Below are 66,791 nucleotides of genomic sequence, written 5' to 3' on the forward strand. Positions count from 1 at the left end.
TGATTGCTCGTGGGCGACAGTGTCTGTAGAATTATTTCGATGAATATTTGTGAGAAATAATTATTATCCAAAATTCTAGATGAACATGATTTTCCGAAACTCTTTCTTTCGCCAAGGAAAATTAAAAAGTCACAGTCACAGTTTAGGTGCCTTTCACTTGAATCAAAGCTATAATTTTAAACTATATGTGCTATCTTGCTGTAAAGGATTGTCTGAGCCTTAGAACGGACAATTTAAACATTTTAAAAGTCATGAAACTTACTTAAAACTCGCCAATCCGGGGACATTTTTTCACCTAGATGAAAACTATAAAAATCAATACTTTATTCTCATTTTTTTGCAATTTTTTAAGAGCAAAGATTATGCAACATGGGTGAAAGTTTTTAAACATTGAAAAATGAGACCACAAACGCTTTTCATTTTCTTACAACTGTTTCTTTTCTTCGTCTTGACGTTTGTGCCATTTTCAGAATAAATGTAGAGGGTGAACTTGACCAAACAGTTATGAGTAACTGTTGCAAACTATCAGCAGTTATGAAAGTAGCAAATCATTCACAATAGAGCAGTCTTAATGTGATGTGTTAGGCTACAATAATAAAGGATGTCTCTGAAAGTAGATTTTATTTTGCACTCAATTAACAGTTGTAATATAAGAAGATTACCGATTATATTAAGGATTATAATTTATTAAAAAAAAGGGATTAAATAAGATAAAAATTTAGTCCTTAAATGTTAGAAAACATGCTATGCAGTATTTTTGTATGATAGTATGTTAGAGTTTATAACGCTCTGAAATCTCTATGAGTGCTTCAATATTTTGAATGTGATACATTTTGCATTGATGCGAATATGAACGAAAGGAAAACCAGTAAAAAAAGAAGAAGAAACACGTTTACTTAAAATTTAAATTTATGGATGGTCCCTTATCGGTTTCTCTCTTCAAAGATTATTGAACAGAACAGCTGATCTCATCATTTAATGTATTGATAGAGAATAAACTATTCAGAATTTGTGTAAGCATTGATCATGAATGGAGCAATTTTGTTTAGCTTAGCTATTAGTTTGATGCTGATAGCGTTGACTCGCGCCCAAAACAACACTCACGATGATGATTTGGGAATGATGCAGTATGCCAAGATCGGTAAATTTTATCCTCTCTTTAATTATCAGTTAATGTCAATAAAATAAAATAAAAAATAAAATGCTTTACGCTAGGAAAAAAAAATCGATGTTATGAAATAAAGATAAAATGTTGAATGAAAATATTGAAAGTTTATTTATTTTTTTTTTCTTCTGATCAATGGTAAGCTTTTTTTTCCTTTCATATATTCTCTCCTGTAAGAAAAGTAATTTCAACTACAAATAGCGGACATTGTTAAAACACGCTTTCCTTATTATTTACATTGATTTTAGTTTATGAGACTTTAAATAATTGCCTAAAAGGTGGAAGGATCACAGAGACTTCGACAGTTAGAGCTGTTTTAGCCAGTATTATTGATTGATTTAAAATTTAATTCACTTCAAAAATATACAAAATGGAAATAACAGTCGACATGTTTGAAGCGCTAAAAAATACTTGCCCAATTTCAAGACTTGCCAGACGTAAATGAGAAGAAAGAAGAGTAATTTGAAATAGAGAACGTAAAGTGGTTAGCAAAAAAATAAAATAAATAAAAGTGAGAAACAAAACTTTAAAAAAAAATAAAAATAAAAAAACCCACAGTAGTCGAGAGAGAAAAAAGTTTAAAAACAGGACGAGAAAACCCAGAGTGGCCAAGATTTCCACGCGCTATGGAGGAGTGGTGATGAATGAATGTCGTAATTGTTATATTTATATCCTATCAATAAATCATAATTTAATTAATATTTCATTTGCTTACATGAAATTATTTCTGTAAAATCACAAGAACAAAACTATTTCCTTCAATAATAATATAAAATTACGCAATCGATATGCATTCATAAAATAACCAATAAGTATTCTTCATCGATATTTTCAATTACAAAATAATAAAAATATCTAATTTAATAAATAAAGAACTACGTTTCTTTATTAATATTCTCAATGTTTATAACAGCTTATTAGTCTTATTTTATGCATTTTCAGCACAACTCGGAACAAATTCATATCAGCATTAATAATTTGTTCTTCCCGTTAAATGCTTTCAAAATAATATTAATAATAATAATAATAATTATAATTATTTTGAAAAATCGGGAATCCCTGCTGACGGGGAAAACCAAAATCGAGCATAGTTAGTATGTTATGTATTTATTTTTTTATCATTTTTAACTCATTCATAATTTGGCTTACAAAAACTTTTTCTTGATACACATCGGTTATGTCCTTTAGAACAAAATTGTTTTTATTTTTCTACATTACATTAAAAAAAAATTCTAAAGTTGATTGTTGGCACATTCTCGTTAGTGTAAACACCATATGGTATGATTTCTTAATTAAAAAAGGCTCAAATTAATGAGTTTGTCATCAGCATAATAATAGTTATCATCATCATCATCATAGTTGGCCAGACAGACCAATGTGAGCCAATNCAGCATAATAATAGTTATCATCATCATCATCATAGTTGACCAGACAGCCCAATGTGAGCCAATACCTTCCTCTGAAGATTTCTCCGTGACGACTTCCGATTTATCATTGATTTCCAATTTTTTTCATTAATTGCGAGAAAATCAGACTCCATAGAGTCAGCCCATCTCATCTTTATTTTAACTGTAACAACTGTTTAACTGTTTTCTTTTTTAACGGTATTTTTCTGTACTATTTATTTATCATCTTTCCTTAGTATTATTCTCTGATATTATTACTCATTTAATTTTGATTAATATTCCGAATTGAAACCTTAAAACTAAAAGCGGTATTCACTTATTTTAAATGAATGCTGTGACTGTAATTAACTTTACAACATTTCCTGATAAACATAACTAAACGATACCTAACTTACATACCATTTCATATTTATTAAACTGTAGCGTTTAATAAATGTAAAATAAGGTATATTTTCACCCATAACAACTTTTTATTTTTATTTTTATTTATTTATTTTTATTACCGTCATTGAACAGCCGACCCAATTTGTGTTTACGACTACCAATGTTCAACTCAGTAGTCTCGTAATTTTGAATCCAATCTAGAAGACAAAGGAACTCCTGGATTAAGTATAGGGAGAAATTTGCTTTCGTGGAGGACTTTTTGATGAAACTCACCAGCATTCGCGATACATGGAGAGGAAAACCACGAAAACATCTCGCGGTTAGCTGGACGGCAAGGGGATTCTAACCCCTGATCCGTCTACCACTCAGAATATTTTACGTCAGCACTGTGGTTTGTGAAAACCGGTTGCGAAATTCGAATCGACCAGTCATCACTGGAATTCGAACCCTGTTCACCTCATTGGAATGCGAGCGCTCTATCCCCTGAGCCCCCACGGCTCCCCATAACAAGCTTTATGCAAATCTAATATATCCATATATAATTAAAATGATAAATACAAAATTATTATACGTTATTAGAAATTAACTTTTCACTGTCGAAAAGTGAGTAGGGGACTGAGCTCTTAAGTTTTAAGTTGTGTTCAAAGTGTTGTGTAAAAATATCCATTCTTAAGATCTTAGCCAGTTTTAGTAAAATAAGTCTACTCAAATTACACAAAATGTTTGAAACACATAACATAGAAATTTTTTTTTCTTTGTTCAGGCATTTTACATTCTTCTAAGCATAATGAAATACACAAAGTTATGAAGAAAAAAAGATTAGTTTTTGATCTTTATCAAAATAATAATTTTGAGCAAGAAATTTTAATTCATAATCGGAATCAGTACATGCAATATTATAAGTTATAATTTTTCCTTTTTATGAAAATTAAAACAGGAAAATAAGCAAAATTATAGATTAATAAATATTTTATTAAAACCTTTTAACTCAGCTAATTTCTCAAGAAGGTGTAAGTAAGCGAACTCATTTCTTATAAATCTTTTCTGAATTCTAAACAAACCAGGAATGTTCAAAATAAATCACACATTTTATTGAAATCTTGAAATTAAAGCATTTTTTTTTTAAATTTTACGTATAATTAAAATATTTTATATTTACTAGTGCACTTTTACACATTAAGGGATTCCTTTATTATACAATATTATACAATTGGGTACTTCACTTCAAGAAGAAGAAGACCTCCCATACCCACACATGTGACCAATGACGTCAGTGCTGGATTTACACCGTTGTGTCTCGCGCACACTGTTCTAGTGATATATTTTTTCTGTATACTTAATGGGATATGAAATATCACACTTCATTTTTAATATAATAAAAAGTATTTACGATGAACCAAGATATGTAAACAAATTAAAGACAAATATACAAGACCTGACAATAGAGCGCTGATGATTTTTAAAACTAAAATGCTAAAAGCAGAAAATAAGTAATTAATCCAAATATAAATGCCCGACCACTCTTTTTAGGTACTTTTACATCAGTGGTAATAGGTACAGAGTTACTTTTACATCAGTGCAAAGGTACTACTTACATCAGTGTTAAATGTTACTTTTTTCAGAATCCGTAATGGGTTTCAAGGCAAAAATGTGGTCATAATAAAGTTTAATACTTAACTTAAAATGTCGCCATTTATTCAGTAACGAAACATAACATAGTAACATAACTGCTCAAAATTTTTAAGCATAATATCAATTCGAAATAAAATCACTTTTTCCCTCACGAATTAAAGTATTAAAATCAATTCCATACAATTTTGAAACAGATATATTTTCGGCAATGCTTTGTTCTGTAGCACTTTTAACAAAATATTGACCTTGATTTTGTTGAAAAACACTCCAATTAAGCATAATTCCTTATAAATAAACACTTTTATTGATTAAGAGTTCGCTTATCAAGTGAAAGTAATTTTTTGATCGGTGACACCTGTTCATCTGAACGTCACATTGAATTGTTTAACTGCTTATCTTTAAATGGAACACAAAACGTAAAATTAAATGTCACCTAAATTACTCAGTTAATTCGGAGACAATTTTTAATTTTGGTGAATTTTTTAATGACGTTATATTACTATAAATTAACAGAAGAGATCACAGCTTAACATATCTGGTAGTATACTTTTAAATGGATACTATGATACATTATATGTGCTATGTATAGTGAAGAGACTGGCGCATCAACCCGAGAACTGAAAAAAGTTTTCGGGCGTGCTCAGATTCATGATAAAATTTTCATAAACTTTTTTTACTTCTTTGAAACAAACATTTGGTTCAGTCATTGAGTGTAAAAAAAATTTAAAATGGTGTAGAAATTTACAGCGACTTCTGTTCGGTGTTTTTGATTCGTAAGACGCTGTAAAAAAGGGAACTTTTTTTCATTACTGCTAATTGTAACTGGAGCAATATCAGTGGTTACTGGGGGTAGATTGTCCGAATTGTCATCATCTGGGCCTAGAGCCGTGGTAACACAGCTCGTTTTCCAATGAGGCGAGCCAGATTTAAATCCCAGCGGCGGCTGGTTTATGAAAATTCTGTATCCCGCTCACACCGACCGCAGTGCTGGTGTTAAATATCCTCAGATCATGGGTAGGAGTTCCCTTGCCGTCAGGCTAACCGTGGGAGGGTTTCGTGGTTTTTCACTCCATGTAACGCAACTACAGGTTATCTTCATCAAAAAGTCTTCCACGAAAGCAAATTTCCCCTAATACTTGATATAAGAGATCCCTTGCCATCTGGATTGCTTTCAAAATTACAAGGCTATGAAGTTGAAAATTAGAAGTTGCAAACGCAAAATTAGGTCGGCTATTTAAAGACGATTATAAAATAAAATAAAACTTCTGGGCTTTCCAATTTTGATTTTTGAGAGAAAATCATTGAAGGAAAATTTTGTTTGACTCTGAAATTTTGTAGAATATACAAACAGCCTGTTTGACCAGATTTTTAAATCATGATTAGAGAACTCATCAGGCGACGTTCCTCGGAAAATTTTACGATTCGAGAATATCCATATATCTATGTAAAAATTTAATTTTGCATATGCAACAAATATATCTTTTTAATGGTAACTAATAGGTGCAGAGAATCATCTTCGAACTTAATTTCCTAACTAAGTCGTTTTGACATATGATATTCTGCATTTGTTTAACATATGTAAAAGGAATAAGAATATGATAGTTGAAATTTGTTCATATTTTCAGATGAGTATGGAGTGTGCATTTCTCTGTAAGATAAAAGTATCTCTTTTTTTTTAAACATGCGCATTTCCGATTTTTCATTATTTCTGGACGCTTAAAAAAAAGATGTGATGTTCTCGGAGGAAATCGAAGACGTTTAAGAAAAAGGTCATATGTGAAGGATATATGTTAAGATCTTATGTTAAGATCATATGTTAAGGTCTTAAGTTAAGGTTATAGATTAAGATCTTATGTTAAGATCATATGTTAAGGACATATGGAAAGGTAAATGCTAAGGTCATATGTTACGGACATATGTAATTCATTTTTCATGAATAAGGATCTCCATGAAATATCCACATCAATTTTTAATGGAAGAACATCTGATCTCCTGAGGCTCGAACACATATTTTTAGATGTGATAGTTCGTATCCTGTGAAACACATGAATTGAATGGGTGAAGGGGAACATCTCGAAGAAGATGGATAGACTGCGTAGAGACAGAGGCATTCATAAACCAATCATTGTCGGATAAATAGTTCGAGTAGAGCCAGATCGGATCCGTTAAGGAAAGCTTAGTGACACGACTTTGACCTTTAGTAAGCTGTAGTGCAATTGAAGAAAAAGAGTAGGTTTACTATAAATAGAATAGAGGTGATAGAATAGTGGCAGAGTTAGCTGTAGAAAAATTAGCAGAGAGAGTTTAATTTTGTTCACACTTAAAATCATGCCTGTCTGGTTATTCGCTATCGCAATGCTTGATTACGGCATCTGGGGAGAAGACCAGTTCCATGTCTTGACCCACCCCATGGTAAGAGGTGATTTTGTTTTCCATTAGGCGCCATCTATTGCCAAGAATTTGACTTTCTGTCACACCTATATGTCACACCCGCTTATTGGCCAGACCCACTCATACTTCCATTCATCCCCAGATCGTAATTTTTATCTGAACCAGAGAACGATCCATCTCCTATTCAGTACCCCAGAGGTATAAATTGTTATGGAAACATGGAGGACTTTGTGACCGGACAGATTTAACGTGAATCAGTCACCATTTACTTCATGGGGAGTCTTAGACCAACTGGATTCGAACTATCCTTCTCACGAACGTTTGTCCAGCGCCCTGCCAATCAGACTATCCCGGACATCCTCTTTTAAGCTGTTTAGGAATATACTACGATATATTTCCCTTCCTTAACATTTTCCGTATTTAAATGTGAAAAAGCATTTTTTTAAAACATCCTCGATGCTTTCTTTTGGAACTATGTTAAATTTTTCAGTTCCATATAGTTGCCTAACTTAAAAGTTTTTAATCTATTTGAAAACCACGAGAGAAACTTACGTACTTCCTTCTCCTATGACTCTCCACACGCTAATGGTGAAAGCATGCGAAGTGTTGCCAGAGGTAGAGAATCGCCACCAGTAGCCCACCTCGATCGTCAATAAAAAATCGTCTCGTACCACCTCGATCGTCTATCGCTATCATACCTAGGTGAGTGCGCTCCAAGACGAGAATTTTACGAGACAACAAGGCTTCACGAGAACTATCCAGACATCTCTTCTTGACGCAATTATCCTCTAATTTATTTTATTTTATTCTATTATGTATTAAAGTAAATCGTATGCAATAATAGTCGAAATAACTTTAAATCGTTTTGAAGCCAAGAATAAAGATTGAATAACATTAATTTTCGTAGCCATATAAATGAAAAATGTTCCAAAAACAGTCTGGAGTGTTGTTAGCAATGTATGGAGGGTTGACCGTATAAAGCTAAGAACAGATGGTCTTACGGGTTAAAATTCGTCGTAAGACTTCGGAGTTACTACTTTTTTTAGCCTGAAGTTGAAAAATGGTGCCATCAAATGTTATTATACTTGTAGTAATAGTCGAAATTTGTTCCAACTGTTCTTCAGACCAGGTTTCGCCTCACCACATCCTCGCGTGCCTGGGGCTCACCAAACAGGATTTAGCAGATGATCCATTGACGGTGTTGGATTTTTTGACGGTGTATAACGTCGTGAACCTGGTCTAGCACTGCTGGCCAATGGAGGCATGCAACAACAACAATAACAACAATACTTGTAGTGTTTACAATATAGCGCTTTTTGTACACTTAAATTTCATTGAAACAAACATAAGAATTTGGAAGACTCCGAAAGTATGCTATGCCCTGCAAGATGCAACCCAAAAAATAACAAACGGTGATATTTTACACAAATATAGAACCAAATAAGGGATAATACTCAAAACATGGCAAATCTTACACTTTATTTACGTTGTGATATTCATTTTCTGAAATTTATTTTAGGCTCACAGCCAGTTAGAATTTGTAAATTACACGAAACTCCCATGGATGATGAAATGATGTGCAAATTTAAACACAAATCACATTAATAAAACTTCCTAGAATCTTAAGCCTGTTCACACATCGCCTCGTAAGCATAGCATAAGAGGAGGGATACACCCGAAGTTTTCTAAATTTCTTCCTGTTTTATCAAGCTTTATTAGTGTTTACATTCATTCAACCATCCATTGGATGTAGCAATTGTATTATAAGAGATACTGTAAGAGAGCCTTTGGTTTAAACAGTTTGCGCTGAATGTCCTCGTTTAAGAAGAGTTCTTCTTTTCCCGAAAAGATTAGAAAAAAGAATATTTATTATAATTTCAGGTGCAAAGGTTTGCATGGACGATCTTGGCTGTTTCGAGATTACGAAAGATTTCTTCCACCTCTTGTACCGTCCAATCAACATGTTGCCCAATGACAGGGCAACCGTAGGTACGGAGTTCCACCTCTACACCAAAAAGCATCCCATGGAGTTCAATCTGGTGAAGTTCAACGACAAGGCGAGCATGAAGGAGCTGGACATCACACATAGGACGGTATTCATTATTCACGGATTCATCGACAGCAAGTACTATGGAAAGTGGATGGAAGTGAGTTCATTTCTTTCATGCATTCTCAATATTCCATGCTTATTATTCCATAAATTCCGAAACGTGCTCATTATTCCATTTCATATATTCTGAAGCTTGTTCATCATTCCATGTACTTTGAGACTTTCTCCTTATTCCATATATATTGCGGAACTCGATTATTATTATATACGTTCAGAAATTCTTTCATTCTTCCATATATTTTGAAATTTTCTCTTATCTCTGCACATTTTGAAAGTTGTTTGCCATTCCAAATCCTCCGAAACTTGCTAATTAATTCATATATTCTGGAGCTTTTTCTTCAGTTCATGCATTCCGAAACTTTCTTTTTATTCCATATATATTTCGAAACTTGCTTTTTATTCCATGCATTCAAAAACTGACTCATTATTCCGTATATTTCAAAATTTGCTCGTTATTTTTTTATTTATTTTGTTGAACAATCTTGCTCGCTATTACTTTTTATAGTAAGCAAATTTGCTCATTACTTCAGTTAATCCGAAACTGCCTCGTTGTTTTATATATTCTGGAGCTTGCTCATCATTCCATGCATTCCAAAACTTTATCTTTATTCCATATATATTTCGAATTGTTTTTAAAATCTTTTAATAAATTCAGAAACTTACTCATTATTCCATATATTTCGAAACTTGCTCATTGTCCTATTTATTTCACAAACTTGCTCATTATTTCAAACATTCCGAAATTATCTTAAATTACTTCTCATTTCAAAACTTACTCGTTGTTCAACATGCTTTGAAACTTGCTTATTATTTCAAATATTCTGGAGCTTGCTCATCATTCCGTGTTTTCTGAAGCTTTCTTATTATTCTATACATATTTCGGAATTTGGTTATTATTCTTAAGTTCAAAAACTTGCTCTTTATTCTATATATTTCGAAATTTTTTAATTATTCCATAAGAATAGAAAATTTCTCATTATTTCATATTTTTTGAAACTCGCTCATTATTCCATTATTCCCCAATTTGCTCATCACTTCATACATTTAGAAACTTGCCCATTATTTCGCATGCTCTGAAACTTGTTCACTATTCTATGAATTCCAAAACTTGCTCATTATTCTTTATATTATGAAACTTGCTCGTTATTTCGTATATTCCGATACTTCCTTATTAATCCAAATATTCTGAAAATTGTTAATTATTTTATTGATTTCGGTTTCGGATTATTTTATTGATTTTATTGCTCATCGTTCCATAGGTTCCGCAATATTCCAATAATGCCATATATTCCTAAACTAGCTCATTATTCTATGTATTTCGGAATTAGCGAAAACTGAGAGTTGGAGACTGCTAAACATTTAAGTGTTTGGTTGGATTTGGCCTGTAGAAGGATGAATGGTTTCAATCATAGAATAAAATGATGTGAATTTGTAAAAGAAGTGCCCCGCTTATTGTGTTTAGTTTTTAATAGTTTTCAAAACTCCCTGTGACGTCAACGAATCCTTTTTTTTTTTAGATCTTCTAAAAAAATCTTTTTTGTTAAAATCTTCTGAAATTTTTAAACAAATTTATTGAAAAAACATTTTTAATGACTTTTAATGATGTTAAAAATCAATGTTATAATGTTACGATAGCTTTTCGTTATCTTTACAGTGCGCAAAATTAAAAATGGATCGCCCTGAATAACTTTTAATCTAATGATCGAATCTACGCGTTCTTGAATTTAATCTTAATGGTTTGAGGAGGTAACTTCAAATATGCTAATTAATGAATGCCCTCGATATTTTAAATTACAAATTCAGACACAAAAACGTACTTTCTCTGAATAAACATACCGTTTTTTACGGCGGATTCGGATTTCTGATTCCCGGAATTTAAGGAATAGCAGAACTTGGGAAATATGGTCTCAATAGTTAAGTCAGGAGAGAGGTCCAAAGTTCGGGCCTCTCACGGTTAATTTTACGTTTTTCGTATTTCACCATATCTCGAGAACTTTTTAAGCTAATAGAAATATTTTTTACACACAATAATAAAATTCGCTTATCCAAGCTAATTACGCGCAAAAAATAACTTTTAATAATTATTTATTATTATTTAATTTAATAAAAGAAAGAAAATTTTTGCAGCTTTAAATGACAAAATACAAAAATTGAGCCTAATCGGTCGAATAGTTCCAGAGAAATTGAATTTTAAATATACGATTTTTTTCAATACCGAAATCATCTGCAGTGCGTGTTTCCTCCGCAAAATAATAATGAGTTGAATAAATTTTTCACTCGCATTATAATCAAGTTCATTAATTATTGTTTTTCATTGCAGTCCTTGAAAGACCACATTCTGCTTTCGAATGACTTCAACGTCATCATCGTTGATTGGAGTAAAGGAAACACTCTACCTTACACCAAGGCAACAGCCAACTGCAGAGTTGTGGGTGCCGAGATTGCTCTGCTCATCGAAAATCTAATTGTAAGCTCTCTCTTCTAACGTTATAAGAGACCGGTTAAAAAATCCTAATCGAAAAGAGATCTATCTTGATTTATTCATTTCAATATATTACGGTTTATATATCAGTGGGAATAGTGCAGTTGCAATTAAGTAATTATTATTTCCAAAGCTGAATGCCGGTTGCAGAAACCCATCGTCCCGGCAATTAGCGCTGCAGAACGTTACAGCGTCAGCAGATTATTACAGCACCTGCTGTATGTTATAGCATCTGCTGATATTTGCTACATCAGTAGATTATTACCGCATCTTCAGATTATTACAGCACCTGCAGGATGTTATAGCATCTGCTGATATTTGCTACATCAGTAGATTATTACCGCATCTTCAGATTATTACAGCACCTGCAGGATGTTATAGCATCTGCTGATATTTGCTACATCAGTAGATTATTACCGCATCTTCAGATTATTACAGCACCTGCAGAGCATCTGCTGATATTTGCTACATCAGTAGATTATTACCGCATCTTCAGATTATTACAGCACCTGCAGAATGTTATAGCATCTGCCGAGATTCATAAAAATTTTCCTTTCAATTTTAAACAGCAAACAAATGGGGTAAAATTGCTGATAAGACATTTCTAATCTATTCTGTAATAGAAAGGAAAAATTTGAATTGAGAGAACACCTCGAAGAACAAAAAGTAAACATTTTTCTTCATTTTGTTGTTGCTTGATTAAAAGCTTAACTGCTGCATATAGGGAGAGGGATTTATTTCATTTTTTATTATCATATTATATAAAATTCATTTCAAACAGCAAAATTTCCAGGTATAATTTTTTAGGACCTTATATTTGAAAATTTTAATACATGTAGGTTATATTAAACTGAAATTTATACAACAATAATATTTGTCTGGCAAATTCGGTTTGATGAAGATAGCGTATCAGATACACTCCATAAATTAACTACTTGCTCAACCATTAATTACAATAGCTTGGCGATAATACGGTAATACAGTGGATGGCTAAATCTATTGATCGTTATTATATACGCATTGAGTGTTACACTGTCTTTATAATTAAGCAAACTATACAATCTATTACTGTACATTATCTTTTTTAAAAATTATACTCAGATAAATAAAAAATAATTATTTTTTTGGAAACAAAAATGAAACATCACGGAGGGGGACAAATTTGAAGCGTACTATTTATAGGCATCATTTTGGAACCGGACAGTGGCAAGCGATAAGCTGAAAAATGTACACTACAATGACATTTAACTATAAAAAAACATCAGTGTATTGTTGGACATACCGGGAGAGGTTAACCCGGAAAGGACTCCGACACCCGAGTCTTGCTAATATCCCGAATTATCCAATTATTGATAATAAAAATGGTTATAGATGATAATCTTGTACTGATGTTTCATCTATAGCATATTCTCAAGCTATTTGTAAAAAAAAAGAACCAAATTAAAAAAAAATATTTCGAAAAGGTGAAAGGAAAGATAAATATATTAAAAACTAATTAATAGCTATGTAGATACTAATTGATAAGATTAATGTCTTAAATAAACATACATACTTCAGCTTCAGATTTTTCCCTGTTTTAGGGTTTAACATCAACTGTAATAAAAACATCTTTTCCATTTAACTCTCTTTAATGAGTGAATACTCTTTCTTTTGAAAATAAGAACTAATAGGAAGAAATCAATTTTGATGACAAGATGTGACAAAACTATTCTGAGATTAATATGATACTATCTCATAGTTGACAGGCTCTTTCGATTTTTTTAATACAAGAATATTTACATTTACATTTGTAGAGAACTTGTACTTGTATTTACATTTGTAGTGAAACTGATGGTTTCATATTTCTTTCTCGGTCTGATAAATTTGATTCAAAATGATTTCAACCACCATTATATCCATTTAGTTTAAGCATATATTCAGTCAAACTCGCTTGCAACGTGAAACCAAATTTGAGGAAGAAACCGAAAATACTGGGTTAGTACAATGTTAAGTACAGTGCACTACAAGTTGTGAAATTACAACTTTTTGTTGTAGTTAGCATACCTGCCAACTTTCACACTTTCCGAGAATGGATTTTCAGAATGGTTGTAAAACAATAAACGAAAAACAATCTGACTCAAAAATATATTTATATTTTGATCCCGTTGAAATTCGCTTGCGCAAGGATTATTATGCTTTCATATATTTATTGTAATTATTTATATGTAGTGGTGGTCAAACTCATTTATAATTATCATTATAATTCAAAAAGTTAATTGGAATAACCTGAGTTCTGCTACCACTTTAAATATGAAAATAAAACCTTCCGGAAAAGTTGGCAGGTATGAGTTAGCAGTGAAACACTTTTTTAAAGAAAAGAATGTAGTGAATTCAGTGCCGGATTATACCTTTCGTAAGCCCTAGGCACAGCCGTTTATGGGCCCTCCCCTCCTTCTCCCACTCCTCCCTTCTTTTCAAAATATATGCTAAAATTTTCTTCGTATGGAAACGTATTACGCCATTTTAGATGTATTAATTTCAGAAATGACAAAAGGCATAAAGCTTACAGTGATTTGTACGATAATTTCGGTTTTCTTGTTCACAAAAATTTGTCAGAGTCTGAGATTAAACTAAAAGCGCAAAATTTGATGAAAATTTACTCATCCGATTTAGAGGAAAACTTTGTAGATGAATTTTTACTATTTTCAAATTTGTATGAACATAAATCTGCACAAGAAATGCTGAAGGCTCAAATTAAAGATACACTTGTGAATACTTTTCCTAACGTTCACATTGCATTAAGAATATATTTGTCGATTCTTGGATCAAATGCAGAAGGAGAAAGATCTTTCTCCAGATTAAAATTGAATCAAAAAATCGCAAAAAAGTAATATATTAGATCATAAGATTCTGCAAAATAATTTATTACCGTAAAATATTATATTTTTATTTGTATCTTCATAATTTTGTGCAAAATACCCTCTAAACTATTTTTGTCAACAAATTTTTTTCTCCCAAGTTTTTCGTAGGCCCCTGAATTTCGTAGGCCCTAGGCACGTGCCTAGTGTGCCTATAGGTTAATCCGGCCCTGAGTGAATTGTACGATACAAAAAGCAGTAGTTTATAGCGCCTTCTGACAAATACTTTTAATGTTAGTTCAGAAATGAAACCAGTTCAAGCGCAACTAATTGGGTTGGTACAAATTTTTGTGGGTCTGTCAATGGATTTAATGAAAATGACCCCCCTATGGCAGCAGCTGAGTGTTAACGGAAATTGTTTATCTAGAATCACGTGTGACTAATATTTAAACGAAAAATAGATAAATAATAACTTTGGTCACACTTTTACATGCGAATGCACACTCGTGAAACATTGATGTTATTTGAACGTATTTTCGATGCATTTAATTTCTTAGAGGAAATAAAAGAGCATAAAACAATTAAAAAATTGCATTAAAGTTTCGCATTTCTTAAATTAAATGTTCGCTGCTGAAAAAGGCACAAAAAGTTAAATGAGCAAATTCGAAAAAAATATTTCAGAATGACAAACTGGCTCATGCAAACATGAATAAACATTTCTTAATGACTCCCTTATATGTAATGTAAGTCAATTTTTTTAAAATTCAAAACCATTTTTAGCGCAGGTGTAAATTAAGTTCTCCTTAAGTTTTAAAATAATTCCTTTTAGACATTCTTTGGATCGTCTGATTCCTCATGGCCATTCCAACATTTCATGGGGCCATGAGTCGAATCCGCAAAACAAAAGCACAACAAAGAGGCAGTTTAAAACAAATCGAAAAAATTCTTAAGATTTAACTGCAAAACCCGTGACTTGTATTTACTCATTTTTATCTGCAGTATAAAAATAAATTTGTGGAGCCCAATTAACGGTGTCAGGTCCCTCACCATGCCATATTAATTCCACTACTTATTCCCATATTTAGGACTAGAGATGTTCCCTACTAAGCCTACATTACCCGGACCCAGAGCCCGGGATAGAGGGTTCGCCTTTCAAGGAGGTGAACCGTGTCAAAATTGGGTCGACGGTTATGAATAACCCGGACTCCACCCCCCCCCCCCAAAAAAAAAANCACCCCCCCCCCCCCAAAAAAAAACTTTAATACCGGTAGATATCTTACAGCTATGTAGGATTTACATGCGCTGTTTTAAGGGACTACTGACCGTAAAGACCAACATCTGAAGGGAATCAATTAAAAATTCTTGATAAATAGCATTTAAAAATATGACTGCTTTGAAATTTTAACACCTTAAAACTATTGAAACAATTTTGTTCAAATTTAAAAACAACGTAGTTTAAAATTATTAAAACAAATTTCCATTGCAAAGCAAACAATTTTTTAAATACGAAGTTCAAAAGGAATCGATCGAATAGTTTTTGTAAAATAAAATTTCAAAATATGACTGCTTTGAAATTTGAGCACCTTGAAATTAGGAATGTACCGGGTACCTGGTATTTACCCGGTATCCAGCCATTTGTATACCCGGAAAAATAATTTATTACCGGCTATCTAGACACGACAAGTTTTACCGGGTGTCCAGTGCAGGATAATACCATTGCCATATTCAGAATTATAGTAACCTCAATATTATAGATATATACAGTTTTGAAAATCCATGTTTTTCAACAGTTTCCTAATTATCAAATTGATCTAACATTTCAGGCACGGTATATTTTACTTCCATGCAGAATTTCGGAAAATAGACACCTTCGCCAGAGAGAAATTCGTTTGCTAAAGAAAAGTACCCGCTTTGGAGAAGGATTCAGAAATCTAATTCCAAAAACCATTTTAACTAAATTAATGTTCTTGTTGTTGTAAGCTATTAAGGCAAGGAGCGCGGTTATTCTAATTTTCCAGTAACGTCATCTATTGCCAAGAATTCGACTTCTGCCACACCCATACGTCACACCCGTTTATAGAATGGACCCATTTATACTATTTATTCATCCAAAAATCGTATTTTTGATCTGAATGAGAGAACGATCCATCTCCAATTCAGTACCCCCAGAGGTATTGATTTGTTATCAGAACATGGAGCCCTTTATGATCCGATAGATTTTACGTGAACCAGTCACCATTTACTACACAGGGAATCTTCGGCCAAGAACGTGAGTCCAGTGCTCTGTAAACCCTGTCAACTAAATTAATATGATAGTTTAATAAGTTCAAAATAAAAATAAGGATTTACATTCAGATTTTTTTTAAAGTTAATAAAATCTTAACGATATATTGAGTTCGTTATTGTATATTGAGTTAACTTAGATAAATGGTCAGCACAGTCAGGTGATCAACTTAGACAGGTAGTCAACTCACAAGTCAACTTGACAGCTATATTAGAATTTTTAAGTGGGTATTTTAAAATTCCTTGAAAAATGTCGTGCAATTTAATGAAAAGAGTGTTGTTTTTTTCCCTTCAGAAATACATGAATGTTGATCCGATGAAGGTTCATCTTGTGGGTCACAGTCTCGGTGCACACATCGCTGGATATGCTGGAGAGAGACTCAAGAAACTGGGCAGAATCACTGGTAACACTTAAATACTACAATTTATGTCTTCCAATGAGGTGAACCGGGTTCGAATCTCAGCGATGGCTGGCCGATACGAATTCCGCATGCGACTTGCACCGACCACAGTGCTGACGTAAAATATCCTCAGAGGTAGACGGATCACTGGTTTGAGTCTCCTTTCCGCCAGGCTAAGCATGGAAGGTTTTCGTGGTTTTCCTCTCCATGTAACTCAAATTCGGGTCAGTTCCATCAAAAAGTCCACCACGAAAGGAAATTTCTTCCAATTCTTGATCCAGGAGTTCCCTTGTCTTCTGGATTGGGTTCAAAATTACAAGGCTACGGAGTTGAACAGTAGTAGTAGTCGTAAACCCATAAAATTGGGTCGGCTGTTCAACGACGGTTATAAAGTATAAAATAAAATATATGAAGGGTTAAGTAACGATTGCTTTTAATCGTTTCCCTTTCCTTTTTTTCTGAAAAAAGCGTTTCTTTTATTGTATTATCAACCCGTTTAGGACGTTACAATTATTTTTTATGCGTGCTAAAGAGTAGGTACTTTATTTACGTCGCACTAAAGCTCCATAATGGGCAATTGGCGACGGTCTGAGAAACATCCCCGAGGATGCTCCGAAGACATGCCATCGCAATTTTGATCCTCTGCGGAAGGAATGGCTCCCATGCTTTGCTAGCTCGACAACCTGTGCGTGAAGTCGAGCACTTTACGGTAGAAAAGTTTAACGAGGACCTATACCACACACCCTCGGTCCCTACGCAGATTGATCAAAGTGATCGCTTAGTGAGAGCAGTCAGTGATGCTTGACTTCGGTTTTCTATTGGGAACCGTTTCTTTACGATCAGTCCACTGTGGGACCTTTCTGAAGAGTAAGTAAAGGGTTTAATCACAATTTAGCTTTACGAATCAAGCTAGTCCCCTTTAATATAGCCAGACATATTTCCGAACAACGTAAAAATATATTTTGGTAGATGGTAAAAACATTTTATTTCTTTCATCTTTGTCTATGATTTTGTCTCGAATTTTTTCCAGGATGAAAACGCAACCAATGTAGTTTGATTTTTATTCTTAGCAATCAGGGCCGGATTTAAGCTTGGCGGGGCCCTAAGCTACTGAAAATGATGGGGCCCTTTTAAGTTCAATTCTATTTCTATACACCTAAAGTAAACTGTCGTATTTTTTATTGCTGAATATTAACATTATATTATTAAAAATTTGATAATATTGCTTGATTGCTAAATATATTGGTTGTGATGGGACTATAATGTAGAGCCTTTCTATTATTGCACATATTTTTTGAACGAGGAAGAAAACAGAAACTCATTTTAAGAACATCATAAGCACATTTTAAGCACCGAGTAAAGATTTGGCATGTTAGAAGAACCATTATATGTTTAACAGAGTTTTTTTTTCNCAAAAGAGCCCACAGCAATTTAAAGAAGCTGAAAACATTTCCCACAGTGTAAAATTGAGGCAGCTATTTGACTACTCCATGGAGTCTAGAGTACTGCTTTTTAGGATCCATGGACTACTCCCATCACTGGTAGCTACGAAAGCTACAGGATATTTTCATCAGTCAAAAGGCCTTTTTATTGCTCTTTTGGTTAGAAAAGTGAAGAGTAACAATTATTTTATATTTGTAAACACTTCTATTAGATTTTGAAAAGCGTTCGCCAATGTAAAAGAGAAAAGAAATGTATTTTAGTCTTCAGAAGGCTCCAGCTCCGAATAAAACTTTAAAAAAAGACGGAAAAAGTTGGATCTGGGGGCCCTTGCCATATCGCGGCCCCAAGCTACAGCTTATTTAGCTTATACGTAAATCCGGCCCTGTTAGCAATAATAATATTTTTTAGCACTTTCTTTATCACATACCTTCCATAATTTGAGATTTGTGCTAGGACTGAAACAGAAAGGAAATTGGAAATTAAAGAGAGCTTTTTTAAAGCTTTTATCAGACACAGCGATGCCAACCTGCTCCGGATAAATATTTTCGAGTCTTTTAGTACATGATTCTTGGTTTAGTAAATTCGATTAACAGGATTGTTACTCACCACTATTTCTAAATATTTAAAGGCTTATGTGATAAAGCCATTTTGTTACAGCCGTGTTAAACATTTTCACAGATCCGGATTCGACAAAATATTTCAAAGAACGGTTAGAGAACTAAAATGGTCAGATTTTCAGTTAATTGTGTAAGTTTATAAAGGCTCATCATGGCTTAACGGCATACCCTCCAACTTATGAGGATTTTGAAAATAATTCTTTCTAGTGGTAGCGAACCAAAGTAGAAATTTTTAAAGCAAATGGATCTCTCATAAAACTTTTATCAGAACTTAAGAATCTAGCCATATGGCCTGCACTTTTATAAGTAATAGTGGACAAGTTACGCTAAAATTAATTTTTTTTTAAATATTAAGACATTAATTTTGCTACCGTCAGAAAAGAAGATTTCTGAAACTACGGAAATTGGAGGGTATGCTTAACGGTAACAAAGGAGTGTATCCTATAAGCGTTTGAATTATTTAGACTACGACTCGGAAAATATTTGTCCGCTGTTCGAAGCAAGTTGGCATCTCTGCAGATATTACGAACGTCATTTTGATCATTAGTTTGAAATATTTAAACAACTGGCCCCGCTTTGCAAAAAAAGTACTTTCTAGTGGTAACTAAGTTTAAGTTATCTTTTGTTTAGTATTTTTCCTTTTAAGCAATTTTTCCACCACCACTTATCAAAAATTCAAATGAAATGCAACTCTATTACTATAATCTCGTGATTATTATTTTAAAGAGTATGCTTGATTATCCATATTCCACAAGATTACTATATAATTTGCTACCAATTTATTGAAACTATTGCATAAAGGGGAGCAGTAGGCATCCCGGTTTAAATGTAGTGGTGGATAAAATTATCTTAGTTATAATTTAATACAACATTACCTTTGCTACCACTAGGAAAAAAGTTTTCTGTAAATTCCTCATAGGTATGATTTCCAGTTCTTCCTTCTCACTCCCGTGATATTGACGGGCTGGAGTGCTCAGTAGTAACGCGCCAATAAGAATAAAACTAATTCATTTCTATTGCCCGGAAAACATTTTATTTCTCATTTTACACACCAGATAGCAGTACCAGGTTATTTTTTAAGGTAATTGTAGATAGTTAGCTTATTTTAAACTAGATTTCAGCACTAATCAAATACGTAATACAAATACAAAAGCCTAAAAAGTAGGCACTTTTATGACCGTTTTCTTGAAAATTAACCGATCGTTAAGGGTTAATGTTACATAAATTTTATCAACATATGTCATCAATTGGAACGAATGCAATTTAACTTCCGTTTTAATGTTTCAGGTTTAGATCCTGCAGCACCCTATTTTCAGTATATGCCGCCCTCTGTGAGACTCGACCCAACCGATGCAGATTTCGTTGATATTATTCATACAGATTCTTCATCTATCATGCTTTTGGGTAAATCAACACTTTTACATTATTCATTGTTTAAGATGACTTAGATGCTGATTCCATTCACAAATTTGCAAATATCATGCATTTGTTGCTCATAAAGATAGGTCTAATACGCTCTTAAGTATAGATCTCATAATTTTGAAAGTATCAAAGAGTTACAATATAAGGCAATTAAAATTGAGACTAAACCTGACGCTATTTATATACATTTTATTTTCTCAATCATGCTTTTAAGTTAATTGCAGTACAAGCATCTAATATATTTAGACTTAAGGAAGAGTGGGGGAGCGGGTTGTGTTATCTAGCGGACTAACTATGAATGACACTTATTTGTAAACAGGAAGAACCAACCCTATTGGAGTGTTGTTGTTGACTAATTCTCGGCGTCTAGTGCTGATAAAGTTGTTTAAATGTGTCAAACATCTGCAGTACAAAAGAAAAACCAACGTAAACGACAAAAAATTCAATATTAAGATTTATATATATTTGGCATCTCTGTATGTTAAACTACATGTCGAGGGAAAAAAAATCATTTTTTTAAAAAATAAATAAATGGATTTCGTTTCATCAGTTTTCTGAAATTCTTTTTTTATTTTAATTTTGTGCACTAGTTAAACAACAATATTTAGGTATGATGTCTTATTCAAATGACGCAATGAAACATTTAATGCATTGGTTCGAAACGGGCTGATACCGCCCCCCCCGGGATAAGGTGAGAGTATGTTGAAGGATCATGAACTGTTTTGGGCGGTAAGGGGGCGATGAGCATGGTTTGCCATTACTTTAAAACTCCAAAATAAAATTATTAAATTAAGAATTATTTAATAAATAAAATTAATATTAAAGAAAAAAAGATTAAATGAATATAATAAATTAAGATTTTTGCGACACTGTGACATCTATTCTCCGATGCGAACCAGCACAGCGCAGCATTGTTTTTGCTTCCGACTCATTTAAGTCATTTGGCTTAAATTGAAGTGCATGTGCTTTCAGTGTGTTTTTCTATCGTCTTACGTATGGTAGTTTTCGTTCGCTTCCTTTAAGTTCTGTCCCCTGTTTCGATTTGATTTCATTGTTTGTTTTGTCAGGTAGGTGAGCGAATTAGTTCTTTATCGTAAATTACTCATTAATTTGGAGAAATAGTTGATTTTCTTTTATTGTTTATATTGTGCGCCCGCCAACAGTGTCGGTTAACAAAAGTAACTGTAGTTAATATAGTGCAACGTACTTGACACTAGGATTTGTTCCCAGATATATTAGCTGTTCACTGAGTGATTTCAGACATCATTTAGATGGAAAAAATCTCAGCGACCATTTGTATCAGTCATTGAAATATGTCCTCTCTGCTGTGAATGAAATTCACACTAACGCTCTTTACGATCGATTATTATGACAGCTGTGTTATAAAAAAGAATGAAGAATTTAATCGCTTGCTACTACACACTAAGATTCGCTGGTTTCCCAATGGAGCCTGTCTCAAAAGGTTTTGGAATCTTTTCGACGCTGTGCTTGAGTTCTTTGAGGACAGGGATGTAGTTCTGAGAGACAGATTGCTAGAATTTAAGATAGACATTGCATACATGACGGATTTATTTGCAAAATTCAATGACATTAATTTACAGCTTCAAGGTGACGAGCTCAGTTTGATCACTACAAAATCAGTTATTTCTGCCTTTCTAAAAAAAAACTCATTTTGTGGAAGCAGAATTTTGGTAGGAATGAGTTCGGCCATTTTTGAATTTTATTGAATCTTGAAAAGAATGGTGAAATTCTCTCAGATGATACACAAGAATATTGTCAACACCTTGAATCTTTGCACATGGGATTTTTTCTGACCGTTTTAAAGATGCTTCGTCCCCGGAAGTCCCTTAATGGGTTATGAACCTTTTTGTGAATATTGAAACAACTAAGGTTCAGATTCGGGAGGAATGGGTCGAACTTTCAGCTAATGAAACTTTGAAAACTGGCTTCCAGAATGGTGCTCATCTCACAGGCTTCGAGGCACCATCAGTCGTCTGCAGCCAGGACAGTGGATTATCATCGAAATATTTTTAATTGTTTTCCCTTAATCCAATCTTGTCTAGCTAGGATTCAGTGCTGCGATGGATCTAGTCACACAAAAAAAGAGAAATCGACTCGAAATCATGTTACGAGGGGACTTCTCACTAAAAATATTGTACCGAACGTTAAGAAACTGGCTCTGAACCATCAATCATCCCTCTGACATAGTTACTCGATTGTTTCGTTGATATTACTTTTTAATGTAAAAAATTATTTGGGGGTGCTTTTTTAATTATCCAATTTAGAATTAAAGGCATAAGTTCTTATACCTCTTTTTATGCATAGGTTTATTAGGTATAGGCTTATGGACTCTTTTTATGCATAGGTTTTTTTGCTGTATTTTTTTTTCATTACCTCATTTATTCAGATTATAACAAATAGACTGCGATTACCAGCCGATAGAAAAGTATCGAGTTAACATGCACATTATTTTTTAAGAAACCAAACAAATTTAATGAGTAAGAAAATTGTTCAAAAATGTTGTCTAATATAGTTCAGCACCCCTTTCCGTCTCTAAGTTCTAAATAACTGGATTTTCACAAAGCGTTGAATTGTTATATATATATATATTTTTTTTTTGCTCTTTAAGGAGGTGGCAATGTTAAAAAGGTTGAAAATCTATGATTTAAAGCATCCCAGTTCCAAATCAGCCCTCGAGCGTCAACACTATGGCACTATAGCCCATTTGGATAAAATAGTCAAGTGGTCATAATAAATTGACTGCTCAGTATATGCCCAATCATTCAATATGAATCCTTATATATTTTATAATATTGACGGGTGATCATAATAGATTGGCTGCTCAGTATATGCGCAATCATTCAATATGAATCCTTATATATCTTATAATGTTGACTGGTGGTCAAAATTGATTGACTGCGTAGTATATGCCCAATCATTCAGTATGAATCCTTATATATTTTATAATATTGACGGGTGGTCATAATAGATCGGCAGCTTAGTATATGCGCAATCATTCAATATGAATCCTTATATACTTTATAATATTGAAGGGTGGTCATAATAGATTGGCTGCTAAGTATATGAGCAATCATTCAATATGAATCCTTATATATTTTATAATGTTGACGGGTGGTCATAATAGATTGGCTGCTTAGTATATGTGCAATAATTCAATATGAATTTTTAAATTTTTCTTAACGTTTCAGCTTTGGGAATGAAACAGGAAGTAGGTCATGTTGATTTCTACCCCAACAACGGAATGAAACAGCCAGGATGTGGAACAGCTGGTATTCATTCTATATTCTTGGAAGGATTGGTAGATGGTAAATTGAGATCTCTACTACGGTAGGCCGAATAAAAATCAAAGTATCTTAAATCTTTCGACTGCGGAGTGAAAAGGTTGCCTACTAATACCATCATTAAGAAGTATGCAAAATCTTTCAACTCCAAATTTATATTTCAGTAGCCAAGATTCATAAGAATTTGGCGACAAAAAGCTTAATTTAAAAAAATCTTAGATATTGTTGATAGGCTTGCGCTAGCTGCTTCTCTACGGGCCAATCAAAAATCCAGTGCCATTAAGGAATCAGAAGATATTGAGTTACCATTCTAAATGTTTGTACACAGGCTCTTATAAAGAACTGATTCGCGGGCAGGTCGTCAAGCTACCGAAGTGGAGGTTCTATTCTCGCTACAAAGGGTCAAAATTGTGATAAAACGTATCTTCGGATCATCCACGGGAATGTTTCCCAAACCGCCGCCAATACCCCATCTCCAGTGCGACGTAAATAAACTACAGCAAGTAAGGAGCCAAAACTATAGATTAAACTATGTATAGAAACTATATATAGATATAACCGAAACTATAGAAGGACATTGAACCGAAACTGGATTGTCTGTCTTCGAACCCTTATTTGTGTTTTATTCACGTTGTATGTGTACTTTGCACAAAGTTACACCCCATGCTTATTTGAGCGAAATCTATGAACTATTTTTAAAAAAACTAATTTTTAGAATTTCAAGCACTTTTGATCAAATTTTCGCAACTTATCTCGCATTCGGTGGGCAGAGGATTTTGCGTACTTTTTAAAAATGGTAGTGGACGACTTTTCATCACGATCACAAAAAGATTGAGAATTTTTCGGCCAATCATCTTATGATTGAGTTCTCCAACAAAAGTTAATTGATATTTCTTTCCTGTGCTGTAGCTTCCAGGCAGTTTATGTCATGTAATCATCAACGAGCAACCGAATACTTTATCTACTCCATCAACCACAGACGTGCCCAGCCTGTCGGGTTTCAGTGTGCCAATTGGTTAGATTTCTTGGCCGGTAAGTGTTCCGACTGCAGTCAGCAGAGATGTGCCATCATGGGAATGTATGCAGAAGAGTACAGACGATTCAAGGATAACAAGAAATCCAAAACGTTTTATGTCACGACTTCCACCAAGAGACCGTACTGGGGTAAAGCTTATTTCATTTCATTTTTAGAACTCCGGTCAGTTCAAGAAAGAAAGGCTCAACGCGAGAATAAATTTTACTTTATTTTATAATTGGTGTTGAACAGCAGACCCAATTCTGAGCTTACGATAATCAATGTTTAACTCAATGATCTTGTAATTTTGAAGCTGACCCAAAAGACAACGTAAACATCTTTTTTTTTTCATTTTAAAACCGTCGTTGAGCAGTCGACCCAATTCTGGGTTCATGACTATCCATGTTAAACTATATAGCCCTGAAATTTTTAACCCAATCCAGGATTTGGATCAAGTATTGTGGGAAATTTGCTTTCGCGGAGGGCTTTTTCATGGAACTCACCCGTGTTTGCGTTACATGGTGATGAAAACTACGAAAATTTCCCACAGTTAGCTTGACGACAGGAAGACTCCAACCCCAAAACACTGGGTTAAGTATTGTATTTTATAACCGTCGTTGAACAGCCGACCCAAATTTGAGTTTACGCGTTATATTGAAAACACTACACGCATAATAATAATTGGATGGCGCATTTTTCCAAGTTTAAGAGTAAAAATCATTCTAAAGTAGCAACCCGTAAGTCCTATGATGAATTTCAACCCGTAACACCATCTACTCTTAGTCAATCATCCATAGGTCTGTCAGATGATTTTGTCCCAGAGGAAGTGCAAGACCTATTTTGCAATGATTCCCTTTGTACATACATAGTAGACATTAACTTTTAAATGTATGCATTAGGTCTACCTGAAATTCAATCTGATAATTCCGTTTTAAGTAGGATGTCTGTATACGTTCTTCGATCCATGTGGGGATATGCAATACCTCCTAGAAAAGCCTCGGCACGGGTTATCATTCACAAGAATCCTTTTCTAGTCCAAACCTAATGGCATCCTTCGTTTTTATCACCACTGCGTAGCTTAATAGCCCGAAAGTAGTGACATCTTTCTTATTATCACCCACTGCGCAGTTTATGTTCGTTACGTCGGATTACTAAATTGATCCCTGCTCAGGCTTTCTTTCTCCTACGGGCTGTTAAGCTGCTTTTCTTAACATTTGNATATATATATATATACGCTTTTCGTCGGTAGAAACGCAGACGTAAAGTTGGAGTAAAAAAAAAAATTCGGTATATTTTTCGAAGGGTGACACTTACGAGATAATCTACAAAATGGGTAATAATGAAAAATGGGTAATCTTTACATAATTTTTTGTTTTTAAATTCAATTTCAACAATATCGCTCTCAATACTTACTATTGTTTGCTTTATGGTTTGCATTTTCAAATATTTTGAGAAATTTTATGCCTTCAAACTGTTTATCAGTTGGGGATACATCCTCCGATAGTTCTTACTCATTGTTTCATCGTTGTCAACGCTATCATCAGGAGCTGACATTGGATCAGATATTGAAAAGTAATAGAATATGCACTGAAGTCGATATACTACTTTGGAAGTTTTTCAGACATTAATTCAAAAGGGCCATTGTTCCTGATGGATATCGAGAAGCTTTATTAAACCCATTTTTAAAGCATTTGAGTCGACACTGTCCAACGCTGTAGAAATCAAATTCGGAGCTTCTAGAACATTTGTTTTTGCATTAGAAGCATCATGCATTTCTTGGGAATCAAGAAAATGAAATGATTTGCCTAACCAATAGTTTAATGTAAGGTTCTTTAAACGATTGGATAATTATAAGATTTAAAGGTTGAAATTAGATGGTAAAAATTCCACTCGCAATTTTAAAATTTAAACTCCCCTACTTCCCTTTCCCTCGCACAGACATAAGAACGTTTAGATAGAATAGAAAGAATTAGAAGAAGAAAAAAAACTATAAACAGTAATAGGTCTTTTCTTTTTTCTTTTTTTTTTAGAAAAAAAAAGGAGAAAAGAAATTTTTTAAAAATTAAGCGAGTTTTGCATGGAAAAAATGATTTTGATGTGTTAAGAAACAGAAAGAAGCGGGATTTTCCTAAAAAGGGTAATGAAAAATCTGGGAAAATTTAACATTACTAGTAAAGTCAATTTTCACGAACCAACCCCGAAAATGACCTAGGAAACGGGATAAAGTACAAAACAGACAACGTAAAAACCCACTGTATTTATAAATCGTTGCTCAAAATCTTTTCAAATCAAATGTTAAGCTAGAAATACCAATTTAAATATTTGGGGGAAAATCTCTGGGTCAATGACCGATACATTTGCTTCAGACACATAATTGGTGTTGTGATGACATCAATTTGTTAACTGAATCACTTTTTTTTCCTTCCCATTTTTAGAATACGTGTTTCACATCACAATAAAACTATTCAAACCAAAAAAAGGAAGCCAGGATAAGAGAGGCACCATTAATATTGAGATTCAGGGAGATCAAAGAAGTTACAACGCCAAATACGAAGCAACGTAAGTAATATTAGTGAAAAACTTTTAACTTTAGAACTCCTTTAAAAGCTATTATCAATATATCCACCAGATATACGAGGCTCGTTTTTTAAGTGAGAGCCGTTTGAAAATAAAAACAAAACGAAAGAAAATTTTCATGAAGCAAATTTATTTTCTGATTCTACCTACGTTTCTCTTTTTTCCAGCATAGTTGCCAAGTTTGCTTAAACACTTTTCATACCTTACAATTAGATTTAGAATACCCTCTTCATACAAACTTGCCGCCTGCTCCGTTATCCGAGAGATCACGACCGTTTCCACGTATTTCGTCATCGTTGTAGTGATTGCTGCCAAAATGATGTTTCAAATATCGGAAAAGATGAAAATCATTCAGCGCAAGGTCTCTGGGCTGTATGGAGGTCAAAAATTTCACAACTAAAAAAGAGTCCAATGAAGCTGGGATTTGAGCTGCGGAGACAGTCATTGTCATAGAGTAGCAAAGCTTGGCAGGTAATTTTACAACTTCACAAATCTGCCAGTGAATGTTTGCAGCTGAGCTGACTAAAAACGCATCAGTGATTGTATTTCGTGCGTGGCAGGCAATTTGTAAAATTCGAACATTTTAACACTAGAAAGACTGAAACTTAGTGTATATGTTACCGTTAAAGTATGAAATCCGTTATTTTATCGAATACCTAGTTATTCCATGAAATAACTGATCGTGTCCGTTAAAGTGTAAAACTCTCTTGTATTTCATGGTTTAACTAGTTATTTCATAGAATAACGATCTGCAGCCCGTTAAAGTGTAAAATAATCTACATCATATATCTGTAGTTGAACAAGTAGTTGGAAAAGTAGTAAAATAAACAGTATTAAATAATCCCATTTCGAAAGTATGTGTTGTCTGTTCAAAAGAATACAGTGAAGATATAGTTTGCTTCAAATGTATGGAGCCTGTCCATATATCATGTTCGGAAGATTATGTTTCAGAAGATGAAGTTGAGCAGAAAATCTGCAAATTGTGTTTTAATGAACTTAATGTTCAAAGAGAAAGAGAAAAGTCTAAAAAATGTTTAGAAATTCAAGCGAAAAAGATGAAATTAATGTCGGATAAATCTCATTCTGAAGCCTCTGTGGGGTTTACCGTCCGTATCCCAGTGCCTGAAGTTGACAGAGGAAAAGGTGATGCCAAATCTATTTTAGCTATCATCATAAAAATAACCGAAGAAGGATTTTTCCAATTGGGCACAAGAAACGGCCGCATAAAACAATTATATTCCCGATCCCAGTTCAGTGTCTGCGAACAAAAATTAATTAAAATCGAAGAAGTACCGGATGTAGAAATATCGCTCCGGTCGGTTGCTACAGCTCAAAGTTTAGGTACTGGTCAGGGATTTAAAAAATGTTCGTGTAAAACCCAGTGTGTCAACAAAAAATGTTTTTGTTTTAGAAATAATGTTCTTTGTAATTCCAAGTGTCATTTTAGTAATCCTTGTTGTAACAAATGATTTTATGGTACGTTTCCATAAATACCATTTATACGCTGCATAAATTAGATAAATTGCTTCTTTTTCATTTTAATTGTCTATCATTAGTTTAGTTATAGAATACCTAGTTATTTCATTTTAGATAAATTGTTTATTTTACACTTTAACTGACTCTCATTAGTTAATTTATAGAATACCTAGTTATTTCATAGAATAACTAGTTAAAGTGGCAAATTAATAACATATTAAACACTTTAACGGACACAATCAGTTATTTCATGGAATAACTAGGTATTCTATGAAATAACTGCATTATATACTTTAACGGTAACATATATACCTATATTGCTCAAAAGTAGTCAAAATGACTGCATTGTGGAAAAATGACTAATGCGTAAAGAAATTTGTTTAATTAATTTTTAATATTTTTTATATTATTTACAGTTATATAACAAGTTAATAGTAAATATTAACAATAAAAAATTGACTTCACTTGGAAAGAAAATATTAATTTATGCATTATAATTTGTACATTTTTTTGCAAATGAAAAAGAGTTAAAAAACAGTCAAAATGGCTTCCTTTAGGCAATCTAGTGTTAAAGACACAGAACTGATTGTACTGTTTATCTACGCAGCTGTAACAGAGCACAGTTGTTTCCAGGGAATGTCGCGACAAGATGTAAGCACTCGTTGTGACGCACGCGTCACTTATTAGTGTACACAACAAAACGACTCTGACTTTTAAAGAAAAACAACCCTCGTATTACATAACGTATTTCAGCAATATGCATTCAATGCAATATGCAGTAATCATTAGTTTAGTAACGATATTTGGTTACACTACTGCCAGAGATGACGTTTGCTGTTTCGTTGGTCCTGGTAAGTCTTGTAGAAGGAATTTTTAAATATCAATACAGTAAAAAAAGGGTTAAGGCTGTTTTTCGAAGTCTCTGTAGTCACGCGAAATGCTTCTTTGCCAATAATGTGCTATTTTCAGAACCGATCTGAATTTGCAACAGTTACTCATGACTGTTAAATCAAACTTATCTTCAGCAAGTGCCCTCCATGTTTGCTTTGAAAATGAAGCAAAACGTCAATATGAAGAAAAGCCACAGTTTTGAGGAAATGAAAAGTGTTTGTGGTCTGATTTTTTTAACATTTAAAAACTTACTTCAAAGCAGCATTATCTAGGCTCAAAAAAATTCGCAAAAAAAAAAAAATCAAAATAAGAGATTAATTTTAATAATTTTCCTGTTGGTGGAAAAATGTCACCAAACTAGCGATTTTTTAAAAAAATTTAATAACTTATAAAATATTTTGTTCGTTCTAAAATCCAAATAATTCTTTACAGAAAGATGACATATACACAATAAAATTATAGCATTGCTTCAAGTGTAAAGCATTGAAACTGTTGTTTTATTTTTATTTCCTTCGTGAAAACCATAAACAAAAGGATCTCAGGATAGAATCTCGTCGGTGAGGTATGTATTCTGGACCAGTTTTAAATGAGTGTTTAAAAATCAGACGCAGCAAATGGAGGCAAAAAAAAATGGACGCAGTGTTTTAAAGTCAGTATTTAAAAAATGGAAAAAATAACCCTCTTCAATATTCAACCCAAATTTAACAACTAAACGAGACATTCCATACTGTGTTTAAACACTAAGCATAATCATTACGGGGATTGTGGTGGCTAATATTACAGAACAAGCATTTCTTAGTATTCAGCACACTAAACGATATCGTGATTTCTTTAATATCTAAATTCAACCATCAATTAAATACGAGTATTATAAATTCATAGGACCCGTGGCAACCTTGTGAAAATAATTGTTGACTTTAAATATCTTTTCAAAAAAGACTAACCTAACAAAAATGTGGATTTAGACTAATGGAAGAATTTTAATTTTATTTTATAACCGTCGTTGAACAGCCGACCCAATTTTATAGGTTTATGACTACTAATATTCAACTGCGCAGCCTTGTAACTTTGAACCCAATCCAGAAGACAACGGAACTCCTGGATCGAGCAGTGGGAGAAATTTGCCTTCGTGGAGGATGGAGCTAACCCGCACTTCCGTTACATGGAGAGGAAGACCAGAGGAGCTCCCACTGTTAGCCTGACGGCAAGGGGACTCTAACCAATGATCCGTCTACCACTGAGGATATTTCACGTCAGCACTGTGGTCGATGCAAGCCGGATGTGGAATTCGAATCGACTGGGATTCGAATCCAGTTCGCAGCAATGTCTGATTGTGAGGTGATATCTATTTGAATGGACGCCTGCATGTCTTGTCACGTGGAATCGTGAATGCTCACGTGTATAGAGATGCCATTCTTGACGCACACTTATGCTGGTGCATAAGGTGATGATTTCGTGCTACAGGACGATAACGCATTGTATATGTTATTTTCTTCATTAGCTATCAATTCAGCGCATGGAATGCACTTCCAACGGAACTAATTGACCTCATGATTAAAAGTATCACACAACGCTGTATGTGCAATATTGTTGAGAGATGTGACCATACTGATGGCATTTTTCTATTCCAAACTGACACAACTGATTTATTCATCTCGTATATAGGTTATTTTTCTAATGTTATTTTATGCATTTTAATGTGCACTTTTAATGTGCGATAGTTTCATTAATTCTACGCGTAACTTTATGAGTTATGATCCTTTTCGTGATTTTTCCTTAATTTATGCTAACCAGCGTATTTTGAGCCGCGATGGCTCAGGGGATAGAGCGTTTGCTTTCCAATGAGGCGAACCGGGTTTGAATCCCAGTCGATACGAATTCCGCATCCGGCTTGCACCAACCACAGTGCTGACATGAAACATCCTCAGTGGTAGACGGATCATGGTTTAGAATTCCCCTGCCGTCAAGCTAACCATGGGAGGTTCTCGTGGTCTTCCTCTTTATGTAACGCAAATGGGGGTTAGTTCCATCAAAAAGTCCTCCACGATGCCAATTTTTCTACTTGAAAAATACTTGATACAGGAGTATCATTGTCTTCTGGATTGGGTTCAAAATTACAAGGCTACGGAGTTGAACATTAGTAGTCGTAAACCCATAAAATTGGGTCGGTTGTTTAAAGACGGTTGTAAAATAAAATAAAAACCTGCGTATTTTCGAAAAACTACGGAGACTCTATAGTAGTTGGAAAGTATGATTTGAAGCAAAATTTTCCCTTAGTGGTTGTGTTAATTACGTCTTATTTTTAAAAACCAATTCCTATTCCACAATTTCGTTGAAGAAATTGTTTCTAAAAAATTAAAAAAGTCAAAAATCCTGGAGAATCGTTGAATTTTTGTCTACCGATCACGAAGCTTCGTGTTGGAAGATGTGATGTAGAAATGTAATGTAGAAAATTGCAGTTCTTCAAAAAATTGCATTTTCAAATTTATTACGGATGTGGTAGTTTTTCTTTTTATTATTTCCATCAGTTACTTTTAAATACTCATCTTAAGGACCCCAAAAGAGTTATACGCAAATGATATACAGTAAATGATATACAGTAAATGATCAAATTCAAGATGATTCATAATTGAATATAAACTTTTTTTTGTTCATTTATGCAAAAATGATTGAAATTTTAGATTTATTTCCGGTGTATCGAATTTTCATTCCCTGTTTCTTTAATCAGTATCTAATTATCAAAAAATTAAGACATTTTTAAAATCTTATGCTTTAAAAAAAGTAACGAACAAAAAAATGGTGAAATTGATTTTACAAAAAATATATTTAAAAGTGTTCCGTGGAGAAAATTGACACCAACTGCATTCACGCGCAATGCCGAGCCAAATGAAATCGTCCTAAAAACAAAATATAATTTTAAAAAATTTAATCCCAATCAAATGCAACTTATATGAAGATAAAACAAGAAAGTGGCATGAAATTGGAAAAGCATGTTGTTTAATATGAATGGTAAAAAAAGGAAATATCGACATACTTTGTTCATAGCGTTGTGTGCGAGTTGCCATAAATGAAACAACATCACTCATCCTGTCGCCTTAATATTATTCATTTAATATTAATCCAAAACTTCTAAATAGAGTTTAATCGTTAATTTTCAGTGAAGGTATTTCCACGTAGGATTTGAACGTGCGCAATTCTCAACGCATCCTGTTATAAATCCGAGATAAATTGGATGAAATAACGAAATTCATTACTTAAAAACTTGTCATTTTGGTAAAATATCATATAAATCCTTCACGTCTGAGCATGAATGACTTTTTTCAGCGATTTGGCAAATGGAGCTGCTTATTCTTTTCTGGTGAGGCAGCCTCAGCACCTGGGTGTGATCAAAGGAGTGACCGTCAAGTGGACGTCTAAGACTTTCAGCTTGCTCTCCTCTCATAACCTAAATCTGGAACACGTCATCATCAAATCCTTAAACGCCGGAGATGAATCGTAAGTATCCAGATTCAATAAACTTATTGAATGATCTCAAGTTTAAATTAAAGCAAAATACAACGTGAATAAAGCGCATAAATAGACATACTATAGTTTCAGTTCTATAAACAGGAACCTTCCTCGGTGTCTAAACATCAAATGAACGTAAAGAGAATAACACTCGTTAAGTCGTTTAACCAATAAAAAGAGAGGATGGAGTTTGAACAAGGAAGAGATAAGAAATATTACTTATTCCCAGTAATTTAATAATATAAAAAAAAACTCTTGCCAATTTCAAATTAAAATTTTTTATTGTTTAAGACGGTGGAGATTAATTCGGATGATGTTGAAAATTTTTTAATGCATAAATTATGCATAAAAACGAGCACATTTATCATAAATTTAAAAATAGATAATATTTAACTAACATCCAAACCCTGTCCAAATCTATGATTTCACGTGTCTTGTATGGTACCTTATTCTTCACAGATCAAAAGTTGTAATGAATCTCTCTCTAGATTGAAGCTGAGCTGGTCCTATCCTATTTGGTCTTGGAAACATGTTTTCTTGACCGACACAAACAGGGATTTCTCACAAACCCAAACAATTTAATGTTTCCATAAAGACAGATCTATGACGACTTTACTTATCTTTCCACTGGAAATTTAACAATGAACAATCAAATAGTAGCAATTTCCGTGTTTCTTTTGATTGATGCTTCGTTAATATGTCTGAAAACATTTATCATCAGTTTGAAACTGATTCCACAATCATTATTAGACAGATTGTTATGTCTAGCAGCATCAACTTGTAACAACCTCTGTTTCATTTTTCTACCACCTTATACGAATCGAACCGACGGATTCTTCGAGACATTGTTTGGACCTTTCTGGAGATTTTCCAAACAAAAAACAGCGATAAACAATCTTTCACACACCTAAAGTTAAGAAATTTTCCAAATTTTTAATACATAAGAGTTCATTTCTTTATAGGTAGCGGCTACTTTTTAAGCATAAAAATTTGCTAAAATAACATAGTCAGCCATTGCAAGCTCTCGATATGAATTTCAATATGTAACGTAGAATGTAGAATGATGAATTTCAATATGTAACGATATGAATTTCAATATGTAACGTAGAATGTAACGTCAATGTAAAATAGATAAATTCTAGTTCAAATTTATCATTCAAAATTAAAAAATACTTACCAAGAAAACGATAAAAAAATTATTAATAATCAAATGATACTATTTCAAGTAATTCGGATGATTTTTTACTGTTGTTTTTTAAATTATACAGATACAGAAATATATATCATTCTATAAAGAAGAAGAATATTCTATAAGTATTACAATTCTGTACGTTCTGAAATCACATTTATTTATTGAAATGAAGTAAGCAATGATTACTTGCAAGCTTATGTAAGCAATGATACTTCAATTTCTAAAGAATTGAAGACAAATTTTTTTTTTTTTGCCGTAATACACACATCTGCAACAGCATGCGATCACGAAATCGGAAGTTATGTGGTTGATAATAGAAAGCTAAAAACTATTGAGAAATTGTTTTTCTAATGTTGGGCGCGTTCTGTTTCAGAAAGATTTACCAATGTTCTGGGTCGTTTTTTCAGCCTTTTCCTTAATGAAATTTTGCTTTTTATTTGCTGCTAAAAAATGGCGTCATACTCTGCTAATGATTCTGATAGAACTAAATGAAAACTTAATAAATAAAAGCCTGAAAAATACCAATCCGCTAGCGGGCGTACTATCGAGCGTTGCGATCGCGAATAAGAAGGTTTTTTACAAATATTTTCCGATGTGTTTTGGATGTTCCTTCTCTAAAAAGAAAGAGTTTCCATTTTGCTTTTATTTGCGTAAGAAAGAATATCAAACATTTTTCTTTCTTTTTTTAAAAAAATTTAATAAGCCACAAAAAAGAAGGAACGTTGCCATGCTACACTGAAGAAATCTCCAGTGCAACTGATGATCGTGTTGTTTCGCTAGCAGTCATTCGTCTCAAATAACAACGCCCCCAATAGGTCGTTGCGTTCGCGAATTGCAGAAGGCATATAAACATAAAAATTCTATTTTTAAATAATAGAGAGAAATGAAAGATTTATTAGAAACACCTTAAGTTTCGCTGTGTAATCAAACAGGTCACGTTGTTTTCGTTCCCAGCATCCTCGGTAGTAATTCGTTACTTTCAAAAATGTTTTTTTTCCTTCCTTTTTTGATAATTAAGTTAGAAGGTATAGTCTGTCTAAACTAAGAACTCCTCCTACCACAAAGTCTGAGGCCGTCTGGTGCTATGGAAACAAGAATGGCGTGTTTTAGGGAGTGTAGCTTCACTCTAGGACTAACACAATATACCGAAGAAAGATATTCCCTTTCCCCCAGCTACCTGAGCTGAAACCACTCCAAAACAGTGACCCCGCACCCCTTCTTGAAATAGTCATACTTCGTTACCATAGTCACCGCCACAGGTCAAAACGAATGTCTGGCGGAGTTCTTATTTTTGACAAACTATATGCCTAACAGCAATTTTTTTTCTGATGACGTAGTTAGAAACCTAACACATTAAACATTTCTTTTTAAAGAGAAATTTCAACCATATATTATTAAGGATTTATGAGTTTCAGTAAATTAGCTTTGCTTATTTTTTATCCCTTCAGGTCACAAAAACAACAAACGAAAAAATTCTGCAACAAAGGAAACAAGCCAATTGCCTCGAAAAAGAGCGCCATTTTATCTGCCTGTGTATGAATATGATGCCAGAACATAAATAAAGTTACAATGAAGCTTTGTGTTTTTTAATTCCAATATGCGATGCTTACGTACAATGTTAACTTTTTATTATCGAAATTTGCCCTTTTAATGCTTTTATTATCACAGCAAACGGCTAAATGACCCTTCTCACCGGGTTCGAAGATCTCGCTAATACGAATGAGACCCGCTTTGGTGAAACACTCGTAAAAAACTCACCAATCAGGTTCTCGTTCGCATTCAGTGAGATTGGCCCTTTACAATGTTTTTGGAAGAATAGTTTATTTACGTAACAATAAAACTGCCCGATGGACATTTAGCTAAAGTCTGAATATCTCCTAAGATGATCTGAAGACTTACAATCACAATTACTATTCACTGCAAAGAGGATGGCTCCCTTTCTAGGCAGCTAATGTCTTGTGCGCAAAGACGAGCACTTAACGGAAGAACAGGAAAAGTAATTAATGCAGACGATTTTTTTTAAGTTACGAAATCAGACATAAAAACTAACTTTCTCTTAATAAACAAGCCTTTTTTTTCCAGAAAGATTCAGATTTCTGACATTTTTAATATAAGGCCACAATTTAGGAAATATGGTCCCAATAGTTTGGTCACGGGAGAGGTCGATAGTTTGAACGCCATAATCTTAATTTTACTTTTTGCATTCGCCTCCATAACTTAAGAACTTTTTAAGCAAATTGAATAAATGTTTGCACACAGTTATAAAACTCGTTTATCCGAAGATAGATCGGTGCAAAACACAATTTTTAATAAACATTAAAAAAACTTTATTTAATAATAGTCAAAAACATTTTGAGTTGTAAGCCATAAAATTTTTTACTTCATTTTAAAGAATGCAATTTTAAATAACAAAATACATTATTTGAGCAAAATCGGTCGAATAGTTCTCTAGGAATCAAATTTTAAAAGCACGACTTTTTCAATGCAAAAAAATTAATGTTAATCAAAAGCAATATTTATTTAATTAATTTAATAATCATGGTAACTTGGCATTACAATTGTGCCATATGCTTGAAATTAGAAAAAAAGAGTTAATAAATTAATCAATTCACATTTTAATTTTTAAATGTTCCATTTTACATTTTAAATGTTCTACTTTAAATGTACCAATCAAATTCTCAATTTTTAAGTGCATATTATTTTATATGGATTTTTATTTTACGAAAAAGTGACAAATATTTCCGTTGCAGCGTTGGAAAATATTTTGTATTGAAAAGAAAATTTGGTTTTCAAAGCTCCACAAAATAATAATAATCGTTTACTTGTAATGAGGGAAAGATCCGCGTGAATATCAATCGCGATATTGGATTTTGAAAACGCGTGAATACGAATTGTGACATAGGATTTTAAATTCACATGAATACGAATCGCATTTTGACTGCTTTTTAATTTCAGTTAGAAAAACAATGGTTTATATAATGACGCAATTTCTTAGAATTTTGTGACTTTTTGTACGCATAATTTTTTTATTGCTAATATTTACTAATAACTTGTAAATAATATAAAATAATATTAATAATTAATTTAAAAATTTTTTTCTTTATTCTTTCACAATCCAGTCATTTTGACTGCTTTTGGGCAATATAGGTATACACTAAATTTTAGTCTTTCTAGAGTTAAATCACGTGAATACGAATCGCGATGACCGATTTTTAAATTACGTGAATACGAATCACAACGTGTAACTTTTAAATTAGGAAAATAGGAAGTTGATGTTTAATATTCAAACTGCGTGAATAAAAATNCACATCACTTCTTTACCTGTAATGAGGGAAAGAACCGCGTGAATATCAATCGCGATATTGGATTTTGAAAACGCGTGAATACGAATTGTGACATTGGATTTTAAATTCACGTGAATACGAATCGCATTTTGACTGCTTTTTAATTTCAGTTAGAAAAACAATGGTGTATATAATGACGCAATTTCTTAGAATTTTGTGACTTTTTGGGCACATAATTTTTTTATTGTTAATATTTACTAATAACTTATACTGTAAATAATATAAAATAACATTAATAATTAATTTTAAACTAATTTCTTTATTCTTTCACAATCCAGTCATTTTGACTGCTTTTGGGCAATATAGGTATACACTAAATTTTAGTCTTTCTAGAGTTAAATCACGTGAATACGAATCGCGATGACCGATTTTTAAATTACGTGAATACGAATCACAACGTGTAACTTTTAAATTAGGAAAATAGGAAGTTTATGTTTAATATTCAAATTGCGTGATTTTAGAGGATTCCGGCCCACTTAAATATCAAAAATCCGCCAAACCAGAAGATTCAAATTGGATATCTGCTTATTGGCTGAAGAATAACGTGTATGTAAATCTCGTTAAAGGAAATCAACGAAAGTTTAAAAACGAAAGTTTTTTAAATTTGGTTGAAAAATAAGTATCTTCTACTACTATCATTGGACACATCGTGGAAGTTAACAAATATTTTAGAAAAGTGATCAAGCACATGGATGGGCAAATGAAAAAAAATTGCTTAATGCCCCAATTACCAAATGATACTAGGTGGAGTTCATACTGCAACCGCGTAAAAACTTTTGCCAATAATTACCATAAATATCAAGAGATTGCTCTTGAACATCAAAATGAAATCAATAATAATATGTCAAAAATATTAAATACTGTTGGGCTTTACCAGTGAACTAATAATTTGAAAAAAACAGACATCAATTGTTTCCGAAGCTTTGAAAAAGTTTCAGTCAGAAAACTTTTCAATTTCAGAAGCTGTTGAAATATGAATTAACTTACTATTGCGTGCGATGAATAAGAACCCCATAAACATTTTGTAAAAAGATTCCATCAGGCTGTTCAGCCACCTCATTTATTAGCATGTGCATCCTGGATCCCGAAACAAGAGAACAATTTTTAAATGATGAACAAGAGCAATTAGCAGAAAACTGTCTTTCTAAGCATCATCCAGAATTTCTGCCAGTTGTTATGGCATTGAAAATTTCCGATCCTGAATACTTTCCAAAATCAATGATGCTTGACACTGTTATTCAACAGTTTTCATCACAAAAATAGTGGAAAATTATGGCAAAGAAATAAAATTTCAAGCTTTCACAAAATTTCTGCCAATTGTTCTTTTTTCTTTAAATTCAGCACCAGCATCCTCTGTCTATCGATAGACACTTTTCAACTTTCGGTTTGGTGTAGAATAAACTACGATACTACGAAATAGATTAGGAATAGATAAAGCTACAAAACTCGTTAACGTGTTTCACCACCTAAGAGAGAAATGTAGACACTCTGAATCTGCTATATGATAATAATAAGAAATAAAAAAATGGACCTTTTTTTAAGTAAACTCTTAACATTTGCTGACAATTTTAAACTATTTGGAGAAAAGTTATCACCATTAAAAAAACAGCTAAATATTAAAATATTACTTTTAAGATTTTTTAAATATTATTTTTAAGGTTTCATTTGAATATTATAATTTATTTTGTTTCTTTTAATCATGCTTAAAAAAAATTGAAAACAAACAAAAAAAAATTTCTATTAAGTGATACATTAAACAAGAACTAACAAATTTAAAGTTTTATTTTCAGGTTTTAAAAAAATAAGCTTAAACTTCTTATATCAATGCTTTTTTATAATTTTATAGATTAAATTGATTTTTTAAAATTATAAAGTTAAAATTTATCTAAAAGTGCAGTCTTTTTTCTAAGGTTAAATATTTGAAAAATGGGACAACTAACTGATACTCTATATAATTATACTTAATTTTAATTTTACTTTCTATTAATTGTATTATAAAAACATGGAAGACCATCAAATATTTATTTCAGTTCAATTTTATTAAAAGCAAAAGTCAGATGAAATTTAGTTTTTACTGATTATAAATATTTATTGATAATAAATTTGTAATAAGTAATNTATACATATATATATATATATATACATATATGCTTAATAAATATAGTAAATAGATGTGTGGGAAAACAAAAAGATTTATAAACTTGTTCCTTTTATATTACTGTTGCAGTTATGAGCACACCGGACAAAAAATTAGTCACCCTTAGCTAAATCATGAAAAACATCATTTAATATCGTGTAACACCGACTCTGAATTCGATAACCGCATCGATCCGGTTTGGCAGCGAATCCACAAGGTTTTGCCGGTACGTCTAATCCAGTATAAGCCACTCGATGAGGATTTAATCTCGCAAATCAACCAAATTGCAAAGATGCTGATTTCGGCGTTTTACCTGTTGTTCCAACATGTCCCACAAGTTTTCAATAGAGTTCAAGTTAGGTGATTTTGCAGATCAGTCGAAATGTGTTCATAAAACCAGTCACACATATTGTCCGATGAATTTTACTGTTGTCATCTTGAAAAATAAGGGTGTCGACAACACACTCTTCATGAAGATGTTGACTGAAAGGAGACATCAAATCACCCAGAATGTTCAAATAAAAATGTTGGTTCATGTTAGTGGCCACCACGGTGATGGAGACCCAATAAATAATAAGGCCCTCAAAACATGACAGACCCACTTCTGACCGCAGAACCTGATCTTGCACTTGCACACAGACAGGATGAAGTGCTTCATCTGCTCTTCGTAGCACTCGACGACGTGCGTCATTTGAATAAAGGCAAAAACGGGATTCGTTAGACCAGATTACATTCCGCCAGTCAGCCATTGTCCACGTTCGATAACTTCTAACTCACTGAAGTCGCTCAGCTTTATGTGCCTGTGTTAGAAATGGCCTCTTGCAAGATGTTCGACACCAAATGTTCATTGCAAGCAGCTCCCGTCGCAATGTTCTCTACCTAACAGGTTGGGACAGACGTTCATTCTCTAACTGAAGCGATTTCGATTGATTAGTCCTGAAACAAGTCTCCAGTCCCTTTCATGCAGGATCTTTTTCCGACCACATCTTTCGTGACTACGTGTATTACACCACTGCTGAACAGTCCGCATTGAAACACCAACAAATCCAGCAATTCATTTCACTGTATGACCATGGGCACGGCCAAACATATTTACCCATATTACGAAAAAAAAAAAAAAAATCTCACTGACAGCTATTTGTCTTAGATCACGTTGAAGCAGTGTGCACGCAGTTGAGCACATCACTTCACCATTGCGTTATCTAACAAAACCTAATGATTCATCGGTGCTTGCACACTAGGGTGACTAATTTTTTGTTCGGTGAGTTTATTTTATATTGCTTCAGTTAAAAATTGTGAAATGTTATGCATTTAACAATAAAAATTCAAACATGTATTAGTGATAGTGCATTATTTAAACTTATTTTAATTTTATTAAATATATTTTATATAAGCTTTTTAGATTTAATTCTACTTTTAAGCTTATACAACACTATTTATTAAATATATTTTCAGAGTATAATTTTAAAGTTTATGAGCTCTAAATAAAAAAAAAAAACAATTTCCCCCAGTTTTTTTCAAAAATCCCCGATTTTTTAAAACCCTGGTTAGATTCCTTTTTCCGTCAGGCTAACCAAGGGAGGTTCTCGTTGTCTTCTTCTCCATGTAACGCAAATGTGGTTAGTTCCATAACGAAGGCAAATTTCTCCCAATACTTGATCCAGGAAATCCCTTTGTCTTCTGGATTGGGTTTAAAATTAAAAATCTACAAAGTTGAAAATTAGTGTTCGTCAGGGTTGGCAAGATTTTGCCGCAGGTGGAAAAAACCATGGTAAATACCGGTAAAAACCGTCTTGGCAAACAGAGGTTTTTGCCAAGCAAATTGGCAAAAACCTATATTTTCCAAGATGAGAGGATAAAAACAAATTTTTGGTACAAAATTATTCCTAAAAGTGAAATATATACTATAAATATGAATAATTACAAAAAAATTAACAAAATTATTATTCCATAATTAAATCATAATGTAATAATATATAATTTTAGTAGTTTAAAACATTATTGATTAGAAAATTTTTCGATTATTCTCTTTTTTCCAGTGAAATGAACTTACTTTAAATTAATATAACTATAATTTAAAGCATAAAATATCTATCAAGATGTGTAGTTAATTATTGAACAAATAATAGTTTTTTATAATATAATAATAATAATATTATACAAATAATAATATTTATTTATTTGTAAAAAAACATTTATTTAAGGATTCTAAAATGAAAAGAGGTCAAAAACTTTCAATGTTTTAAAAATTATTGCCTTTATATTAATTATTAANCACCGGATCATGTAATGTATCAAAATTATTATTCTTTATGATTGATTTAAATTTGTTTCAAGTATTTTGTAACAATATTGAATCAGCAATTTAGATTATATGGTTTTTGACGGTTTTTACCAGTTTTTGCCCCTGTCCTGGCAAATACCCCTTTTTGCCGGCAAAAACTCCAACCCTGGTGTTCGTAAACCCAAAAATTAGATCGGCTGTTCAACGAAGGTTATAAAATATCTCATATTAGTAGTGTGTAACAAACCAACTAAAAAAACAAGATTCATCATCAGTGGCGATTCTCAATTTATCTATCACAAGACTCTCCTTACATAAACTACAAGAATAAGATTTCTAAGCACAATGAAAATAACTGTGGACAATACAAAAAACTTTTATCATAAATTTTTACAAGAATAATGTTACTGAACTGTATGTACAAAGCTGTGGATAGTAAGCATAAATCTCTGTGAAAAACTTCTTTTACATATACTACAAGAATAAGAAGGTTTTCCATCAGTATGAGTTCGGGTGTGCCTATTTAGATGTTCCTTTTGTGAAAAACTTTTATTACATGCACTACAAGAGTAAGGTTTCTCATCAGTATGAGTGCGACTGTGTCTAGTTAGATGTTCTTCCCTTGAAAATTTTTTATTGCAAACACTACAAGAATAAGGTTTGTCCCCAGTATGCGTGCGACTGTGTCTAGTTAGATGCTCCTTCTGTGAAAAACTCTTACTACATACACTACAAGTATAAGGCTTCTCACCGGTATGAACACGAATGTGCTCAGACAGTATACTCCATTGTGAAAAACTTTTATTACATATGTCACAAGAATAAGGTTTATCACCAGTATGAGTGCGACTGTGTTGAGTTAGATGTCCCGTTGTTGAAAAACTTTTATTACATATGTCACATGAATAAGGTTTCTCTCCAGTATGAGTGCGGCTGTGCCTAGTTAGATGTTCTTTCTGCGAAAAACTCTTATTACATAGATTACAAGAATAAGGCTTCTCCCCAGTATGAGTACGACTGTGTCTAGTTAGTAGCTCCTTCAGTGAGAAGCTCTTGTTACATACACTGCAAGAATAAGGCTTCTCCCCAGTATGAACACGCCTGTGCTGAGACAGTATATTCCCACGTGAAAAACTTCTATTACATATGTCACAAGAATAAGGTTTTTCACCAGTATGAGTGCGGCTATGTCTGGTGAGATGTTCCTTCTGTGAAAAACTCTTATTGCATACATTACAAGAATAAGGTTTCTCTCCAGTATGGACATAACTGTGCATTGTCAGATTACTCCTAACTGAAAAACTCATACTGCATATGTTACAAGAATAAGGTTTCTTACCTGTATGAACATGACTGTGAACCATTAGCTGAGACTTTGATGGAAAATGCTTTTTGCACAAACTACAAGAATAAGGTTTCTCATTTATAAGAACATCAAGCTCATGCAAGTTGTTATCTTTTAAATTCATGTTGACAATCACCTGGTAATAATTTATGAACAGTTTAATTATCTTGCTGAATACTTTAACGTAAACTGTAATGGCAAGGTTTTTATAAGGGTCATGTCAGGTTAATATAGATTTTTATGAAAACTAGAATAAAAAATTTACAAGATTATTGTTTTTCTATATATAGTTACTGATGAACATGAATATTACTATACATTTAAAAAAAGATTCTGAAAACAAAGGTATCAGAAGTATTTAAGTTATTAGCAATGGAAGAATGGAAGTATTAAGTTATTATACAATGGAATAAGTAGCATGGAAATATTATAGTCTTATGAAAAAGCTTTTTTTTTCTTCAATTTTTTACAGTAGCAAATTTTTAAGGTGTAAAATAAAAGACTTTTCTTGGCTATTATCCTAAATTAACTTGAATTGTCATGAAACACCGGATGGTCAACACAACTTAGAAGGGCAACCCTGAAAAAATTCAATAATCATGAGTAATTTTCAAAAATTTACCGCACATTTTAGTACACAAAAAATATTTTTAATTACTATTCATTTAATTACTATTCACTTCAATAACTTATTTCCTAAACATAAAATTTTTTCAAACTACATGTTCTAAAGAACTAGTAGATTAATTTCATTCAAGTTTTGCATAATGTTATTAAAAACTGTATAGTTTGAAATAATGTAAACATTTGTATACCTTACAATAATATAAAATTTGTATTACAGTAGGATTACATTTTGAGCGGCACATTAATGTTAGCCTTAAAGGATAGGTTAAATAATTGACACAATTTATGACAAGGGCTGTGACATTACACATTTAGATTGTAATAAAAACATTTGAAAACAAAANTTGTCTTAAAACAGAGTTAAAAATTAAATCCTTTTGAAAAACTAATTTGTCCCTTTTAATATTGATTTTAAAATCTTTAATGATATTCTCTCTCCATTCAATGATCTTTAATGATATTCTCCTTCATTATTCTCTTGAGTATATATATATATATATATATATACTCAAGAGCCAAAACATTATGACCACCTCTATATTTCGCAATGAACTCTCCTGGATGACGTGGAAGGTACATGATCAGGTGGAAGTGGTATTTAACTGTTGCTGGAGAGTTTGAACAATAATTCTTTCACTTACTTCTGTGTGTAATGGGAAAAGCTGCGGATCTAAGCGACTTCGATAGAGGGCAGATTGCAATGGCTCGAAGGCTCGGAACATGTATTTCCGAAACTGCACGACTCGTGGGTTGTTCGCGATCTACAGCAAAGTGGATAAATGACGGTGAAACCAGTAGTAGACAACATGGTGTTGGACGTCCACAGGCTATCAAAGAAAAAGGTCATCAGAGATTATCTTGCTTGGTGGACCAAAACCGGAGCAAGACAGTGGCTCAGCTGACAGCCCAATACAATGCAGGGTCAAGTAGAATAGTATCAAGGTATTGCTGAGCACACTGTTCAGCGGACACTGTTGGATATGGGGCTATGCAGCAAACATCCCACTTGTGTGCCTTTGCTGACCAATCGCCATCGCCAACTATGCCTGCGCTGGGCTCAGGATACGACTGGTTCATGGATCAGTGGGAGAGAGTTGCCTGGTCAGAAAAATCACAGTTTTTCATTCATCACGCTGATGGCCGTGTCAGGATACGCCGTCTTCCAGGCGAACAGTTGCTTCCTCAATGTACAGTAGGTCATACACAGGACGGTGGTGGCGGTATTATACTTTGGGGGACGTCCTCTTGGGAGTCTCTGGGACCCGTGGTTATGGTAGAAAATATGACTATGAAAATTACAGGGTATCTGAACATCATTGCGGACCAGTTGCACCCTTACAGGGCCTCTGTTTTCCAGCTGCAAATGGAATTTTCCAATAGGACAATGTCCCGTGTCACAAAGCTCAAATTGTGTTGAAGTGATTCCAGGAATATGATGCTGAAATTCCAGTTAATATCAAGGCTGCCTAACTCACCGGATCTCAATCCGATAGAACACATTTTGGATGTCATAGAACGACAGTTCAGAGTTCAAAGACCACTAAGTCGCAATATCTCAAATTTGCATGACCGTTGCTTAAACATCTAGTACAATCTGTTTCCGTCCATCTACCAAGGACTTGTGGCAACCATGCCAAGGCGGGTTGCAGCTGTGTTGTGGGCCAACTCGTTATTAAGAGGTGGTCATAATGTTTTGGCTCTCTCTCTATATATATATAAATAAGGCCTGATTAAGGTTTAAAATTAAACAGAAATCTTCATCATAATAAAGGTAAAGTTTTTTTAAGAATAAAATAAATTTTAATTAGCTAGTTTTCAGCAAATGGTATCAAAAATATTTTATTATTTATTGTGTTTGTTAGCCACATTTTTATGATTTATTAATCATTTATTTTATGATTAATCAAAATTCATTAAATCATATTGATGTACTAAATAAATAAAAAATTTCATAAGCAACTCTAACTTAAAACTCTTCAAATAAATATTTTTTTTAAAACTAATAATATTGCAATTTATTTTATTTAACAACTAAAATTATTAAGTATAGGTTCGATAAATTTAAAATTGAACTTGCACTGAAAATCTTCAAGGTAATTTAACATTTTAATTAATAGTTATTATCAAATTACCATGGCTCAATCTTTACAAAGAAAAACTCTCGAGTAAGGAAAAGAGAAATTTCTAAATTTTTGTTATAATATACAACATGAGAAAGTACTAAACTAGAATAGCAAATCAGCAGTGTTCTCCCTGATAGTTTCTAGATGAGCTGGCCACCCTGCTTGCAATTTGATCCCTATAAATGTGACCTCTTTATAAAAATATATAAACACTGCCCCTTTTTTATTTATATTCATTTTGAAACTTTACTTCTTAAAGAATAATTACAATACACACTATGTGAATAGGTCTAATACTGATTACTATCAAAAATATTTACTTTTTTAGGATGTTCAACTCCTTAAATTTATATAAGTATTTCTTTCTTCAGAGGGAAATATTAATAAATGTTTTAAGGATATTAATATTTAATATTTTTTTAAAATAAATACCTTTTTTAAAAAAATGTAACTTTAAATTTTCATTTATAATAATTTTCAGTTTAAATTATAAAAAAAGTTTTAAATTTACTAGAAAAAAAAATTATGCCCAGAGGTAGTTTATGAGCAATAACAATTATAGCGTCTAATTGTTTTTTTCCATGTCTATAACATGACAACCAACCATCTACATAAATTATTTATTCAGCAAGATCTAAAGTATCTATCCTTTAAAATTTAACATCTAAAGTATCTATCCTTTACACTCAAGACCTTATAGCACACATGCAATAAATTATATCAATTCTATTTTTATATTTTATATGCATTTAAAGTTCCAATTGCTTTTTTAATTTTCCAGTTATCAATAAAAAATGTTTTACAGTATAATTTATAATATTTTTTAAATGTGTGAAAAAATAAAAAAAATTAAGGAGCAGCTTTTATTTGAACAAAGATTTATGAGTTCAACAGTATGCTGATTCTTAACGATGAATTTAAAAAAAAAAACATCTTGTGACACATCAACATCATTTTATTTTTTGAGGTAACAAATTACTTACGCAGTATGAATCTTATCAACATTTACTTCGACGAGGATAATTTTTCCTTCAGCCAATTCATCATACTGTCATAAAGTAAGATACCTTTTACGATAGCAGCCTCAATAAATATTTTCTATGAATACTCTTCTCTTAATTTTTTATCCATATTAGTGTAATGAAGCATTGTAAAAGCGAACCACTTTTAATTGCTATGTTTTTCAATATAGAATGCTTAAATATTTCGACATGAAAGTAGGTCGTTCATATTAAATTACTTAAAAAAGTCTTCCGATGCTAATATTAGAGTTGATAAAAATCAAAAATTCACTATCTTTGAAATTTAATTCAGAAAAATTTATTTAATTGTGCTCTCTCGGGTTTGTTTACATTAAATGTTGCCTATTTCTACCCGCATAGGCGTCAATTAAACTCTTCAAACAGTTTCTGCAATTATAGATGGCGCTCTACTACTGCAACTCTTGAAAATTTCATTTCAGTTACATTTTTACTGTAATAAGAAATACGATGATGCTAATTCGGAGATAAAAACAATTCTCAATTGTTCGCCCTATAAAACACGTTGTGAGTGACTGAAGTCATATTCTTGGCCATAGATGGACAAGAAACGCACACTCGGTCTGAAAATTGGCTTGGTTTATCAAGCGGTCTTGCTGATATTGGTAAGTAGCAAAACGAACAACAAAAAGGCTCAGTGATTAGCTATGATAGAACAGGAATCTTGTAGGAATTCACAACACCTGTGGGCTAAGAATCTTAACCAGTTTGTATCCTTTGTTAGGATCAAAATTGTGATGGCATGTCTTCGGATCATCCTCTGGGATGTTTCCCAGACCTTCGCCAATAGCCCTAGTGCGACGTAAATTAACAACAACAACATCGATGCCAAGAAAAAGGGTCAAGTAATTGTATTATGTTATGAGTTGCAGCCTGCTCTTTATGTGTAAGAAAATAGAAAATACGCTTAAAAACGGGTATAGTTCTCTCATCACTAGAGCTACATCGGGAGGAAAAAGTCTTGTTTACTACCGAGAATAAATTCAAATATTTTGAATAATTGCTTGTTTTTATTCTCAGGAGTGGTCGTAGTAATTTATTTACGTCGCACTAGAGAAGCACAATGGGCTATTGGCGACTGTGTGAGAAGCATCCACAAGAATGTTCTAAAGGTCGTACACAATTTTGACCTTATGCAGAGTGGGTAATCTGCATCCAACACTCTATTGCAAGACAATTAAACAACCCTTNTATTCATTTGCACCCTTTTCAACCTCAACGACGTCTTTAAATAACAACCTCCTTTATACCTTTAAAATATACCTTGTTTATACCTCATTTATACCTCGATTTTTTCATAAGGGAAGGACCTATACCACACACCCTCGGTAATTCAGATGGGTGATAAAAATGTTCCTCTCGCACATCTCATTCCAAAGAGTTAAAATCAGAACTTAAATCAACCCATTTGAAATTGTCTAGCAGTATTTGCGTAAAAAAAAAATTATAGGCTTTTTAACTTCTGCATTTAATATTTTGCAATCTAAGAAGTATGAAATTCTAGTTTTGAATCAGCATTACGACATTTTCAGCTTCTAAGTAACTTAATTGTATTAACTTTTTGTTTTCAAAATTTATACCATTACATCGTTAGGTGAAGTATTTTTTTAAAAAAAATTGTGTAGCTAATATTTTCACAATAGGTTAAAACCTTTTCGACCTTTAACGACTTTATACTCAATTATTCTAGACAATGCTCCGCGATGGCTCAGTGGTTACGGCTCTTCTAGCTAGTCTGGGGAGTGAAGGTGGCCTGTGCGCAATGCCGTTGTTTCTCACGAAATGTGGAATCTTATTTTCCAAAAAAACCTGGCTTTCAACGAGGTGTTGCGAAAAATATTTCATTTAAGGGGGGGGGGAGAACATTGCAATCAAATTGAAAATTTATTAGGTTGTTTAAACGTAAATATTACCTTTTTTTATATACTGCAGCTAATATATTGCATTTATTAATCCTTTAAGTAATACTGAAATGAAAACTGGTTTAACTGCGGAATTCTTGAAAAGTAAAATGTTTTTTCTTCCCGTCATTCAAAAACTTTGGGATTTTACGTTACTACAAATCACGAGTTGGTGAATACGTAATGAAAAGTAAAGCTATTAAAGAAAATAAGGCAAAGAAAGTTGAAGCGACAGGGACACAGTCAGCATAATGGAAAGTGTATATAGACATTTTATTTATAATTGTGTAGTGTGAACAAATTGAATAGAAAATGGAATTCTCAGTAAAAGAATAGTGCTCTAATTTTGCTTGATTTAACTTTCCTAACCTATGAAACAAAGGAACTCTTATACTATGTTTTCCAGTAATTTAGTGGTAAATCATATTACAAGAAACTACTTTTAATCTTTTGCCACGAAAAGGTTTCACCAAGGACCCCAGGATGGGAGGTCACAGACGGTTGCTGTGACCCTCCAAAGACTTTCACAATTCAGCAAATTTTTCTTTGCCATTTAACATGTTTACAAAAATTAATTTTCTATCGCTTTATTTAAAAAACAGAAGAAAAAATTAAATATTAACTCTTTAATTTACTTTTTGGTGGAAAAAAAAAGGATGCATAAACATCATTTACAGGCATTCCATTTCTCAATTCTTCATCAAAAAATCTTCCTTAATTCTAAAAAGAGAAATTCACAGTCACTCATCGTCAACTCTTATTTCCTAATACAAACAAGGCAGTTTCATCAGAAATAGATAAGACGCCAATTAACTGACTTTCCCAAAGCCTCTCACCCTTCTTTTATGAAAAAGAAAAATTCTAATAGTGCAACAATACATAGGTAAATACAGTTTAGTTACTTGTATGAAGTTTAAAAGAACAATTAACCAGCAATTTTATATCTAGATACTAATTTATTAATGAATTAAGATAATAGTTTGCACAATACCTTCAATAAAATCTTTTTTTCACCAACATATTTGATAAACTATAATGAATTTCACAAATATGATTTCATATGCATAATAAGTAACACTCTTAAGCACTTCGTTACATTATATACAGTATATTAATATTCTTAGACATTTGTTTTCTTTCAGATTGGTTTGAGATTGTCTTTTTGAAGCACTGTGTGTCGGCTAGTAGCCGATTAATCGATATTTGACTAAATTACAATTTATTACATGTCTAAGCCCTGTAGTAAACGAATACGTCATATTGGCAGTGGCTCATAACTCAACAGCGCAAATGATATCCTTAAGCAATGGCAATTTTCATTTTGTCTGTAATCAGTTAATTAACAAGTCTCACAAAAACTCTTTTTATATAACCTACAAGAATTCTAAGTATAAGGAAAATAACTATGAACAGCTGATTCACTATTATGTAAAAATAATAAATTTATTAAACTTTTTACAAGAATAAAATTAACTCAGCAGTGGGAACTCAACTAAGGATAGATATTCTTGTGTAACCAGAATTAGGTTTGTCACCACCATCAATGCGACTGTGATGAGTTAGATTTTTCTACTTGAGAACAACTTTCTTAAGATACACTGCAAGAATAAGGTTTCTTTCCAAAATGAGTGCGAGCAGGGGCATACACAAGGGAGGGGTTTAAACACCCCCCTTGAGCTCAGACAAAATAGCAAAAATAAAAATATTAGTAGAAATTATGCGGGCTATCATTTTTTAAGACTATATATTTTTATTTGCCTTATGCCTACTTTTTTTTCCACAGTATTTCTCAAAATACTAAAAAAATATTTACTATGGATGGGTGATCGTGAAAAGCTAAGAGTGGTGGCGCTAGTGGTAAAATTGCTCTTTCAAGACTTCCGGGCTACTGCTTCCGATATACTTTTACGCCGCAGATTGAAGAAACGCACCATCATATTATTGCATCATATCTTTTGCAGTATTTCACATGTACCGAGTTCTTTCTTTCAGCCGTTAAACTTCAGCATTATCATATTAATATTATAATCATTATAATATTTTTTAATTAGGCTAACTTAAAAATATATTTTTGGCAACATTTTATTCAAATGTAGTCAAATAAGGGATAAAATACAAAACTTGGCAAACCTTAAGAATTATTCACAATGAGATATTAACTTTCCCAAATTTTTTTTGGCCTTACGACCTCTGCGAATCAATAAATTTCCGAAAGCTCTTATGAATGGTACAATTATGTTTAGATATGAACCCAAATTACAATAACAAAACAGCATAGAATATTAGGCTTGTTCACACATCGCCTCGTAGTCATAACATAAGCGGAGGGATACACCGGAAATGTTCTAAATTTCTTCCGGTTTAAGGACGCTTGTTATTGTTTACATTAGACCACCCATCGATAATAGAGTTGTACTTTTGAAACCAAATTCGCGTGATACTGTTACGGGCAGGTTTCTTTCTGTCCTGCCATTTGCGATAGTTTTCGAGATTGGCAGTCATTCGCGAGGTCTTTACGCGATGATTCTGGAATCCTAGACGTTCTGTCGTCTTTGAGACAATTCGAGAATTATGGAGACGCGGTGAAAAATTATATAAAAGGGGGAACGGAGTACAGTGGAGTTAGTTAGTCAGACTAAGAGTTATCTCTGCCGCTTGTCTTTCGGAGCTCGTCGAGACAAAAAGTTAATTCAGTCGCCACTATTTCGACTAGTGAAGAAATCAGTAACAATACCATTGGAGATACTGTGCTCGTTGAAGTTATTCAATCTAGCTCGAAACTTTGAGATCCTTTTTTTTCTTCCAATGGCAGGCACGGAATTTGAATCTTTTGCCTATACTATGCCAGAATTGTTGCTCAGTTCGCGTTACCCAGTGGGCACCTGTGAACCAAAGTCACGGAGGCGAGCAACATTGCCCACGCCACACTGCCACAAATCCGTTTATAGGGTGGGCCACATTCACACACACAACAGAGGACAAAACAAAGAGAGAGAGAAACATCCATGCCCAGAGCGGGATTCGAACCCGCAGCCTATGGCTTCGCAGTCAAGCACGCCTATGATTATACCATTCTCGGTGCGTCCCGTCTCGAGAGCACTATTTGATAGAAAGTTGTAGGTCTTAGAACTTTTTTATTCTATTTTCTTGCCATTTTCTACATTTACGTGCGTTTTTTTTTTTACATTGTACTGCCTACATATATGGGAATAAAAATCCGTTGAGTATTAAATTTGATCAACCATTTATTTACCAATATTTTTATGTGCAGTCTATCTAATTTTCTTTTCATGTTTAGGCAGCAGCCATGTTTGTTTCAAAAAGTGTCGGAGTCGGACAAAACGGGACACTTATGAGTTGGATAAAACGGGATAGAGTTTTTTATGTCCCGTGTTATCCATCTATTTATTTGTTGGATTATTACATTTTGAAATAGCCATATATTAATGTAGGCCTAAGCTTTTCGAACAACTTATTTATATTAGCAGTATATATTTTTGAAAAATTTAGTCTCTTTATGCAAAATTTGTTTATTAACGTTCATTATTCAGCTTTTTATTTTCGACTCTAGGATCTCACATCTTTCTTTAGAACTAATTGTAATGTATTTCTCTGATGAAGACTTGAGCTTTTTTATATATAAACTTCTTAATTTTCTGAATTGCTCAATTCAATCTACATTAAATTCTAAAAAGAATTATTCTCTTTGCTTACCGAAGAATTTAAATACTTGATTATTAAAGAGTCTTTCAGGGATAATGTAATAATAAAAATAATGTATGGTTTTCCTAAACAGATATTCCGTAGAAAATAAAAACAATAATGGTATCCCGTTTTGTCCGACTCTCCCCTATATATTTGCTGTTCTTGGATCTTTAGGATGCCAAAACGCAAGAATTTAACAATTTTTAATCATTTTGAGAAAAAAATCACGACCTGAAATAAGCGAGGTGACAGCATCTGGTACCAATGTAAGTTTTTCTATTGTACAGAAATGTGATACTTCCGTTGAAGAAAACGTTTCTAGCACAACAAAATCTGATGAATGTGAAAGTGGCCCTCAAAGTGTTACTTCCCACCCATATGACATTGGACTTTTTTCAGAAGATATTACATGCGAGAAGATATTACACCAACAGGGTTCATGCTCTACTTTAAAAATGAAATTCAAGTACTTTTTAAGACTAATTATAAAATTTTCAAGGACTTAAATTCTATTAAAAGATAGACTAAAATTTAACGTTTTAAACTAAAATGTTTTGAAGATAATAGTACTAAGAAATAAGACTTCCATTGCCTCTTTCCTCTTTATTTCGAAAAGTAACCTAAGTATAAAAAAAAAGCAAGGGTGAGTGACATCATGTGAAGAATAAAATTTGTAAAGCATAAAAAAGTCAGATTTGTATTTTACATAAGGCCAATTTTAAGTTAGGTATACAACCTTTGAACAAGCAAAGATTCGAACATGTCATAAAGAAAAGAGGAACATTCAACATGGTGCATGGCCAAATCTTTCAGCAAATAATAAGAATTTTTTAAGAACTTTTTAAGCACTATAAACAATAACAAAATGCAAAAAATTTTCAAAGACTCTACATGATCATGATAAAATAACTAGTTTTTGACAAAGAACTCTGTTCTCGATTATATTAGCCATTAAAAAATGATCAAGAGATTTTTCGGTTCGATTTCAGAGGGTGGAAAGTGAAGCTGGAAAATGAGACTATCTTGCAAAATGCAGCAGAATTGCACATGAGAGTGCAATAATCTCACCGAAACCAGCTCACTAGGCGTACGTGCGGACTCGCAAGCATTTTATCAAACCTGTAAAATGATTGGCGCTTTTATACGCTATGAACCAACGATATGCAGAAATAAGATTGTAGTTGAATGAATTGTGAAAACGTAGAATAGAAAAATGTGAAAAGCATACTTATGCAAAATACGTGCCGTAAATTGGCATGGTCAAGAAGAAGAAAAATCTCATTTTCGAAAGGGAAAATTAAGCATTTTTTAAAACCACCCAATGAAAAAAGCACCTTTAAGGGCTTTTAAAAAACGAAAATCAAAAATAAGCACTTGTTAAAAATGCTATACAAAATGTTTCAAACATTCTATACGAAGAGAAAAACAAAGTATACTAAAGGTAATTATAATAACAAATCTACAGTTAATGTAAAGAAAATAGAAAAATTACCAATAAAAGTTATTGAAAAATTTTATTGGTAAAAAACTTAAGATTCTTATTTGATATGTAAAGAACAATACTAGTACCTATTAACAGATACACTAATTTTTTAATGTTCATGGTAAAATATGATTAAAAAAAGAAGTAGATTAAGTCCCTGAAAATCAAATTTTAATAAAACAAAATGTTAATGCTGTAATGATATTAATATACAAATGTAGCCAACTTTAAAAACACAGATCATCAAGAAAGAATATCCACGATCATTTATAAAAAGGAAAGCAGATCATATCAGTGAATAAATTAATAAAGAAAAACATGTCAAAACTTGGAAAAAGTATGCTCAGTTAATAAAAATGAGTGGTTTGAGTTAGAAGTACAACACAGAAATATGAGAAATAGGGTGGTTTTCGATACTTTCAAGGTCATTTTTTAAATTTTCAAGGATTTAGCATTATTTTCAAGTACTTCTTGGAGCCCTTGAAAATCGAAATGAAATTCAAGTACTTTTCAAGGCCGCAGGAACCCTGCACCAAGTTCTTAAACTTAAAAAATCAAATCAAAATTTAACTAAACAATGTTGTCTAAATAAGAAGACAAAATTGTCAGCTGTCTAAATTTGGGAAATAATAGTGCTTTCTTACATACTTGAATTTCTTTTAGAAATTTCAGAAAATTATGAACACCCCCTTGAAAAAATTCTGCGTACGCCACTGAGTGCGACTGTGTCTTCATTGAAAAACTTTTATTGCATGCTCTACAAGAATAAATTTTTTCGCCAGTATGATTGCTACTGTGATTAGACAGTGCATACCCATCTAAAAACTTTCATTCTACATGTCACTAGAATAAGGTTTCTCCTCCTTCAGAATGAGTGCGACTGTGAATAGTTAGCGTCTGCCTTCTTGAAAAACTTTTATTACATGTAGTGCAAGAATAAGGTTTCTCACTAGTATGAACACGTCTGTGCTCAGTTAATGTTGTCCCATGCGAAAAACTTTTATTGCAAATTTCACAAGAATAAGGCTTTTCACCAGTATGAATGCGACTGTGTTCGGTTAGTGAATATTTTCTTGAAAAACTTTTATTACATTCACTACAAGTATAAGGTTTTTCCTTAGTATGAGTGTAACTGTGTTCAGTTAGTTGACATTTCCTTGAAAAACTTTTATTACATTCGCTACAAGAATAAGGTTCTTCACCAGTATGGATATAAGTGTGGTTTGTTAGATGATGCTTTTTTGAAAAACTCTTATCGCATACAGTACAAGAATAAGGCTTCTCACCAGTATGAATGCGACTGTGCACAGACAGTGTACCCCTTTTTGAAAATTTTTTATTACATACACCACAAGAATAAGGTTTCTTACCAGTATGAGTGTGACAGTGTCTCACTAGCTGTTGCTTCCATGAAAAACTTTTATTACATATGCCACAAGAATAAGGTTTCACACCAGTTTGAGTACAATTGTGTATAGCTAGTTGATCTTTCCTTGCAAAACTTTGATTACATGCACTACATGAAAATGGTTTCCTGCCCGTATGAACACTAGTGTGCCTAGACAGTGAACTCTTTCTTGAAAAGCTTTTATTACATACCCTACAAAAGTAAGGTTCCACCTCAGTATGAGTGCGACTGTGATCAGTCAGTGCATGCCTATCTGAAAAACTTTTGCTACATATGTCACAGGAATAAGGTTTTTCACCAGTATGTGAGCGAATGTGTCTAGTAAGACGTTCCTTTACTGAAAAACTTTTATAACATATGACACAAGAAAATGGTTTCTCTCCAGTGTGAGTGCGACTGTGTCTAATTAGCCGATGCTTCCATGAAAAACTTTTATTACATGTTGTGCAAGAATAAGGTTTCTCACCAGTATGAGTGCGAGCGTGCTGAGACAGTGCGCTCCCACAGATAAAGCTTTTATTACATATGTCACAACAATAAGGTTTTTCTCCAGCATGAATGCGACTGTGACAAGTTAAATAATTTTTCCTTGAATAGCTATTATTGCATACACTACAAGAATAAGGTTTCTCACCAGCATGAATACTACTCTGCTCACTCAGGTGATTATTATCTGACAACCTACTATCACATAAACTATAAGGATGAGGTTTCTCATCTAGGTGAACAATATGCCTAAGCAAGTTGCTATCTTTTAAATCCATATTGATACCACACTGTATTAAATTTTGCGCAAATTAATTATCTTGTTAAAGACATTTACATGAAATGTAATTGTAAGGGTACACGAGAATATTCTGCTTAACGCCAAATTAAAACTGATTTTTACAAAAGCTTCAGCAATAGTTATACAAAAATGTTTTCCAGTTGATTGAGTTGCTGATGAAAGCGAACATTATTAAACAATACAATAAAACATTCAGAAATCAGTATCTAGGCTAATAGCAGTGATTAAGCAACAGAATTGTTTAAGTTATTATCAATATGTCTAAGTAAACAATGAAATAAATGAATGAATAACAATTAAACATCATATTAGAATACCATGCAATGTTATTGTTGTCAGGCAATGAAAATGAGATTCTTCAATTTCTCACAGCATCAGTAAAAAAATTTTTTACGGTATCAGACAGTCTTTTCTAGGGTATTATCCAAAATTAACTTCAAGTGTTATGAAGCACTGGGCAGTGAACCAACTTATACGGGCAACCCTGAAAAGAAATAATATTCATATAACTATGAGACTCTGTTTGCACACCTTTGTAATTTTTTTTATAATTCATATTCTTTTTTTCCCAACCCTTAAACTTCAATATTTTCCCAAACATTCAGAACAGTTTGTTCCCAAAATGTTCAATTATTGTAGCTTATTTGAAAAACAATTTTTTGTACTTTGGAAAAAAAACTATACTGAAGGAGTACAGATTATAGGACTTAGTAAGAAGAAATAAATATAAAGTAATCAAAGTAAAGTACAGTAAAGTATTTAGTCACTGATAATCAGGGGTTTGTTTAGAAGAAATTTGAGTCCAATAACGGGCCCTTCACAAAATATAATTTCATAAAAACGGAACCTTCACAAAATAATTTAACTTTTAATCGGACCCTTCACAAATTTGTTGATCTTCATTATTATTTTGTTAATCGAATAAACCCTACCCAGGGGGGGGGGGAACAAGAAAGATGGATATAAACGAATTAAGTTTTGTTTTTGGCAGACTCTTCTTCCATTATTCGTACGAAATGAATATAAATGAATTCGTCGCCTTGAAGCATTCCTGTAATAAATTATACCAATTCTTTATTTTCAAATTTTAAATATATTTAAAGTTCATATTGCTTTTTTAATTTTTCAGTTATCAAAAGGAATGTCTTATTGTATTATTTTTTAAATTCGTGAAACAAGAAAAAAATTAAGAAGCAACTTTTATTTGACATAGATTTATGAGTTTAACGGTAGGCTGATTCTTAAACAAAAGAACCATCTTGTGACACATCAACATCATTTTATTTTTTGAGGTAACAAATTACTTACGCAGTATGAATCTTATCAACTTTTACTACGACGAGGATAATTTTTCCTTCAATCAATTCATTATATGGTCATAAAATAAGATACTTTTTACGATAGCAGCCTTAATAAATATTTTCTATGAATACTCTTCTCTTTATTTTTTATCCATATGAGGGTAATGCTAAGCATTATAANGCGATTTTTTTTCTATCTTCTGTACCTGTTATTTCAATTTCCTCCCCGTTCCTGATATCACGACGGTAACACCGTTCTTTTTTGGTCCTCTCCTCTTAGAGAGCGCCTTTTCTTTCCCCCATCTTCCCCCTTTCCGTCGTGATGTCATGATCGGGTTTCTCTTTTTCCTCCTACCCCTTGGCGACCTATCCAAATAGGTCGCCAAAAAATTGGCGGCACTTGGCCTTGCCGTAGTTATGATAATCATCCCAAGAAAGTTTTCGGATGCGAATATTAGAATTGATAAAAATCTAAAATTCACTATCTTTAAAATTTAATTCAAGAAAATTTATTTAATTGTGCTCTCTCTGATTTGTTTACATTAAATGTTGCCTATTTCTACCCGCCTAGGCGTCGGTTGAACTCTCCACTACAGTTTAGTAGATGGCGCTGTACTACTGCAATTCTTGAAAAGTTCATTTCAGTTACATTTTTACTGTAAATAAAAAAAATCGATGATGCTAATCCGGAGATCAAAACGATTCTCAAACGAGTTGTGAGTGGCTGAGGTCATATTCTTGGCCACAGATGGACTAGAAACGCACACTCGGTCTGAAAATTCGCTTGGCTTACCAAGCGGTCTTGCTGATATTGACAAGTAGCAAAACGAACTACAAAAAGGCTCAGAGTGATTAGCTATAATAGAACAGGAATCTCGTTGGAATTCGCAACACCTGTGAGCCAAGTATCCTAACCACTTTGTATGATTTGTTCTTAATTTTCGTTCATATTCGATACCAAGAAAAGGGGTCAAGTAATTCTATTATGTTATAAGCTGCAGCTTGCTCTTTATGTGTAAGAAAATGGTAAATAAGCTTAAAAACGAGTATAGTTCTCCCATCACTAGAACTACATCGAATAGAAAAGGTCTTGTTTACTACCGGGAAAAAATTTAAACATTTTGAATAATTGCTTGTTTTTATTCCTTGTAGTACTTCATTTACGTCGCGCTAAAGCAGCACAATGGCTATTGGCGACTGTGTGAGAAACATCCACAAGAATGTTCTAAAGGCCATCTCAATTTTGACTTTATGCAGAGTGGATGATCTGCATCCAACACTCTATTGTAAAACAACTAAACGAGAACCTATACCACACACCCTCGGTAATTCAGATGGGTGATCAAAATTTTCCTCCTCCCGCACATCTTAATTCCGGAATTTAAATCAGAACTTAAATCAACCCATTTGGAATTATCTAGCAGTATTTGCTAAATAGTAGAAGCTTAGAAATAAAATTATAAACTTTTTTACTCATGCTTAATCTTTTAAAGTATATTTTGCAATCTAAAAAGTATGAAATTCCAGTTTTGAATTAGCATTACAACATTTTTAGCTTCAAAGTAACATAATAGTATTCACTTACTGTTTTCAAAATTTATGCGATTTCATCGTTAAGTGAAGTATTTAAAAAAAAAAAATAAATATTTTGTAGCTAATATTTTCACTATATGTTAAAAACTTTTCGACCTGTATGTTACTCTTTAACGACTTTATACTAAATTATTCTAGAGAATGATCCGTGCCGGCTCAGTGGTTAAGGCACTTCAAGCTAGTCTGAGATGTGAAGGCAGCCTGTGCGCAATGTCGTTGTTTCTCACGAAATGTGGAATTTTATTTTCCAAAAAAACCCTGGCTATCAACGAGGTGTTGCAAAAAATGTCTTATTTGGGGGGGGGGACATTGCAATTACATTGAAAATTTATTAGGTTGTTTAAGCGTAAATATTACCTTTTCTTATACTGCAGCTAATATATTGCATTTATTAATCTTTTGATTAATACTGAAATCAAAACAGGTTTAACTTCGAAATTCTTGAAAATTAAAATTTTTTTCTCCCCGNTGTCTTATTTGGGGGGGGGGGACATTGCAATTAAATTGAAAATTTATTAGGCTGTTTAAACGTAAATATTACCTTTTTTTATACTGCAGCTAATATATTGCATTTATTAATCTTTTGATTAATACTGAAATCAAAACAGGTTTAACTTCGAAATTCTTGAAAATTAAAATTTTTTTCTCCCCGTCATTCAAAAACTGTGAGATTTTACGTAGCTACAAATCGCATGTTGGTGTGTACAAAATGAAAAGTAAATTTATTAAAAAAATACAGCAAAGAAAGTTGAAGCGACAGGGACACAAACAACATAATGTACAGTGTATATAGACATTTTATTCATCCTATAGTATTGTAAACAAATTGAATAGATAATGGAATTTTTAGAATTATCAGCAAAAGAATAGTGTGCTCTAATTTTGCTTGATTTAACTTCCCCAACCTATGAACGAAAGGAACTCTTATACTATGTTTTCCAGTAATTTAGTTGTAATCATATTACAAGAAACTACTTTTAATCTTTTGTCACGGAAAGGTTTCACCAAGGACCCCAGGATGGGAGGTCACAGGCGGTTGCTGTGACCCTCCAAAGACTTTCACAATTCAGCAAATTTTTCTTTGCCATTTAACATGTTTACAAAAATTAATTTTCTATCGCTTTATTTAAAAAACAGAAGCAAAAAATTAAATGTTATCTCTTTAATTGACTTTTTGATGGAAAAAAAAAGAATGCATAAACATCATTTACAGGCATTCCATTTCTCAATTCTTCATCAATAAATCTTCCTTAATTCTAAAAAGAGAAATTCACAGTCACTCATCATCAACTCTTATTTCCTAATACAAACAGGCCAGTTTTATCAGAAATAGATAAGACGCAAATTAGCTCACTTTCACAAAGCCTCCCACCCTTCTTTTATGAAAAAGAAAAATTGAAATAGTGCAACAATACATAAGTAAATACAGTTTAGTTACTTGCATGAAGTTTAAAAAAACAATTAACCAGCAGTTTTTTGTCCTGAAAGTAAATACTAATTTATTGATGAATTATGATAATAGTTTGCACAATATCTTCAATGCAATCTTTTTTCACCAACATATTGGATAAACTACAATGAATTTTGCAAATAGGATTTCATATGCATAATTAGTAACACTCTTAAGCACTTCGTTACATTATATACAGTGTAATAATATTCTTAGACATTTGTTTTCCTTCAGATTGGTTTGAGATTTTCTTTTCGGAGCACTGTGCGCCGGCTAGAAGTCGATTAACCGATATTTGGCTACATAACAATTTGTTACATCTCTAAGCCATGCAATAAATTAATACCTCATATTAGCAGTGGCTCATAACTCAACAGAGCAAATGATATCCTTAAGCAATGGCAATTTTCATTTTGTCTGTAATCAGTTAAATAACATGTCTCACAAAAAAGTTTTTTAATATAAACTACTAGCATAAGGTGTGAGCAGCTGATTCACTATTAATTGAAAAATAGTAAATTTATTAAACTATTTACAAGAATAAAATTACTCAGCAGTGGGAACGTAACTATGGATAGATAGCATTAACGTCTGTGAAAAATTTGTTATCATGTGTAACCAGAATAAGGTTTGTCACCACCATCAATGCGACTGTGATGAGTTAGATTTTTCTGAGAAAAACTCATATAACATACTCTGCAAGAATAAGGTTTATCTCAAAAATGAGTACGCTTGTGTCTTCATTTTGAAAAACTCTTATTGCATACTCTTCCAGAATTTTTTTTTGCCAGTATGAGTGCTACTGTGATTAAACAGTGCATGCCTATCTGAAAACTTTTATTACTTTATTTCACATGTCACAAGAATAAGGTTTCTCTTCATTCAGTATGAATGCGACTGTGAATAGTTAGCGCCTGCTTTCTTGAAAAACTTTTATTACATGTAGTGCAAGAATAAGGTTTCTAGCCAGTATGAGAACGACTGTGTCTCGTTAGTTGATCTTTCTTTGCAAAACTTTTATTACATTCACTATACAAGAATAATGTTTCTCACCAGTATGAACACGTATGTGCTCTGTTAATTTTGTCCACTGCGAAAAACTTTTTTTACATATTTCCCAAGAATAAGGCTTTTCACCGGTATGGATATAAGTGTGGTTTGTTAGATAATGTTTTTTTGAAAAACTCTTATCACATACACCACAAGAATTAGGTTTCTCACCAGTTTGAGTACAATTGTGTTTAGCTAGCTGATCTTTCTTTGCAAAACTTTTATTATATTCACTATACAAGAATAATGTTTCTCACCAGTATGAACACATATGTGCTCTGTTAATTTTGTCCAGTGCGAAAAACTTTTATTACATATTTCCCAAGAATAAGGCTTTTCCCCGGTATGGATATAAGTGTGGTTTGTTAGATAATGTTTTTTTGAAAAACTCTTATCACATACACCACAAGAATAAGGTTTCTCACCAGTTTGAGTACAATTGTGTTTAGCTAGTTTATCTTTCCTTGCAAAACTTTGATTACATACACTACAAGAAAATGGTTTCTTGCCCGTATGACCACTAGTGTGCCTTGACAGTAAACTCCTCCGCGAAAAGCTTTTATTACATACTCTACTAAAGTAAGGTTTCTCCCCAGTATGAGTGTGACTTAGATCAGACAGTGCACGTTGGAATGAATCTTAAATAAATCATAAACTTATATAATGGAAAAATCATAAATTTAAATAGAATGTCATTAAAATGATAGAAATTAATACAATGTGGGAAAATGGCAATAATGACAACTTAGCACAACAAAGAATATTCAAAATCTTACCGGACATTTAATTTATTTCTTTGATTGATTTAACAGAGCATGATATTTTTAATTGAATTATGAATATTTTTAATTGAATTATGAATGAGTAATTGAAATTTTAATGGCCATAATGCCAAAACATAAATATTACTCATCTACCAACATAATGAATAAATCTAAACTGAAACTGAAAACCAAAAGGGAAGAAAAAAAACAAAACAAATCTTTCTTGATTAACAGTACCCGTGGCTCCATCTGTTATTGAAATTATAATTAAAAGTCAAAACATCCTGCCAGCCAAGGAGGTGGATATGTCATTTCTTAATGAATGGGCATACCTTACAAACAGATCTGGTGAACTCTCCATGAGCTGTTTTCTGTTTAAGAACTCTAACTATACCATCTCGTCCTGGAAATACTTGCACAACTCGTGCAAGAGTCCACTTCAATGGGGGTGAAACATTGTCATTTTTGAGAAGAACTAAGTCTCCAATATAAAACTCTGAGCCAGAAGCAATCCATTTAGACTTTGCTTGTAGAGTTTGGAGATAATCTTTACTCCATTTGTTTCAAAATTGAGCACGAAGTTTTTGAATTAAAGACCATCTAGACTTGAGACACATGGATGGTGATGGGTTTCTCTCAGGCAATGAAAGAAGTGGAGCACCCACAATAAAATGCCCAGGGGTAAGAGCCTCTAGATCACTTATTTCTGAGGTTAAGGGACATAACGGTCGAGAATTGAGGCAAGCCTCAATTTGGCACAAGAGCGTAGCCAGTTCTTCGAAATTTAGTATAGCTGAGCCGCATACTTTTAGCAGATGTCTCTTGGTTGATTTAATATTAGACTCCCAGAGTCCGCCAAAATGAGGTGTTGCAGGAGGAATAAAGTGCCAAGAGATTTGAAGATTGCTGGAAAAATCTTGAACTGAATTGTCTCGAACAATTTTGTACAGAGACTTCAAATAGTTACTGGCTCCTTTNGCCGGATGTAATGCATCGGCTTCGATGAAGATAATTTTGTGAGAATTTTTTTGATAATTTGGTGAGAATTCACCCGATTAGACATATGATGCTCACTACGTGCTCTTGCGCACCGAAGCCTATCAATTAAAACGTATTAGCGTTTTATATAATATAGATTAGCCATATGATGCTCACTACGTGCTCTTGCGCGCCGAATCCTATCGATTAAAAATGAAAACAGTTGCCAACGCGAGAAAAGAAATATCATCGGTTTTATTGATACATACGTATTAGCGTTTAATATAATATAGATAGATTATCAATATGTCTAAGTTAACAATAAAATAAATGAATGAATAACAATTATACATCATATTAGAATACCATGCACTATTATTGTCTTCAGGCAATGAAAATGACATTCTTCAATTTTTCACAGTATCAGTAAAAAACATTTTACGATTTCAAACAGTCTTTTCTTGGTCATTATACGAAGTTGACTTCAAGAGTTATGAAGCATTTGGCAGTGTGCCAACTTATGCGGGCAACCCTGAAAAGAAATAAAAATAATATATACATATTCATATAACTATGAGACTCTACTCGCACAACTCTGTAATTTTTTTATTATTCATAATCTTTGTTTCCCTCTCCTTAAACTTCATTGATTTTCCAAACATTCAGATCAGTTTTTTCCCAAAATGTTCAATTATTGTAGCTTATTTGAAAAATTTGTACTTAGGAGAAAAACTATACTAAAGGAGTACAAATTACAGGATATAATAAGAAGAAATAAATATGAAGTAATTTTACTCTTTGATAATACTTGGAAAAATACAAATAGAGAACACTTATTATTGCCTTCAATTAAATTAATTATTTTTATTTTTGAAAATTTTAATATAAACATTAAGATTTAAATCTAAAACCATGTTATTACTCTCTATTTTTATTTTATTTATTATTTTTATTGTCCACAACAACTTTAAATTTTGAACTACTTGAGCATCCATTTATAAAATAAAAAAAAGCAAAGATCACACAAGAGAGAAACAAATTTTGTATAACAGTGAATGTACAGTCAATATGCAAAGCAAAAATGCTTAAGGAAAAAGAAAAAAAATCACGTAAAGCACCCTCATAAAGTTTGTAAAAAAAATGGAACTTTTTAGCACGTAAAATTTCAACTGTGATGTTGAATTTTAGTGAGTATTAGATTTTCCAACAGGGTTGTTTCTTTCAACACAAGTTCAACAGTTCTTATCAGTATTACCAATTCTAAACTAATAATCAAATCGTTTTTTTTTAATTTTTTTTTTTTTAAATTTTTGTGAAAGTTTCGTACATTGTTTTACATACCTTCACAATATCAGGTGTCTAAGACTTATGAACTTTTTGCAGCAATAAAAAAAGAGAGAGAGAAAATTCACAAAACAAATCAATAACTTTCGAACAAATTGTTAGAATTTTGAATAAAATTCTGCTAAGTTCATACAGAAATATGGCCCTAATTTCATTTCTGTGAACAGTAGACTGACCCACACAGCGTCCTTACCAACAAATTTAACAGTTAATAATTTTGAAAGAATTTATTGAATACTATTTTAATCCATCATAAACCCTGTACATTTTTCTACACGCCTTAGTAATTTCAAGTCATAGTTTCTGCACAGGAAAACAAAATAAAACCTAAGATTGTTGTTGTTGTTAATTTACGTCGCACTGGAGCTGCACAATGGGCTATTGGCGACGGTCTGGGAAACATCCCTGAGGATGATCCGAAGACATGCCATCACAATTTTGAAATAAAACCTAAAGTTGAGCACATAAAACAGCAACATTATCATTATTTAATAGAGATAAGAAAAAAAAGCAGCATATTTTAATACTCGAAAAAAATTATTGCAATTAAAATCAATATATAAATTATATTAACAAGTACAGTTCAAAAAATGAAAAAAATATATAAACTTTGATGCTTCTAAAGTGAGACCTCATTCTAATAAATAAATGCCAACTATTAAATAAGAGAAACACACAAGAACTATTGTGGTCTATAATAAATATAGAAAAAAATATATTAAAAAAATAAATAAATACATATAGAACTTTTTTTTGCTGATGGCAGATTTTTTGTTATTAAAATATGGAGGGGGTACTTAGTATGAAAAATATCATCCCAATAAGATGGCCTAAAATTTGATCCCCTTCATGTTAATTTCACTTTTAAGTATTTAGCCATATCTCGGGAAGTTTAAAGGCGAAATGGAAAATTTCTACACACAATCCTAATTTGTTTTTTAATCTAAAGATCGTTCCATGCAAAATTGAATTTTAAATAACTTCTTAAAATTCTTCATTGTATTAGGATCCAATGATACTGAATAGAAAAAAATATTAAAATGTAATATATAGAAATTTTAATAACCTTTGGAACTCCGTAGTTTTGAGTGACAAAGTATAAAATTTAAGTGAAATCAGTGGAATAGTTTCTGAGTCATACAACTTTTAAAAAAAGCCATATTTTTAAAATTCTATTTCCCAAGAACTACACTGGTTATCATAAATTAAGGAAAAATCACAAAAATAGCGATAACTCTTTCAAAAGTAAGCCAAACCGTGNCTTTTAAAAAAAGCCATATTTTTAAAATTCTATTTCCCAAGAACTATTTGACTGATTTCGTTAGTTTTTTGCTTCCTATTAACCTAGTAAAAAGTACTTAGTTAATAATAAAGTAAAAGTTTATTTACCTGTGAAAGGATACCTTTCGATCTTTGTTAAATAAACCCACTAAAAACCTGTTTTTCAAATGGAATAATCTTTTGACAAACTAAATATATAGCTGTGTGCCAAAATTTTTGGATTTGCTTCATATAATCAAGCGATGGTTAAAATATCAGACCTCTGATTTTATATATATATATATATATATATATATATATATACATGTCCCGC

General features: G+C 32.6%; 4 protein-coding genes across 6 annotated transcripts in view; 1 reads left to right on the forward strand and 3 right to left on the reverse strand.

Moving 5' to 3' along the window:
* The first annotated feature begins 964 nt into the window (after positions 1 to 964).
* LOC107436120 (pancreatic lipase-related protein 2-like) lies at positions 965 to 36,109 on the forward strand. The gene is made up of 10 exons (XM_016047701.3): positions 965 to 1,141; positions 8,860 to 9,125; positions 11,409 to 11,555; positions 16,986 to 17,094; positions 20,439 to 20,555; positions 23,783 to 23,899; positions 24,785 to 25,039; positions 27,326 to 27,449; positions 33,159 to 33,329; positions 35,982 to 36,109. The coding sequence occupies exons 1-10, from the start codon at positions 1,027 to 1,029 to the stop codon at positions 36,070 to 36,072; spliced, it is 1,512 nt and encodes a 503-aa protein (XP_015903187.1). The 5' UTR covers positions 965 to 1,026; the 3' UTR covers positions 36,073 to 36,109.
* Positions 36,110 to 42,569: 6,460 nt separating this feature from the next.
* LOC122269433 (zinc finger protein 271) overlaps positions 42,570 to 66,791 on the reverse strand; it is a 249,420-nt gene continuing 225,198 nt past the window's right edge. Inside the window, exons 1-2 of one of the 3 annotated variants that reach the window (XM_071185037.1) lie at positions 47,377 to 47,786; positions 42,570 to 43,779 (exon numbers count right to left, since the gene is read on the reverse strand). In XM_071185037.1, coding sequence (XP_071041138.1) covers positions 42,703 to 43,767 — 1,065 coding nt within the window. In that variant the 5' untranslated portion in view covers positions 43,768 to 43,779; positions 47,377 to 47,786 and the 3' untranslated portion in view covers positions 42,570 to 42,702. Of the gene's footprint in view, positions 44,224 to 47,376; positions 47,787 to 66,791 lie in introns of those variants that run through there. The other 2 variants (XM_043042586.2, XM_071185036.1) reach the window with 2 other exon arrangements.
* LOC107457527 (zinc finger protein 271) lies at positions 54,677 to 58,457 on the reverse strand. The gene is made up of 2 exons (XM_021146222.3): positions 58,026 to 58,457; positions 54,677 to 57,201 (listed from the first exon to the last, which is right to left on the reverse strand). Exon 2 carries the CDS (start codon positions 56,692 to 56,694, stop codon positions 55,366 to 55,368), a length of 1,329 nt encoding a protein of 442 aa, XP_021001881.2. The 5' UTR covers positions 56,695 to 57,201; positions 58,026 to 58,457; the 3' UTR covers positions 54,677 to 55,365.
* The window catches only part of LOC107457535 (gastrula zinc finger protein XlCGF52.1-like), a 6,245-nt gene continuing 1,760 nt past the window's right edge, over positions 62,307 to 66,791 (reverse strand). Inside the window, exon 2 of the mRNA XM_071185303.1 lies at positions 62,307 to 62,749. Coding sequence (XP_071041404.1) covers positions 62,307 to 62,749 — 443 coding nt within the window. The remainder of the gene's footprint in view (positions 62,750 to 66,791) is intronic.

Source organism: Parasteatoda tepidariorum, chromosome 9 (genome assembly GCF_043381705.1).
Source record: "Parasteatoda tepidariorum isolate YZ-2023 chromosome 9, CAS_Ptep_4.0, whole genome shotgun sequence".
Taxonomy (NCBI): Eukaryota; Metazoa; Arthropoda; class Arachnida; order Araneae; family Theridiidae; genus Parasteatoda; species Parasteatoda tepidariorum.

Excerpts from the sequence above, each read along its gene's own strand:
- LOC107436120 (XM_016047701.3), top strand. The coding sequence starts at position 1,027 with ATGAATGGAGCAATTTTGTTTAGCTTAGCTATTAGTTTGATGCTGATA. Across the intron at positions 11,556-16,985 it reads TGCTCATCGAAAATCTAATT|AAATACATGAATGTTGATCC; the intron begins GTAAGCTCTCTC and ends TTTTCCCTTCAG. Across the intron at positions 27,450-33,158 it reads AACGCCAAATACGAAGCAAC|CGATTTGGCAAATGGAGCTG; the intron begins GTAAGTAATATT and ends GACTTTTTTCAG.
- LOC107457527 (XM_021146222.3), bottom strand. The coding sequence starts at position 56,694 with ATGGATTTAAAAGATAGCAACTTGCTTAGGCATATTGTTCACCTAGAT.